Genomic DNA, 72,089 nt, shown 5'->3' on the forward strand with positions numbered 1-72,089 from the left:
AAAAAGCAGCAGGGGAGGTTGATTCCAGAGGATCCCAGTGCCCAGGCATTGAAGGAGGTCCGTCAGGGATGTTCCATGGCTCAAGGCATCAGCAGGCTGGTATGCTCACGCTAATTCAGCTGCGTTTCACTTGAGTGGCTCCCAGCTCTTATGACAGATGACTGTCACTCACATCAGAGAGAGAAATCATCCAGCAAGCACACACACACCCAAATAATTACATTGTCACCCACACTAAATGAAATTGGGTTCTCCACTGCCAAAAATTTCCCCCAACAGAGACCTTGGTACTCAATGTAACCCAATGCACCCTGCACCACCCCCCACACCCAAAACCCTGGCCCTTGGTGCTTTTGACCTCAAGCACTGATAACACACAGGTCTGCTTGTTGGCATAATCAGTAATATAATAAAGGATAAGACAATAAACTACCAATCTCAAGAAACATCACCCAAGTGGGGAGGCAGTGGGGTCACTGGACTGGTAATCCAGAGACCCAGGGTAATGTTCTGGCGACCCGGGTTCGAATCCCACCACAGCAGGTGGTGGAATTTGAATTCAATAAAAATCTGAAATTAATAGTCCAACGATGAATCCATGACCAATTATTATAAAAACCCATCTGGTTCACTAGTGACCTTTAAGGAAGGAAACCTGCTGTCCTTTCCTGGTCTGGCTTACATGTAACTCCAGACCCACAGCAATGTGGTTCACTCTTAAGTGCCTTCTGCACAAGGCAATTAGGGAGGGGCAATAAATACTGGCCCAGCCAGCAATTTCCCACATCCCATGAACGAATAAAAAAAAGTGATCCATAAAGCGTATCTAATAACATGACACCTTGAGTTTCCATCCACTTCTCTGCTCGTAGCTCTGCCTGTGGTTTCCATCCTTATTGTGGAGGTGCATATGAGGGCTCCCCTGCAGGACAATACTCCTGCATCTCTGCAGGGTCAGCCTCAGCCACAGAGCCTTGTGACATGGATTGTTCCTTGGTCAGAGGGTCTGACAAGGTGAAGGGTGGTACGAGTGCTCCCTGAAATGTGGCCCTTCATCAGTCTCTTTGACTGCCTCAGCCCTTTCATGGCACTCTTGCATGCTGGGTGAGGCCAGCAGCTGGAATCCACTGCAGGCATCTCTGCACCATCAGTGACACAGAGTTGTCAATCCTCTTTCTGTGCATTTCAGTGTGCTGATCCTGCATCCACCAAAGTGGTGAGTGGCTCTCCAAGAGGCCCAACAAATCCAAGAAAAATGCCAAGAATAACACCAGGAACTTCTCATTGCATTTATTGACCTGACCAAAGCATTTGATTCAGTAAATCACGAGGCTCTGTGGATTGTGCTCCAAAGATTTGGATGTCCAAGAAACCTCATCACAATCGTGCAATTGCTTCATGATAAAATTGTCTTGAATTGGAGGTCTGACACAGTTGCCTTCAAAATCCAGTCCGGGGTCAAGTAAGGCTGTGTGATAGCCCCCATACTATTTACAGTCGACGAGAGTGTTTATTCACTTCATCAAAGATCAACGGCCCTCTGGTGTCAGAATTAAATACCATCTAAATTGAAAAATCTTAACCCTCCGTTACCTCCGTGACAGAACTAAACTGACCACCATAGACATACATGACCTACAGTTTGAGGATGACTGCAATGTCATTGTCCACTCTGCACCAGATTTGCAAGCCACTCATGACCCCTTGAATTCTGCAGAAAAGAGAATTAGCCTGTCCTTGAATGTTGCCAAAATAAAGTTCATATCTCCGGTATATCAGTGAGACCTGGACTGTGTATCAGCAGCACATAAGAGCGCTAGTGAAATTCCTTCAGCAATACCGCCACCATATCCTTTGGATTCAATAGGAGAACCATCGAAAAAATGTTAATGTCCTTCTTGAAGCCAGTTCCATAAGCGCTCAGTCAAAACCTCTGTAAATTCAACATCGATGGACTGGACACTGTGTCCAGATGGCCAAATACCATCTCCCCCACCAGGTCCTGTTTCCTCAACTCTCAAATGGCTGACATTCCAGGGAAGGACATAGGACACGCTTCAAAGTAATTCTGAAGCTCCCCTTGAAGCATGGCAGTATTGACATTAATGATTGGGGGGAGCTTGCTGCCATTTGTTCAGAATGGTGGCACTTGTCTACCAAGCTGCATCACACTGTCAGCCACAGCAGAGAAGGAAGGAAAAGGAAGCAAATTCTGCACTCCAGATCCCACTACCTCGTGGGACATCCTGCCCCATGTGCTCAAAGATCGGTGGGTCGAGAATCGGACTATTCAACCACATGAAGACCCATGGCAGAAACGCATGATACTGAGTAGACATCATGCTGGAACTGAGGGACAGCCAATGATGACACATAAGGCCATCCATGAGGGTGGCTACTTTCCCAATGGAGGAGCTCATGCCTTCAAAGCCCTGAGTCATCATGGAGTACAAGCACAGTACGGATTCTCCACTGACTGCTCATGGCTCTGCAATGCCTAAGAGATCTCTGACATTTGGGAACTCACCTGCCTCTGATCCTGCCTTAAGTGTGACCCACACCGTCACCTAGCAAAGCATGGCCATGTCTGTCCTCCATTCTCCGAGTAGTTTACTCTACCTCACTGACTGCCACCTGCTCATTCATGAGGGGCAATTCATTCAGTGCTCCCTGTTCTAAATATATTGAGGCCCAACCAAGGTGTGTTGGTGCTGGTAGACCTTGTGTGGAGGAATGATGTGAAAGTGTTGCCTCAGGAGCATCTCTCCTCACTGAAGAGGCTACCAACTGGGTTGGGACTTTCTGTTTCCTGACTGCAGCTGGCCCTGTGGGAAACAAAAGAAGGTGGTAATGAGAACATGGACAACCCAGCAGGTATCTCAGCACAACCAACCCAATAGATGCCAGTGGTTGTAAAGCCAGAGCATGCAGTGAGCAGGAGTGACCTCCATGGACTTTATCTGTAGATTGAGGTATCAAATGACCCTGCTCTGGATGACCTCCAGTCTTGTCATTGCCCATGGTTTAATGAGGTGACACCCTTTGCAATCTCCACTGCCTCCTCCATAGGGCACAGTGAGTGGAGTCCAATGACTTGCAGCGGGACTAGAAGATTGCGGTGATGGGCAGGTGTAGAAAATCCCATCCATAGTCATGGTTGTTGTTTGCCTTTTAAAATCACCCACCATCACAAGGCCCTGCCTCCAATAAAGCATCCACAACCCTCTGGGGGAGAGAATCCCAACGATTCACAACCCTCTGAGTGAGGACATTTCTCCTCATTTCAGTCCTAAATGACTAATCCATTATCCTGAGAGTGTGCCGCATGTTCTAGTTTTCTTAGCCGGGGAGATAAGCGCTCAGTATCTACACTGTCAAGACCCTTCAGAGTCTTTATGTAAGCCTGGGTATTTCTAAAATCTTTGCTAGAGATTCAGGCAACAGTTGAAATACTGGGAGACAGGTCTCACCGTGACAGTGACCTAAGACACGAGAATGAAAATCTTTGCAAGGACTCAAAATATCTATAGACTACCTCACTATGATGCTGGGATGAAGAAACCTGCACAAAACAGAAGTTGAGTCTTCCTATTTCAGACATGAAATCAGTCAATTGTGGATGATCAAGAAGCTCACAGATTCTGCCTTCAATCCAGATCTTCTATTAGCACGCTCAAAGGGGTGAATTAATGAATAATTTTGGTGGCAGATTCTGTACAGTTTGATATTTGTACAAGAAAAGCAATTTTTTTAAAACTTTCTTTCAGGCATAAGATTCTTTTTCTTTCAAAATTGTGTCTAATCTATCTAGTTTTATAATCTGCTCCACTGAGAACGTCATATCTTAGGGTTTGGGAATGGATGAGAAGTGTATCAATGTATGATTGGTTAAGCAAAATCATACAAATTTAAATTTTGTTCCTTCAGAAAAAAGTTTCTGGGGAACATTTATATGGCTTAGGATTATCCTCAATGAGAAAATTATGATTATGAAAATTATGGACCAAATGAGAAGATTACTTTCAGAAAGCATACAGTACTAGGAAGGCACAATGTAAACTTTTATTTTATAGTGTTCTTAATACCTCCATGGTATGTTATTGTTTATTGCTTATGTAATCTTTCCTTCATTGGTATTTAATTTAATTTCAACTTTATGATATAGATTTAGAAAATTAGGAAAATTAGAAAAAATACTGAAAGAATCTTCTACATATGGAAAGGATGAAAAATAAATAGTAGCTGTTCTTTTGACTCACCATCAAGACATGGAATAGTACAATCTTGTCACAATCACTTTCAGTTACTTTATGAATGTCAAATTGCATAGATCCCAGTCTCTGATTTCTCACACAACACTTCGTGTTTATTTTCTCTGGAGTTCCATTTGCAAAACCAAAAGCCAAGATAAGTCACAAACTCTGTCAACGTTCATGTCTGTTTCCAACTGTTAGCCAGAATATTAATTGCGTCAGTATAAAATTTTCCCAGAGGAACATCTCATGTTGATTTGATAAAGTATGCAAGGAGAACTTAAATCTTAATTTAGTCTCATCGTTATTTACTGCTTTATGATTTCATTAAAATAGTAGTCTATTTACTCATTTGCTCAGCTTCTTTAAAAGTCTGATGCCCAGACCAGCCCGCCATTGTTCGCCAGGGAAAATGTCTGCTGGCAACTGGTCAGCATAGAGAAAATAAATGGCGTGACAAACAGAAAAAACAACCTTAAGAATGACAGCAGAGTTGACTGAGATACAGATTTATGCTTATTTTGTTATTAACCTTCAGTACATGACACTATTTGACAATCTGCTCCAAGAAGCTAGTGGCATCTCATGACTGCTGTCAGGCTCATGAGCTTGAGTGGTAGCAATCATGATGAACTAGGGGAGGCTGAAAGCAGAGTATTTGTGCTGTCCGAATTTTCATATTATTTGCATATCAGTCCATGCTAAAGATTTACAGAAACCATTATATCACAGTTAAAATTACCAAAGACTCAGTAGCATTACATGAATTAAGATTGGACAGTTAACAATATTATTCAGATACATATTCCCTGACCTGACACCAAGGAGAATTGGGGTGAGACTCCTTCCAGCAGAGTTTTGTCACACTGATACTAAAGTTGCAGAGTAATGCAGCCTCATGCAGCAAGCATACTAAACTAGGATGCTACACTTTTGTATGACCTGAAAACACTATGACTGTGATTTCATTTCAATACAAGGGAAAAACTATGTTTCCTGAGCTGATTGCAGAAAATTTCTACAAGGCTTTCCCGATACACTGCCATAATTTCGAGGAAAACCATCTGAATCTGAATCTCTAGAGCATCAGGGAAAGCATCCATTTTTAAATATTTCTTGGGGTGTTTTGCAAACTTCCCCTAAAACAGTAAAAACTGGGAGACCTGCAGATGATTGAGTTTTAGCTTATCAGCTTACGTTTATTCCATTTGTGAGTGAGCTCTAAGCAATGTATTACATTTAGCAAAGATTGGTGGTTACCAATCCATCTGCTTTTTAACTATTGACTTTTCTATCTTATCTTGATATTGGTTGCAATATAATGTGGAGCATGTGTCTGTAATGAGGCAATAATATTTTAACACCGCAGTTATGTTTTGTAATGCTACAAAATACCAAGGATGACATTAACATTTTATCTCTGCTACTTCAACCAAAACATTAACCTGTTTAGTTTAAATGCTACAGATCGTCTGTTTTAAGACAGTAGACAAAGGAATATTGCACAAATGTGGTGAAGCAGCAATAACCTTTGGTCTGTAATGTTTTAACCACATTTAGCTAAGTTGAACGTGGTCGAATAATAAATTCTAAAAGGTTACATTTTCATTGAAAGGAAAAACAGATTGGGTCTCTTTTCTCTTGAAAAGAAAGCCTGAGTGCCGACCTCATAGAAGTCTTTAAAATTATGGAGGCATTTAATGGAGTAGACACAGAGAGAGTGATTTCACTTTTGGGGAAGGTAAAAACTTGAAGCCATCAATATTAGATAGGCACCAAGAAATCAATTAGGAAATCTTTATCCAGAGAGTGGTGAAAATGTGGAACTTGCTACAACAGGGAATCATTGAGGCCAATTGGGCAGATACAATTAAGAGGAAGTTAGATGAACATATGAGAGATAAGGGAATAGAGGGTAACATGAGGAAGGACTGGAGGAGACGCAAGTAGAGCATAAATGCCAGCATATATTGGTTGGGCTGAATGGTGTAGGTCTGTACTGTAGATTCTACGTAGTTCTGCAAAATGTACTTTGTGAGACACTTTCAGACATTTAAATAACACAAAGGTGCTAAATAAATGCAGGTATTTATGATTTATTTCTTATTACTTAAATTAAATCAAATTGTTTTGCAGATTTATTGGGGGCTCTTTCTTTAATGTGTATGAAGTAAATATCGTGCATTGTGCTGTTTTAAATTGTACCATTGTTTTTTATAGGGAACTATACATAGAGGTGTTTTAATCTATTATATTCATGTACTTGTGTTTTCTTTACTTTTTCATTAGAGCAGTGTTGTAAACAGGATCTTGAGCTGCTAGCTACCAGCATATGTTTTGTTAGATCAGTACAGGTATAAATCAGGGAGGAAAGGAGTCTGGCAGCTCAGTGGTGCTGGTACTGATATGATACCAGTATCATTTTTTAGAATGCTGCAATGCATAAAACAAGTAGTGTGAGGCCATCTCAGCCTAATATTGCACCATGAGATAAATTCCAAATCAGTGCCAGTTAAAATGCCAAAATTTTGCACATGTGGTGTTGGTATAACACATAAAAGAATCTCGTGCTGGTACATGAGAGAAAAGAATAGCGGCCAGAAGAGCAGAAGATGAATGTCCAGGAAATAAATGACAAGAGATGAAAAGAAAGGGAAACAGAGGAAGAAATAGTGCCAGCAGTGCCTCAGTGCAATGAAGAGTGTAACAGAGAGAATACCAGAGGATTCCCAGCCAAGGAAACGCTGGCAATGACATGGAATTGGTGGAAACCACATGCACTTGCTCAGATTTTTAAAGAAAGAAAGGCTTGCACTTACAATCACACCTTAACACATCTTTCAGAAACATCTCAAAGGAACATCACAGTGAAATACAGTAACTGGAGGTAAATGTATAATGTTGTCTTACTGTTTTATTATGCACTGTATACAGGAGATTACTTTTAATATATTGAGATTGTACACTAAAGTGTAAACTGTGATGTGATGATTTACATTATATCTACTTTGTCTTGTGTTGTGTTTGTTAACCAGCTGTGAGCAAGATTTCATTGTCAATAAGCTTTCAGGTTGAACTGGGATATACTGCATTAATCTTCTTCAAGGGGTTTTAGTAATTTAGATTTTATTAAAATCGGCCAGGAAATTGTTGTTTTACAAATGAAAAACTGTGTCTGTCACATCATTGTGCTGGGCGTTGCAATGATATTTGAACCACAGAATTAGTCTTGTTCACTATCACAGAGCCCCCTGGTGACTGGTATTGATCAGCAAAAAAAGCGAAGCTAACATGTATTTTACTTGTAATATATATACGTTTGTGTGTGCGTGTGTGTGTATAGGCCAGAATTTTTCCGAGTAGCTGTAATTGGCTGGAGGCAGGACTTCCTCTCGAGTGAGGGGTGTAAAGCCCACCTCAGAGATTTGCCAGCCAATCTGATTGGCCAATAGCTCTGATGTCCCAGCAGTGCCAGAAGCACTGCTGGGACAATAAGCAGTCCCCAGAGTTTAAGTCCTGGAGTCCAGGACCAGCTAAGTGCAGGGGATCTCAGGGCAGGAAGGGAGGTGAGGCCCTGGGGCAGGCAAAGGGGGTGTGGAGGTATTGATGGACAGGCCAGGGGAGTGTTGAGGAAGGGAGCACCCTGCAGGCAGCAGACCTCTGAGGGCAGATGTTGAAATGTCCCCCATCTTTCCTGAACACATTGTATCCAGGAAAATGTTTTTTTTAATTCTGTCATAGGATGTGGGCGTCAGCTGCCTATCCCTAAATGCCCTTTAACTGAATGGTTTGTTGGGACATTTCAGAGGGCAGTTATGAGTCAACCAAATTGCTTGCTGTGGGGTCTGGAGTCACATTAGTGAACCAGATGGGTTTTTACATCAACAATATTGGCCACTATTATTGAGACTAGATTCCAGATTTTAGTAATTAAATTCAAATTCCACCAGCTGCCATAGTGGGATTTGAATACCTCCCACCAGCAGGCCCAATGAAAATTTCAAATTGTTCTGGGGGCAGTGGAATACAGTGCTGCTCACCAGGAAAGCAGTTTTCAAATTGTGCCTGCACCCGTTCAGGCCCCCCAAAAACAATAAAAGCTCCAGCCTGTGTGGTCAATGGTGATCCGTGATTGTCCAGCAGGAAACATAATTTAAAAACAAAAAACTGCGGATGCTGGAAATCCAAAACAAAAACAGAATTACCTGGAAAAACTCAGCAGGTCTGGCAGCATCAGCGGAGAAGAAAAGAGTTGACGTTTCGAGTCCTCATGTTCTGTCGAAGGGTCATGAGGACTTGAAACGTCAACTCTTTTCTTCTCCATCGATGCTGCCAGACCTGCTGAGTTTTTCCAGGTAATTCTGTTTTTGTTTAGGAAACATAATTTGTTTGTTGCATTGGTTGCCATTATCATTTTCAAACCACACTCACAATCGGGCACTTCACCACTCTGACTTGGCTATGAGTTTACAGAATTTATCAAACTGAAGCAACAGAGCCAGGCAACCTTGGAAATGTCACATTTGAATTTTTCTTACATTGGAGGCCCCTATTTTGTTTGAGCAACTGGACACCATGTTAATATCTAATGAAAGTCTCAACCCAAAGTTTATACTTTTCTAACTGTCTCAGATTCTGTGTATTTGCAGTATTTTTGATTTATACATATATGGGTAGGATTTTACAGCCCCATCCCAGTGGGTTTGCCAGCAAAGTGGGCCCTTAAGATTCCGCTGATAGCCTTCCCACTGCCCTCCTAACAGTCCCACCCACCCCAAGCTGTCTGCAATTTTATGTTGGGACAGGCAAGGCTTAGGCCAGCCTTCTGCCCTTGCCCCAATTGCTGCAATTTCCTATTCAGCATCAATTTTGACGCAGGCAGGAAGAGCTCAGGAGCAGTGGGACCTGGAAAGTCACCCTGCTCAGGCTTTGGGTGGCAGTGGTGGGGATTGGCTCCATAAAGCATGCATAATGAGGCTTGGTTGAGAACCCAGACTCCCATAAAAGGACTAACTTTATTACAGGTGTGGAGAAGTGAAAACTTTGCTTGACTGACAACTTCATACTATTATAATAAGCTATTTTATGTGTGATTTTTATTGTCAATGGCTCAATGTTTATTTGCACAAGATAAAGAGTTGCCCTGTGCTTATAATTTATGTTATTGATACTTTAAAGGTCTGGTTGATTGACACTTTTATAGGGTTGTAGCAACAGCAGTTTTTTTTTTTAAATAATTATGCATGGGTGTTTTTTAAGCAATCCCATACACGCCATTGTTACTATAGGGTGCATTGGCTCTATACAGTGTGTGTACTGAGTGAACGGACATGAAAGTGTCATGAATTGTCATGGAGGGCAGGAGGGGTCACTCAGGTAGTCTAGTGGGGGGAATCATGAATTTGCATGGAGGGGGCAAGATGGGCATTTGACCTTACCTTTGAAAAAGTTCCCGAATCCAGACTATGCCTCATGACTCCTCTGAGGGGCCATGAGTCATTCAGAAGCTGGCCTGACAGTATGAAGATTGTGGAGGGCTAGGAGATGCCCACCCTCACAATGAAGCCGGCCAGGTCAGCAGTGCAGGGTGCAGGCTTGAAAATTGGCAGGGTGCTAGTAATGGGGGGTGGGAATCCCATAATTGGGTCCTGCTCAACATTTTACAATGGCTCTGGAGTCCTTATGGCTCCGTGAAAATTCAATAATAGGAGGCACAACTGTAATGGAACGATGTAGTGGCTTTATAGAGATGATTGTTCAGGTACAATCAAGGCTCATTCCCACAAAGGACAAAGATAAAACCATCAAATTTAGAGCTCCCTGGATGATATGAGAGATAGAGAGCAAGATGAAGCAGAAAAAGAGTGGGTATGACAGATTTCAGATTGATAATACAAGTGAGAAGCAGGCTAAATATAGAAAGTTCAGAGGGGAAGTGAAAAGAGAAGTAAGAGAAGGGAAGAGAGAGTATGAGAGGAGACTAACAGCTAATATAAAAGTGAATCCAGAAGTATTCCATAGGCATATAAGTAGGAAAAGGATATAAAATGAGCTGATTAGGAAACAAAAAGAGGATTTACAAATGGAGGAGAGCAAGGCTGAGGTATTAAGTAAGCACTATAGATGTGTCTTTACCAAGGAAGGTGATGCTGCCAATGTCATGATGATAGAGGAAATAGTTGAGGTAATGGATGGACTAAACGTTTATAAAGTGGAGGTATATGGACTGGCTGTACTTAAAGCTTAGAAGTAACCAAGATCAGATTGGAGTGTAAATTGGAGAGACAATGGCCGTCATTTTCCAATCAATCTTAGATACAGGAATGGTTTGAGAGGTCTGGAGGATTATAATGTTACACCCTTGTTCACCAAAGGGTTTCAGGATAAGCCCGGAAACAATAGGCTAGTTTGTTTAACCTTGGTGATGGAAAGCTCTTAGAAATGATAACCTGGGACAAAATTAACAATCACTTGGATAAATGTGGATCAATTAAGAGAATCCAGCATGGATTTGTTAAAGAAAAGTTATGCTAAACTAACTTGATTGAGCTTTTGGTGAGTTAATAGAGAAGGATAATGGGAGTAATGTGGTTGATGTGGTAAACATGGACTTTCAAAAGCATTTGATAAGGTGCAACATCACAGGTTTGTCAGCAAAGTTAAAGCCCATGGAATAAAAGGGACAGTGGCAGAAAGTACACCAAGTGACAGGGAGCCGAGAATAATGACGATGATTATTTTTTAGACTAGGGGAATATATTCAGTGGGGTTCCACTCGGGTCAGTATCAAGATGACTGCTTTTCATGATCCATATTAATGACCTTGACTTCGTGCGCAGGGCACAATTTCAATGTTTGCGGATAACATAAAGCTTGGAAGTATTGTGAACTATAAGGAGGATAGAAATAAACTTCAGGAGGAATGGACGGACACATGGTAGATGAAATTTAACTCAGAGAGGTGTGACATAATACATTTTGGCAGGAAGAACAAGGAGACACAGCATAACATAAAGGATACAATTCTAAAACGGGGCACAGGAGCAGAGGGACTTGTGGGTAAATGTGCACAAATCGTTGAAGGTGACAGAGCAGGTGAGAAAGGCAAACAGATTCCTGAGCTTTATAAATATAGGCCTAGGAAACAAAAGCAAGAAAGCTGAGGTGAACTTTTAGAAAACACTGGCTCAGCCGCAACTGAAATATTGTGTCCAAATCTGGGCACCACACTTCAAGGAAGATGAAAAATCATTAGAAAGTGCTCATAAAAGATTTATGAGAATTGTTCTGAGTGAGGGACTTCAGATACATGGGGGAGGATATTCCCTTTGTCAGGTAGGCACAGCCGTGAAATGGTCCACCACCTGCAATCAGGCCCTGACTGCAATTTCACACTGGCTGGCCAATTAACAGCAAGATTCAAACCTGAGTCCCCAGAGCATTATGCTGGGCTACTGGATTACTAGTCCAGCGACAATACCACTACACCATCACTTATCCTGCAGTGCACAGCACTGCTAGGGTGTGGGCAGGAGGAGCATGAGTGCTGAAGCTTGCGCATGCATGGGGGAGTGCGCACTGAAAGCTCCTTGAAGGCACAGAGCAGGCTCAGGGAGCTGAATATTTTTAAAATGAAAAATAAAGATTTTAAAAATAAGGAAAGCATGTCCCCACATGTGACTTTGTCACATGAACAGGGACATGTGAAAAATTAGGGTAAACATTTTTTATTGTTTTTTCGGTCATTGTTGGAAACCTCATCTCGCCCATGGATGAGGTTTCACAAAAAATGCAAAGGCTATCTGGCCTATTCGCCCACCCGCCAACCATAAGGTTGGACAGGCAGAAAAAATTTCAATTTATTTAATTGATTAATGGGCTTAATAGCCCTCTTGCTTGTTGGCGGATGCGCTGCCGACTCTCACAGGTGCCCACTAATAGAAATATCATGCGTCAGGACACTCGCTGATATCGGCGTGTGCTGCTTCACGCTCATGCATGCCGAGCACACGCCTGCACAACTAGCTAAAAATCTTGCCCATGAAAATAAATTGGAGAAACTGGGGTTGTTCTCCCTTGAGAAGGAAAGTTTGAGAGGAGATTTGATAGCAAAAGAGAGGTCTTAACAGAGTACATAGGGAGAAACTGTTCCCATTGGCAGAAGATTGAGAAGCAGAAGGCACAGATTTAAGGTGAATGGCAGAAAAGCAAAAGATATGAGGAAAATTCTTTTTACGCGGTGGGTGTTTACGATTTGGAATGCATTCCTGAGAATATTGTGGAAGTAGATTTAATCATGGTTTTCAAAAGGGAGTTGAATAATTGAATACCTGAATAGAAAATATTTGCAGGGTAAGAGGGATAAGGCAGGGGAGTGGGACTGGTTAAGTTGCTCTTGCAGAGAACCAGCAGAGACGCAAATGGCCGAATGGCCTCCTTCTGTGCAGTAACCATTCTTTGATTCTACGATTCTATAACAACAACAGAGGGCAGAATTTTTCTTCATTGGGTGGGCTCAGTGTGGATGGTTGGGAAGCCGCCCGCGATCAGGGCCTGACGACGATTGCACACTGGCCCAGCTTGAAATGCGTGCTGCCTGTGGGGTGGGGTGGGGTGGGGATGGGGGGTACGTGGGGAGGGCGAGCATGAACTTGGTACATGCGCGCAGCTGCGCACTGGAATAGCTTTCGAAGTAAAAAATAAAGAATTTTAAGGTGTAAAAATTTATGTCCCCTGAGCAGGGACATGTTAGAAATTATGCTGAGTTTTTTTTACCTTTTTAATGACAGATCGAAATCTCATCCTACCCCTGGATGAGGTTTTGCAAGCCTGCCTGCCAACCTCAGTTCTGTTGAAGGGTCATGAGGACTCGAAACGTCAACTCTTTTCTTCTCCACCGACGCTGCCAGGCCTGCTGAGTTTTTCCAGGTAATTCTGTTTTTCTTTTGCCAACCCTAATGTTGGATGGGCAGCGAAAAATTTAAATCAGTTGGATTGTTGATGGCCTTAATAGGCCTTTTAAATGACATTGGGCACACTGCCAACTCCCGCGCATGCCAGCTGACCGTGCGTCATTTTACTCTCAAGCAGGTCGGGCACGCGCCCGCCCGCTCAGCAAAAAATCCCAGCTATAATAACCTGGAATCCAAACTATTCTTATTTCTTGTCCATTGCACATATACATGAAACTGGAAGGTTTTCTACAATATTACAAATCTCATTAAACTCAGGGAAGCTAATAATTTACACTTATATAGACAAGTAATACAAATACAATTCTGGGATAGATAGGCGGAGAGGTAATCCTTATCACTGGTGTTAGGAGCAGTTACCAAGTCCTTCCTCTGTTGTTATCTCTCGTCGTAGTTCCTATAAATAGAAGTAACGTCCCTTGGGTTCAGAATCGCCCACTTACAGTGCACATAACAAGAAACACACTGAAAGAGATATAGACCCAAGAGCAGTCAGTTTTTACATAAAGTTATTACCTTGTATTTAAAGTGTATTAAATTGTCAAGAAACTAAACCGAGGCTAAAGAGTGTTTGGGATTGTATTACAGGTCTGTAATATTGTGGAGGTTTGGTTGACACAATAAACAGTGGGAAAATATCTGAGTGATTTGTGCAGTCATCTGAGTCCTGTCCGTGTTAAAAGATTTAAGCATCCTCACAGACAATAATACCTTATATAGTTAAAATTTCTTTTTTTGGAATATTAATGTTCAAATTTATGTCTTCTGATATTCTAAATATAATCGCTAAGCCTTTCCCTGTATTTGGGGACCATGGCACACTTGAACAGTCCTTCACGTTATTATTATAGTGCTGGACCAAATTGTAAAAGAAAATGCGAACAAAAAAAAGATGACTCATGGAGGTTGTTACGGGGAGAAGGCGGGAGAATGGGGTTGAGAAACTTATCAGCCATGATTGAATGGCGGAGCAGACACGATGGTCAAATGGCCTAATTTCTGCTCCTATGTCTTATGGTCTTATGGTCTTCTTGATGACATTTTTTCCACAGGTAATTATTAAATTGTCCTTCAGTTTTATTACTAACTTACAGGTCACAAAATTACAAATTTGGTTCAGTAATACAATTTTAGATGATTTAATTTGTTCATAGTTACAAAATGCTTAATAGTAAAAGCAAATTCAAAATGGCCTGTAGATTATGCCAAGGGATACAAGTGTCAAAACAGTGCATTTGTTTGAAACTCTGCTTTTGCTATTTGATAGTCCCATTAAAATAATGGACAGAAGAACGCAAGGCAAATACAACAAATTTCCATATCCAATTCCCATTTCAGGATGTTTGTGAGAAAAGAGAGTGTTTGCACAGCTTAACATTGTAAAACACTGATAGATAAAAATACTATTTGTAAATCAACCGACTGCTACAAAATGTAAATGATAAAGATTGTCTTAGACATAAACATTGCTCCTATTTTGTAGGGGGCACGTCTCCTGCACTCCAGACATGATATAAACAGATTCTGTTGTCTGATTATCATTTGGTCTCCCCTTTGGCCCCCAAGAGTCTCAGTGCATGATAACAATAATAAGTGGGCTAGGATTTTCCCCTTGCCAGGCAGGTGTGGCAGGCGGGTCCGGGAGCGGCTGCGAAACTGACCACCACCCACGATCGGGCACTGACCGCGATTTCACACTGGCAGGCCAATTAAGTCCTGCCCAACATGAATCGCAGCTCTGCAATGACCATGAAGGGCCAAACGGGGACAGGGTCCAATGGTGACCTAGCGGCCGGTTTAAAAATGGTCCAAGCAGCCCCAGAAGGGCTGCCAGGGAAGGACTTCTGTCTGCCATTCTAACAATGGACTTGAGCACAGCTGCAAACGCCAGGCGGGAGAGCAGGTCGATTGGGCACTCGGCTCCCCCGCTTTTCTGATGAGTTCTTCGCTGTCCTCTTGGAGGAGGTGGCTGTCAGAAAAGACATCCTTGTCCCCAGAGAGGAGGCCAATTCACCTCACCGATAGGGCATGCGAGGAGGTGGCAGCCCAATGAGCAGCCATGACATGGCGTGGGGCACCTGGGTCCAGTGCCGGATACACATCAATGACCTGCTGTGCTCAGGAAGGGTGATTATTGTGTTGGCATGGGTCAGTGCGCAGAAGTGTTAAGTGTGGCTGTCCCTCCATGGATCTCAGGGGTGTTAGAGTCTGAGTGCCAACTATCAATGACGTCGGAGCTGGCCAAGGGGGTGAGCACTGCTGCTTGGACTGAGTGCCTTGCAGCTCAAGGGCCATGACTCGGATGTGCCCTGGGAGGTGTTCTTCAGCTGGGGTTGGCCAGGCTGCAATGGCGCTGCAGGTAGAGAGTGGACTAATCAATGCTCCTCTGTCCTTTCAGGAAATGAGCCACAACCAAGCAGAGAGGGGACGTACAGGCAGAGGCCTGCCCAACCTCCTCTGCTCTGCAGTTCAAGCAGGACATCCTGGAGCTGGAGAGCCAGCACACGCCCCATGCAACCGGACATGGAGAGGCGGGGGTGCCAGACGAAGGTAAGAGCACAGTGCACAGAGGTGAGACTTTCAGATTGTGCAACCATTCTAGTGTAGTGTCTTCATTGATCTGAGCATCGAACCTGGAGTCCCCATTGATCATTGAAAGACAATGGCACCATAATGCAGACCTCCATTGTCTCATCAGGGTGCCTGACATACACAGTGACAGTGTGATGACTTTAACTCATGACATGTCCTTCTTCTCCCTTTTAGGTTCACCAGCAGGCATCCAATCAGCAGACCCTGAAGGGCCACCCCTGACAGTGAAGAACCACCAGATGACATTTTCACCTGCATCACAACTGCTTTCCGAAGCAGGCACCAGCACAGATACCAGCACCTCAGTGGGTGTTACATCAGCGGCTAGTATCTTGGTGCACATTTATGAGGGCACTTCACAGTCACCTGAGGTGCAGGTTGGAGGCAAAGAGTGCCCATGGTGATGGCAGTCGAAGGACTGCTTGGGACCAGGACGATGCTCAGTCAAAGGCTGATGATGAGCCTCTGGAGTCGCCCATTAGACATTAGATGCTGGATGTCCAGCTGGGTGGGTGGGAGGATCTGGCAGAGATCCATGAGCGTCTGCATTCCATGGTCTCCATGATGTAGGAGGCCATGCGGAGTGTGGTTGTCATGGGTGAACACGCCGCCTCCTCTATTGAGAGAGTGGCAACTCTCATGGAGAGGCAACTCCAGGCACAGAATCAGGTGTTCTTGGGGTTGCACTCAGACCTGCAAATCCTCACACAGGCACTGAGCTCAGGTGGTCAGTTTCAATATGGGAGATGGATGAGGCACCCACTATCCCAGGTAGGTGCCTGTACATTAATGCTGAGCAGGGAGGTGCAGAACGACCTCATGTTGAGGATGAGCTGCCTGTTGTCTCAGTGGGCTCCTCTCAGGGTGCTCTGGATGATGGCAGCAGCTTCTCCATCCCTCTGCCAGTGACCGTGGCATCTGATGAGGCTGTGATGACTGAGGAGATGCCAGCCGCTACCTCCCAGGTGGGGCCAACACAGGCTCCACTGGCCAGAGGACACCACCAAGGTCACCAAGGCCAACAAGACAGCAGAGTCAGCAGGCTGTCTCCAATGCTGGTGCTAGCGAGGGGGGAGCACCTAGACGTAGCACTCGCACATTTAAGTTAAAGGCACCATAAGCACAAGAGGGATAGGTCACGTGTGATTTTATGTTCATTTATGTTTACTTTATCTATACGGGTCTGAGATTGAAGACCAGAAAAGATTACGTAAATAGTTTGGAATTGTCACAATGAGATTAATTTTTTTTGTCATCATGACCTGTGCATGCTTCACTTTTTTATTTTATTGGTGGACGGTACACCGTATGTAATGCTGGGCATAAGTGGCTTGAACTTTATTGCACAGGCACTGAGGCCCTTTCAGACAGCTGGGATTGAGGAGGCAGACCTGGCATGTAGTTGAAATTGATCTTTGGTAGCCTACCTGAGGGAGCATTGGATCAAGGTGTCCCTGGAGGTTACCGAAATCTAGGTCCACACCCTCAGCATTTTCTTCACTGTGCTCATCTTCGGACTCACTACTGGACTCAGCATCTGTGGCCTGTGTAGCTGCATCAAGATCCTCTTCCTCCAGTGGATGCCCCCTTGCCAGAGCCAGATTGTGGAGAGTGCAGCATGCAACTACGATCAGTGACACCCACTCTGGGGGGTATTGCAGTGCTCCCCCAGAATGGTCAAGGCATTGGAAGCGCATCTTGAGAAGACCTATGGTCCACTATACCTCCACCTTTGTGGAGCCCTAACTTGTATTGTAACACTTCTCTGCCTCTGGCCTTGGGTGGCAGAGAGGCATCATGAGGCACCTGTTCAATGGATATCCCTTGTCACCCAGCAGCCATTCATCCAGCCGGACTGGAGCACTGAAGAGCCTTGGCACCTGGGAGGGTCTGAGGATATTGGCGTCATGGGAGCTGCCTGGGTACCTTGCAGATCAGCATCCTGTGATCACACACTATCTGCACGTTCATGGAGTGGAATCCCTTCCTGTTGATGAAGGCAACCGCTGGTGCCTTGATGGCCACGTGTGTGCAGTCAATGGCCCCTGGATGTGGGGGAACCCAGCAATCGCTGCAAAGCCTCTGGCTTGCTCAGCCTGGCTGGCCTCATCCATATGGTAAAGATTTAAGGTCAATACCCGCCTGAACAGAGCTTCTGTCACCAGCTTGACGCAACTACAGACAGCTGATTGGGAGAATCTACAAAGATCCCTCACTAAGCCTTGGAAAGAGCTGGGGGCATAGAAGTTGAGGGCTGTTGTGACCTCCAAAGCTACTGGCATGGGTTGTCCACCCTCACAGTCAGAGCTGATCTCGAGCCCAATCATATGACAAATGGAGGTCACTGTATCCATTGAGAGGCGGAGCTTCCTTCAGCATTGCACCTAGGACATATTGAGGTAGCTGCATCACTGCCTGTAAACCCTGGCAGCAGGGTAGTGGCATCTTCTGCAGCCCCTTCCGCCTTGGACTGCCAGCTGGCCCTGCGCCCCTGTGCCTTTGCCCCTTGTCCCACAGGTCCCTACCCTGGAAGCTGCATTGGGACACCTGGCTTCCTCTCACTTCTGCCCCTCGCTTCCTCCACAGAGGGGGTGTGTAGTAATCTGATGCATAATATACCTTTAAGACAAATGTTGTAATGGATGATCACATTATCTTAGTATTCAATAGCAGAGTAGCTCAGGCTACCTCTGAAGTCAGTAGTCTTGAGTTAGAGTCTGGTGTAAACATAGAGTTCTGAGTTTTAAGCACACAAGTGTAGCTATTGAGTTCCATTTGTAAATAAACAGAATGTGTTTCTTCTAAGAACCGTCTACTGATCTTCTCTGTCTTTGGTACCAACTCGGTCACCTTGAAACAAGCATGCAACCTGGATCCTTAAGCCCCAACAAACCAGGGCACTGGATCCAATGAGGTACCACCAGTGAAGACCACAATCCCCATTACCAGGGTAAGGGAAGGCTGTCTGATACCAGGAAGGGTCCACACAGTCTGAATCCTCTGGGGGCCTGGAAGACAGCAATGAGTCCCGAAATGAGGCCTGGAAATGCTAAGAATGAAGCCCCGAACAGAGATGAAGCTGCCAAGTACGAATAAGCAACCAGCTGAAAACTATCTCCAAAGCAGCTCACTATGCACACTGGCAATGCTGCTGACCCTTTTTATCCCGCCCTTGGATGAGGTTTGCGAAAATGTCGGCTGGCAGCCTGCCCGCTTTGCCCGTGTAACAAGCAGAAAATCGCACAAGCAAGGAAAAATCACAGTCAGTTGGACTGTCAAGGGCCTAAAGTAGCCTGTTAATTAATGGCGGGCACCACTCCAGGCACCTTTATGCACCCGTCAAGTGAAATATCGCATGAGTGTGCGATGACGTCAGAACGCTCGCCCTATATCATCACGTACTATTTTACACCCGATCGAGTGGGACACACACTTGACTGCAGGATGAAAAATTCTACCCTTGGAGCTGTGGCGAAGGGGTAGGTCAGTGCAATAGCAGGCTACTAGCATGCAACATCATGGGATATATGATTTCAATAGGAAGCCTCATTATCATTTTACTTCACTGCACATTAATGAGTGTGAAGCAGACCCACATTACACAATTTCATGTTGAGTATTTAAAGAGTCACTTCACAGATGCAATGTTGGAGTTGGTCCGGAGTTTATTGCGTTTTGCAAACTACAAGTTAAGAGAGGGAATCAAGGAGAGCAAAGGCCAAGCCCATACTCAGTGATACCTCCTTGGTCATATGACTGCGGGTAGTATAGGTGAGGAGGGAATTCTCAAAGCAATATGAAAGAAACCAGCTGCCACAACAAAGATGGTAAGGTGGCCCAAGTGATCAGCAGCAGAGGCATGATCCTGAAGACTTCAATGCATTGCAGGAAACGTTTTAATGACTTTACCAGGTTAGGAAACCTGCCCACCCCACCCCTCCTCATTCTCCTTGTCAATTGTAGTCAATTCACAGGAGTGACTCCATACTCTCATAAGTTTCAGAGCTCCCATAGAAAGCTCCCTTTCTATGCACATCTTCATCTCCCCATTCCTCCATCCACTACTGCCACTCACCTTCAATCCTTATGTAATGTGATACCACATACGTCAGCTCCCCCAATTCCAAACATATGTCCTCAAATATAAGTCACTGCCACTCATGATGCTTCTGTTTGATAGTCACCCTCATCCAATGCACTATCCTTTGGATGCACACATGTGATCTAACAACTCATGTATCTATTATGCTCCTTGAAAGGACTAGAAAGTATAAAATACAAGGGAGAAGATTGGAGGTAGACCCATCAGATTGTGGGGCTCCCAAATGTTGAGCCTGTAGGCTGATAGGAGAAAAATTTGCAAGACTACGAGGTAAGATTGTGGGAGTAGGGCTAGCTAAATTGCTCCTGCGTGGCCTACAGGCCGAACAGCTTTTTCTGCACTGCAACCATTCTATGAATCTATTCTATGATCCCAGCTAAAGGAATCATGATGTCACCATCCTAATTATCTGTATTTGACAACCTCCAACCAATACAATGAGTCTCTCAAACAATTATTGTCACTCAAACACCTCTCAGAGGGACCTGAGAAATTGTCTGTGAGCATTGAGCTTTTACTAATTTACTAAATTTAACCATCGTCCATGACATCTCAATTAATGTTGCATCCATTTTAATGCCAAGTTTCTCAAACCTAGGGAAAGCTGTGCTGAAGGCCTTAATTGTGAATCATGATAACATTCTTACTAAAGCACCCTAATTTAAATATTATAACCACAAACTCACCAGTCTACAAGGGTCTGCTGAGATAAACCCAAATCCTTTGTGGTTAAGTGGGAAATAGGCATGTTCATGGCCAGTTTGTGTCAGGTTTCAGATTTTGCAAATTTGAACCTTCTTCTGACCCTCTGGCCCCTGTGTTAAATTCTACTACTGACCACTCCCCTTTTCCTTCTGTCCCCCTCTGATCTGAGGGGTCCCACATGCAAGGCCTATTGACCCTTTCTTCAGGCACCCCTGGAAATGAGCAAGACAAGAACACAGGAAAGTGAGGTCGGAGGACCAGAATCTCCCCCACTACTTCATTTGGATGAGGATGCTTGGCATGTGCCCATTGCAAGGCTGGGCCCTGCACCATCCCTTTGGGAAAGCCACAAAAATCCCATGGCAACATAGTATTACAGGTCTCTGCCCCCTTTTCCCTCATTATTTTCCCTACAGGAATAGATGCCACCTTTAGGAAAATTGACATCATTGTTTCTACTGGAAAGTCTTATAGTAAGCATTATATACAGGCTGGTAGGAAATTTCTTTGTTGGCTATTATCATGAAGGACTTAACATATTTAAAATAAATGGGATAACCTCTAAGTTAACCATTCAACAAATACAATTCACAGATACATTAGTCGGATCATTTCTGAAATTGCATAATGGGATTTCATCTCAAGCATCTCACGCAAAAAACCTTGATTGTGAAGGTTGAGTTAAAGAGTGAATACTTTATGAATTATTTCTGAAAATAAAACATGCTACCAAAGCTTTTTGTCTTGCACTTATCAGGACAACTCACAAGAAATACCAACGGTACAGGGAACAACAATTTATACTGCATAGATGGGTATGTGGAATTTGAAACACATGCAGATCAGCCATGATCTTATTGATTGCCGGAGCAGGCTTGAGGGCCGAATGGTCTACTCCTGTTCCTGCTTCTTATGCTCTTTTGTTCTTATGCATGAGAGGCTTGGGGTCAGCCATTCTCTGATTCATTCCCCATGGCAATACCTTGACCAATCAGAGTCGACCTGCCTGATTTGAATTTGAACAAATGTTTGGCAGTTAACTATCCTCTGCTGCATTCTCCATGGCAATGCCTCTCCCTATCAGAGTCCACTTGCCAATCAATCAGCGTTCTCTTCTCAAGCAGTAAAAACTGATGTTCCCTGTTCTGTTGGTGTTTCTTTCGAGCTGTCCTGATGAGTGCAAGACAAAAAGTTTCGATAACAAGTCTCTTTTTTCAGCAACAAGTTCTGTACTACCAAATGACTACTACGTGAATTCAGAGCTCTTTATATGACAGAAGTCTATATGAGGTATTCAAGGGCAAATAGCAGAGTGCCCTGCATGATTTTTCAATCTAGTAGTTGAATTCCCGATATGTGATTCTGTCATCTGGAGTTTGGTGCCAAGAGCATTAATCAGGAAAGTCTGCCCCTCTGTCTTGTATGTGCTTCCATTGCTTGGCTCTGTTGCTTCCCACATGTGTGAAGGGAGAGGGAGGGACCCACTCACTTACACTATTATTACTGGAGCAGAAAAAAGTTATCAGTTATCAGAAAGTCAGTTAGCAGCAGCGCAAAGTCTTTTGAAACTGAATTGTCCAACAAAGTAAGAGATATTTCTGCTGTATTTAAAATCAGAAATGGATCAAAACATCCTGATATACAAAAACAGCTGTCAGTGTTTATCAGATGAATCATTTGGATGGGTTCCTTTTAGTAAACTCTTGCATTCTGCCAAACCTTCTGTACATGGCATAATTTCAATCATCCTTTCTTAATTAGAAACACAAATTTTATTATCTTATTTAGACACGCACTAGTGATAGTTAATAAGCAATGTATAACAACTGTACCACCCTCCCCTCTTTGTTAATATTTTATGTGTATTTTGTTATAAACATTTAAAATAGCTGTGCTGCTCCCCAGCAATCCATTAAAAAAATAAATTCTATTACTCTCGTAGTAATGATGTCATCTCAGTTGTCAGTGCCAGCTATGATAACCGTCATGAAAAATCACCTGTGACAAAAAGTGGTACAGAGTAATAAGCCAGATTTAATTTTTTATTGTTATAACTATTATGGAAAGGAATGGATATGTGAGTTTAATTACTGTGAAAATAACCCCCATTTAGGAATCAGGTAACAAACTGCTGAAGTTAAGGCTGGGAAGCTTGGGAATAACTGCAGTTTTCATGTTTGAATTTCTGACAAATGTTCCAGGTGAGCAATGGGGAGTGGAGTCACACAAAACACTATCATGCCATTTTGCTAGGGCAGTTTAAGGATAGTTTTATCTATTATCCTTTAATAGCTACTTTTCCTGTATAATTTTAGAATTTTTGTTGTTGTTTAATTGATGTGAACTGCACCAACACAATAATGAAAGAAAGTTTAAAGTGAAAATGGTCTTTTGACAAATTAGGCCCACTCCTTCCATAGCCCAGCACTGACTACCTTAACCATGACCTTTCCTATAAATTTTCATGAGCGGAATTTTCCGGTCGGCGTGTGGGGGCAGGCCTGACACGCCAATGTGTAAAATGATGCGCGATGATGTTGGGCGTGCGTCCCGATGCTATCGTGATATTTTGTTCAGCAGGTGCGCGCTGGAGCCGGCTGCACGCCCACCAAAATATCAACGGCCTTTTGAGGCCATTAAGAATTTAATTAAAGCACTTAAGAACGCTGCCCGTCCAACCTTAAGGTTAGCAAGCAGGCAAAAACCCAAGCAGCCTTCGTGTTTTTCAGGAAACCTCATCCACAGGCGGGTTGAGGTTTCCTGAACTTTTTATTAAGTGAATAAATTAAATTTCATAAGTATAAAAACATGTCCCCACTCATGTGACACATGAGGGGACATGTTTGAATGCATTTTTAAATCAATTCTTTAATTATTTTCATATCCACTCAATCCATGGAGCTGCCTCAGGGAGATTGCTGCGCTCTTTCGTGTGCATGTGTGAAAGAGTGCTGGCCCTGACTCTCCCTCCTCCTCCTGCCCACACAGGTAGCACTGAATGCTACCAGCCACATATTATGCTGGACGGGCCTTAATTGGTCCGCCCACATAAAATGGCGGTGCGGAGTCGATCGCAAGCGGCGATCAGTTCCATGCCCACTCCCATCCAGCCCACCCATCATAGGAAAAATCCTGACCCATATGTGGAGAACACTGGCTTTCAAACACATAACCGCTCTGTCACTAAGATTGCAAATTACCACCTGCATAACATGGCCCATCTCTTTCCCTGTCTCAGCCCCTGTGCTAAAACTCTCATTATGTCATTGTTATCTCCAAAATTGAGGTTTTTAATCAACTCCTAGCCACCCTCCCACATTCCTCCATTGGTGAACTTAAGGTCATCCAAAACTCTGCTGGCTGTGTCTTAACTCGCACCAAATACATTCAGCCATCATCCCTAGATTTGCTGACCTACATTGGCTCCTGGGTGAGCAGTACATTGATTTTAAAATTCTTATTGTTCTTTTCAAATCCATCCATGGCCTCACCTCTCCCAATCTCTCCCAGCTCTACAACCCTTCAAGATATCTGTGCTCCTCTAATTCCAACCTCTTGAGCATCTTTGATTTTAATTACTCCACTAATGGTGGCCATGCCTTCAGTTGCTTTTCAGTAAGCTTTGGTATTACCCCTCTAAACCTCTCTGCCACTCTACCTCTCTCTTCCTTTGAAACACTCCTTAACCCCTTCCTCTTTGACCAAGTTTCTGGTCATCTACTCTAACATCTTATATGGCTCAGAGTCATATTTTGTTTTGTAATGTTGCTGTGAAGCATTTTGAGATGTTTTATTACATTAAAGGTGCTATATAAATACAAGTTGTTTTTATTATTGTTGTTGTTGTTCTGGTGATCACACACCAATTGTATATTAATGGAGGGGAAACCTTGTGATTCATGAAAGCAGGGGGTTGGTTTGCAATAGACCTCATTGTAGTCCGTGTAAATCCATTGCTGCCCTGGATTTGACGGAAGTCATTTGATGGATTTGATCAGCATAAGCACTGAGTTTATCCAGTACTCCACTGGAAATGTGATGAAATTATTTGTGTTAGCATGGCATGAGTTCCAAACTTAATGTAAGAATGAACTACAGACCAACTGATGTTACTGATGTTCCCCAACCGCAGCCTGGAAGGCCTGTGGGCTGCAGTGACCTTGACTACAACAGGCAATGTGGTACCAGTTTTTACGGTGAGTTGCAGGCATTCTTGGAAGAGGTGGCACAGGCCCGTGGTAGCCTCCCTTGTAAAGCACATTGTTCCTTTCCAAAGTATTGATATATAACACTGGGCCTAGATATCTTGCTGGGAGGGTAAAGATTTCTACAAGCTTTCCTCTTCCTTATGCAACTGTAGATCCATGTGATCCTTCCATCTGTTCTCTTCCTCTTGCCAGAATGGAATAACCAAAAGGTTCCCGAAGGTTGTCAACATGTTCCAAGCAAAGTCCACAATATTTCCACACCTAATAAATGAATGAGAAATACAGCAGGATGTCTGCCAAATGTTTGCATTCTAGCAATTGGCTCCAGAAGCCAATATCTACACCAATACCACCACACCCCTTCCTGCATCCACCCATTCCTGGAACTGACCTAAGGGCTGCTACCAGCAAGTGGGACAAGCTGTCTTGATCTGCTCTGTATGGGCATGTGCTGCTTACGCAGTGCTGTGTCTTATCTTGCTGGCTTTTGGGTGAAATGTTATAAGCAAAGCTCTGCCTATATGCTTAGGTGGATTTAAAAGGTTCCTAGCAATATTCGATGAACAACAGAGAATTCTCCTGATATTCTGGCCAATGTCTCCTACGATCAAGACATCAAAAAATGATTAATTGATCGTTTATCTAATCAGTGAGGCTTAGTTCTGTGCAAATTTGCTGCCATTTTTACCTTCATAACAGTAGTGACTGTCAATCATCAGCTCTGAATTGCCTTGGGATGTCCTGACATGATGACAAGCTACTATATCAATGCAAACTCTTGAATGAACTCTGAAAAATACCCTGTGGCTCAATTATAGATTCTGAGCTTACAGGCTTAGGTTGTGTTTGAAGTGAATATTTTGATTTGTAAAACATTTGAGTGAAATACTGGTTGTCAAAGTTTGTCAATGGTGATGGGAAAAATTTGTGATGATACATTAAGAATAGCAGATATAAGATGCATATCTCACAACTTTAAATCTAGTTGGTTTATATGCAATCTTTTCCAAAACACTCAACAAGGTGAGTGCAAACACTGTTAATGCGAGCTCTCATAATACTAGCAAATACATAAAACTTAATGTGAAGACTGTGGAGAAATGTATAATTTATTTTATCAATCTTTCTATACCAAAATATTATCAAGTCTACAAATCCTATTGAGATTCAAACTTTTTTATGTTTTAAAAAGATAATATAGAATAACAGTTTCAATCATGTGATGGCCAGTTTTGATCATCAAGCAGCCTGAGGGATTGGTAGGGTAGTAGTGCAAGGAACAGATATTAAACCTCCCCACCTGATAGAAACCTGGAAAATGAGTTGTTAAATTGCCTAGGTAACTACCTGGATCCCATCATTTCTGATTATACAATCTCTCCTGTACAGCCAGTTAAATTGCCTTGCAAAAACAGGCAGGGTTTTAATTAACATAGGTTAATCAGAGTCAGATGACATCAGTGACAACCATTATAATTTTGGACTTAGCAGGACAGCCACCATGGTTTTTATCTACCAAATGAAGGCCAGCCTGTGGAAAATTGGGAAGCAGCTGGTAAGTGTTTTACTTTTCCTTTGTTACCACAGGAGGTGCAGGAGTACTCTTCCCTCTTCCCTATCACATGATCTCCTGAAAGCCCTTACCCCACACTTACCTGACTAGTCTGGCTGCCTGATGCTCTAGAGGCCTGGCAGCTGCTTCCCCCACCCCCCCACCCCCGCCACATCGCATAGGAGATAGCATGCTCATATAGTAAGGACTCATGGAGTTGGGGGCAATACATTAGCATGAGTAGGGGATTGTTAACAGTAGGAAGGGAGCAAAGAATAGTGATAAATGGGGCATTTTCAAGTTGGCAGGCCGTGACTAGTGGAGTGCCTCAGCTACTCACAATCTATATAAATGACTTAGACAAAAAAAAACAATAGTAATGTCTCTAAGTTTGGGATGACAATACAAAGTTAGATGGGAATGTAAGCTGTAAAGACAAAAAGAGGCTGAAAAGATAGGCTAAATAATTGGGCAACAATGTGGCAGATGGAGTGGGTATGTGGATAAGTGTGAAGTTATTCATTTTGGTAATAAGAATAGCAATGCAGATTTTTTTTTAAAGTGTGAAACTTGTGAATATTAATGTTCAGAGATACTTGGGTGTACTCATACGAGGAAGATAGAAGCTAGGTGCAGATAAGGCAAACAATTAGCAAGGTAAATAGCATGATGGCCTTCATTGCATGGGGATTGGAGAATAAGAATGAGAAAGTCTTACTACAATTGTAAAAGACTTTGGTGAGTCCACATGAGGAGTATTGTGCATAGTTTTAGTCTTCATGTTTAAGGATATACATGCATTGGAGGTGGTACAACGAGGTTCAGTAGATTGGTTCCTGGGATGAGAGGACCGACCTGTAATGAGAGGCTGAGTAAATTGTACAAATAATCTCTGAAGTTTTGATCTCACTGAAATATACAATTAGGGTAAGCAATGAAATGTTGTTTCCCCTGGCTGGGGAATCTAGAACAGGGCAGTCTCAGGCTTTAGGACTGAAGAGAGGAGAAATTGCTTCACTCAAATGGTCATGAATCTTTAGAATTCTCTATCACAGAGGGTTGTGGATGCTCCAGCATTGCATATATTTAAGGCTGAGATAGACAGACTTTTGATCTCTCAGGGAATCAAGAGATATGGGGAGTGGGCAGGAGAGTGGAGTTTGGCCAAGGATCTGTCATTATCATACTAAACGGCGGACCAGCTCAAGGGGCCATATGGCCTACTCCTGCTCCTCTTTCTTATGGTCTTGTTTCTTATGTGGGCTGGAGGTTAAAATCACCATAACCTCATACCATGGAGTGTGTGAGAGAAATTAACTGAAGCTGGTTTCCCACCAGAAACCCACTGGCAATTAAATTCCCCATTTTTACACAGGGAACCAAGCAGAAGGATTGGTGATTAAAGAGATCGGCGGGTTCACTGATTGTATTTTGTTGGTGCACTAACGTCCTCATTCAATGTTGTGGCTACCGTGCAAACCATGATAGGTAAGATGCTGGGGAGGGGTGTAGAGATCCATTTCAGAGATGCATACTTTCACCCTTGATATTAGGGACTAGGACACTACCCTGTGGAACTCCTGCAGCAATGTCCCAGGACTGAGATGATTGACCTCCAACAATTGCGTTCCTTTTTGCAAAGTATGACTCCAATCAGTGGAGAGTTTTCCTCCTGATTCCCATTGACTCCAGTTTTGCTAGGGTTCGTTGATAACACACTCAGTCAAATGCTGCCTTAATGTCAAAGGCAGTCATTCGCACCTCACCTTGGGAGTTCAGCTCTTTTGTCCATGTTTGGACAAAGGTTGTAATGAGATCAGGTGCTGAGTGGCGCTGGTGCAATATCCAAACTGGGTGTCAGCGAGCAGGTTATTGCTGTGTAAATGCTGCTTGTTGGAAATGTCTACAGCACCTTCCATTACTTTACTGATAATCATGCATAGACAAATAGACAGTAACGGGCTGGGTTGTATTTGTCCTGCTTTTTGTGGACAGGATGTTCCTGGGTAATTTACCACATTGCCAGGTAGATGACAGTGTTGTAGCTGTACAGGAACAGCATGGCTAGAGGCATGGCTAGTCCTGGAGCACTCGGGGCATGACTAGTCCTGCCAGAATATTGTCAGGACCCATGGCCTTTGAATTTTTTCAGTGCTTTCAGTTGTTTCTTGATATAATGTGAAGGGTATCAAACTGGCTGATGACTGGCATCTGTGAAGCTGGGGACCTCAGGAGGAGGCCAGGGTGAAACATCCACTCAGCACTTCTGGCTGAAGATGGTTGCAAATGCTTCAGCTTTATCTTTTACACTGATGCGCTGGTCTCTGCCATTATTGAAGATGGGAATATTTGTGGAGCTTCCTCTTCCAGTTAGTTGTTTAATTGTCAGCCACCATTCACAACAGGATGAGGCAGGACTGCAGATCTTAGATCTGATACCTTGGTTGGGGATCGCTTAACTCTGTCTGTTGCTTCTGCTTATGGGGCAGAATTTTCTGCCTGTTGGGTGGGCGGGCCCGACCCAATCTCCGGCGGGCTGTGAGCTGATCCCCGCCAGAGAAGCGGGCCCCGCCGTCACTTTACGTGGGCAGGCCAATTAAGGCCCGCCCAGCGTGACATCCGGCGAGAAGTGCTATGCACTCCCTGTGCGGGAGGGGGGATTCCCCAAAAGCGAGAGTGTGCTCTTTCACGCATGCACACAAAAGAGTGCACATCTCCCTGAGGCTAAGTGCTGCCTCAGAGAGATCGCTGACAGTTTTAAAAACGTTAAAAATAAAAATATCCTTAACATGTCCCCCTCATGTGACAATGTCATATGAGATGGGACATGTTCATAAATTACAGTAAAATTTTATTAAATTTTTTAAATCCCTACATGAAACCTTATCCCACCGGTGGGCGAGGTTTCATGTTTTCTCTAGTTGCCGCCGGGGCTCCTGGCCTGCCCGCCAACATTAAGATTGGACAGGCGGGTCCTTTAATTTTTTTAATGATCCTGTCAATAGCCTCAATTGGCCATTGACAGGTCGGTGGCGGACAGCTGATTTGGCTGTGCCCCCGCCTTCCTGAAAATTTAAATGGAGCGGGATGACGTCGGGGGGATCTTTACGCGTCGGCAAGCAGGCCCCGCCCCCTGCTCGCTGACAGCAAAATTCTGCCCATGATGTTTGGCATTCAAGTGTAGTATAAGGGTGTTTGGCATAGCCAGGGTTAATGTGAGACTGGAGAACAGTATCACCCACAGTATGATGTAAAGGATCACCTGACAAGGGACCTGAGTCAGTCTGAGTGTGTGCAGAGTTCTGTGTAGAAGTAGGCATGGAAATTGCTCATAGATTGGGCTATACCTTATATATATATATATGTATGTACATATGTATGTAGTTCAGTGTTACTAATAAACACTACTGTTCAACCTTACAAACATCTGAACCTCTTCATGAAACCTACTGATCAGAACAAACCCTTAGAACAGCAAGTAGTCGTGTCCTGTTGCCTCATCAAGTTGACATCTCATTTTTTTAAGTATAGCTGGTGCTGCTTCTGGCATGCTCTTCATGGAAACAGGATTGATCCCCCAGCTTGACAGTGATGATACAGTAGTGGATATGCCGGGCCACGAGGTTATAGATTATGGTTAAGTACAATATTGCTGCTGCAGATGTCTCACAGCGCCTCATGGATGGCCAATTTTGGCCTGCTAAACCTTTTCTAAATCAATCCCATTTAACATAGTGGTAATGCCTCACAGAAGAATGGAGGGTATCCTCAATGTGAAGATGGGACTTTGTCTCAAAAAGGACTGCATAGTGGTCACTCCTACCAATACTGTCATGTGCAGATGTATCTGTGACAGACAGATTGATGAAGACGAGGTCAAGTAGGTTTTTCCTTCTTGTTGGTTCCCTCACCACTTGCCGCAGACCCAGTCTAGCAGCTATATGCTTTAAGACTAGGCTATCTCAAGCCACTCTCAGTAATGGACTTTGAAGTTCACTAACCAGAGTACATTCTGTGTCCTTGTCAGCCTCAGTGCATCTTCTGAGTGGTATTTGACATGGAGTAGTAATGATTCATCAGCTGTGGTGTTGCGCTGGGGAGGTGGGTGGGCATGGGGAGCAGTAGGTGGTAATCAGCAGGAGGTTTCCTTGCCTATGTTTGGCCTGATGCCATGAAACTTCATAGGGTCCAGAGTCAATGTTGAGGACCCCCAGGGCAATTCCCTCCTCAGTGTATATCACTGTGCCATCCCCTCTGGGGGTCTGTCCTGCCAGTGGGACAGCACATACCCAGGGATGGTAATAGTGGTGCCTGTGACAATGTCTTTAAGTTATGATTCTGTGAGTATGACTATGTCAGGCTGTTAATGGACTAGTCTGTGAGACAGCTCTCCCAATTTCAGCACTAGCCCCCAATTGTTAGTAAGGAGGACTTTGCAAGATAAACAGGGTTGGGTGTACTGTTGTTGTTTCTGGTGCCTTGGTCAATGATGGGTGGTAAGTCTGGTTTCATTTCTTTGAAAATCACAATCCCGGAGGTTGTGTCAGGATCCTGAGCCTCTGCAACAGGTTTGAATTTTCATTTGGCCATCGAGATGGTGGGCGGGGGTGGTGTGGGAGCTCACCTCCAATTAATGGCCCTTTAAGCTGCTCAAGGAGCTTGTTAAGGGGCCTGTATGAAACTGAATGCAATTTTCAAAATCTTTTCCCAAATAACTTTATTTGCAGTGCTTTTTTCAACAAATCTATCTGACCAACCAACAACAGCACAAATGTTGGTCTTACCTTGTAGGCTGCTGTCTTTCCCTTTCCATTTGCAATGAGTGCCTGCTCAAATTGGCAAGGCAGCGGCAACCCTCAACATGGCTACTGCCTGCCTTTGCTGCAGGCACCAGACAGCCAGCTCCCACTCCCTTCAGGTATTCGGCACCTCTAATTGTGCACCAAGCTTGTCTTCTAGCCAATGAGGCTATTTGAATTTAAAGTTCACATTGTGATAGCAATGCTACTCAGGCCCAGGGTCCTCACCCAGAATTCATCAAGGTTTCAGGTTCCAAACCACGCATTGAAGATCTAGCCCCTATTGTCAAAATGTTCTGCCATTTTAAATATGATAGCAATGCCGGTGACAGCCTCGAGCTAGTCTAAGTTTTAAAACAGAAATAAAAAAGCACAAGATAAAATGTAAAAATAATAATTTCAAAATAGTATTAATGTCATACTGACATATTAGCTTGTTATGACATAACTACAGCCATGGGATGCTTTGCTGATGAATTAAGGTCATTTTGTTCTTCAATAGTAAGTATATGAGGGAGAAAGGAATAAAAGGATATGTTCATAGGGTGTGATGAAATGAGGTGGGAGGAGGCTCATGTGGAGCATAAACACTGACATGTACCTGTTGAACCAAATGGCCTGTTTCTGTTCTGTATAATACTATGCAATACTCATCAAAGTTTCATTTACATTCATTTGTCACACATGCTTCATCAGAAAAAACATCAACATCAGCAATTCATATTTACAACATGTGCCTGGGAGGTAGCATTCCTGCCTCTGAGCCAGAAGCTCTGGGTTCAAGACCCACTCCAGCACTTGAGGGCCAAGAAGGGTGCATTCACAATGCGGGCAAGCAGGTTGCATATCAACCTGTAAATCCTTCCAACATATGTCAATGGCAGGCAGTAAGAGCAGCAGAGAGTCCTGGTCAGCCATGTAACAGAAAGAAACTTGGAACCTCTACCATCACTGTTCATAGCTCTGGACTACAACATGCATGTAAAAGTGCATGGTGTCACAGCTACTCAAGCTCCTTCTGGGGCTGGCTGGTTCACTTGTTGGATAGCTGGTGTGCATCAGATTGGTGCCAACAGCAAGGGGTTCAATCCCCATTCTGGCTGGAGTGGATTTGGAACTTGCCTCCTTGCCCTAAAAGCAATGGAGATCATGGCGTTGTTGGTTGGACCTGCCTTCGGGAAGAGAACTGAAGAAGAAGAAACATGCATCTATGTGCAAAAGATGTCTCAGAATGATTTACAGTAAGAAGAAAAGATTATGATGGACACAAACATAGGAAGAGAGGAGAGAAATGGAAAGTCTTGGTAGGGAAATTGAAGGTATGGTTAAAGAGAATGGTTTTGAGAGTCTTTTTAAAAGCAGCAGGGAGGGTGGAGTTCCAGAGAACAGAATACAGTAATGGCTGAATAAACAAAGGCTGCCAAGAGTGAGCAGAGGAGGATAGATGCAGAATGTAAAACAGGAGCTGATCAATAAGGTGGATTAAGATCATAGAGTCATTTGGAAACATATTAGAAGACCAGGAGCAAGTGGAGCTCAAGAGAGAACAGAGTGATGGAAGTGTGGGACATAATGTGGCTGTACGTTTCATATGAGTTGAAGCTTGTTAATGAGTGAGGCTGGGAGCACAAAAAGAAAGGCAATATAGTAATTTAAAACCATTAGATAAATTTAGCACTACTTTTGGATGCATCTGCAGCCTTCAATGTGAATAAAATTTCAGATGTTGAGTTTTGTTAATTCCCCTCAAATTTTCAGTTTGTTGTTCTTTTGTTTCCTTCTCAAAATTCTCCCCTCTTCTCACAAAGAAATTGACTTCTTGTTGGAGTATTGTTTCACAGATCAGTCTCTCATGCATCTCCCAAGGGACCATCATATGTGAGTCTTAACAATTTTATTAAAGGCAACACAACAAAGCGGGTATCGGAAGCCTGTTCCAGTCCTTAATGAGCATCCACACAGCACATTCTGCAGGAGTAGTTGAAAACAATCAGAATCCTGGCAAATTTCCCCTTCTCTAATCTAAAGGCACAGAGGTCAATTGGAGTGCCCTAACTTCCATCCCAGCTAAGATTAGTTAATTTTGTGTAAATGTGGAATGGAACCTGGGATTATCTGTAGGGCTCAACTCCTCATTGAATAAACCCACTGAGACATCAGAGGTTTTCCTAAGGATATGTTTGGATTACACAACTCCAATTAAAGAGACAGCAGTTTTAAAACAAATCTGAGATTTTCCCAGAGTGTCTATGCAAAAACAGCTGGTATCAATCGCAGGCACGGGATTGGAAGAAAAGAATCTGCAATGTTTGTTTTGAGAACACTAAGCAAATAATTACGTAGACCGGGTGAAGAGGTGTTAAAAAGCAAGAAAAACAGATGATGCCTTCATTTCTGTGACAGTGCATGATGAAGAAGTGAAGTTAAAAGTCTCAGGGTGGGCAAGTCAGGATGTAATGAAAGGCAATCTTACTTTCATTCCTGTGATCTATGTACAGACCAATATGCAGCAACAAAGGAAGAGTGTTGGCATGGATGCATGTGAAGGAAATTCTACTAAACTCTATCACACTCTATTATGCTGATGCAAATGTGGCGGACAACACATGTTTTGCACTTTTGTATTTTTAATCTGCAGATCCAAAATTATCTGATCATTCATTTATTCACTTACTGCTTGTGACACCTTGCTGGGCATAAATTAGCTGCTGCATTCGCCTACATAATAGTGAGTACACTTCAAAACACAATTTGCTGTAAAGCACCATAAAATGTGATAAGTCACTATATAAATACAAGTTCTTTCTTTACAAGGCAATGCCTAAAACATTCTGTAGAACGAGAGAAAGTGAGTTGGAATGCAAAGTGATATATTGGTTGCTATGTGATTGTTAAGGGTTATTATTTACAAACATTCTGTAACTGAGTTTGGAGATTTATTTGGAAGGAGTTGAATTCTGCTGCTCATGTGGGTTTTCACATGGACTCCATTCATTATATTGCCTTGATTACTACAGACTTGATAGGATCTATAATATACAAATTTGAACAGTCATTTCTTTTTCTAAAACAAAATGTAAAAATGTAAGTTCATTTTTTATTAATTTTTCAATGTTCTAATTATATTCACGGATTTTATATCAAATGTTTCTTGTGATGATGTATGAGGTGTAAGAGCAGCACTTCAGCAATGGAACAGGAGAGTGTCTGAAGGTGTGTTGACACTGAAGGAGTAAAGCTGAGAGCAGATATGTGTTTTTCCCACTATCAGCTGTACTTATAAATATAAATGACATGACCTGTAGCGAATTGACCACATTTTAGAATCACCTCGAAGTGGGTCTACAAATCTGCAGTTGCATAAAGTGCCTCTTGTCACATAAGTTAAATGGAAGGAACCTGACCCCTACAAGCAGGTCTCTGTATTACATGACAGATCCCAGCTGATTTATAGAGACCAACAACAGCAGCAAACTTAAATACCAAGAGCAACACACAGAGGTTGATTGTTCCGCACCCAGAATCAAAAAAACATAGCACATCAGCCACAGAGGCAGGAGTTAGAAGGTGAATCTAGCCATCTCATACTCTGAGATGTGCAGAGTGCCAGGACTCAAACCATTAGAAACTGAGGGATTAGAATAGAAAATGTCAACAGGCAGAGCCAAATGAAATAGTTTTGGAGCCATAAAAAAGAAATGTGAAGGAACCAAAAAGAAAATGCGGTTTTGCAGTGTAACAATTAAAATGCATGTTATTTACTATCACCAGTGATTTCCATAAGAGTTTATCCGATCTCCCTTCAATAAAGATCAACAGAAACCCCAGAAAAATGCAAAGTTATGACAGAAGAGCAAGAAATTCCTGTGGAAATTATATCCCTACATTTTTGAACTTATAACTCCAGAGAATGGATTTTCTAGACTTGTCCTCTCTCGCTCCCTAGGTCTTTATTTGCCCAATATCTAAGTAATTTGTAGCAAACTGATTCAGTGGAGGATGTTTTTCTGAAGTTGAGCTAAAAACTTCTGGGCAGAATCTTACCTGGGCAGGTTTGGCAGGAGGGCATTTAATCAGGCGGAAGGATAGTGGGTGGGGATCTCGCCACTGTCCCACTGCCAATCTGATTAAGTCCATGTTGGCCTGTGGATGGCCTACCTGCCCATCATCAATTCAGGCCCTTAAGTGGACAATTAATGCCCAGGGGAGAAATTCTATCTACAATGCCTCCGCCGCATTCTCCAGAATCAATGGGAAGACCGTCGAACAAATGTTAGTGTCCTTCTTGAAGCCAGCTCCACGAGCTTTCAGGCAAAACTCCTGCAAAATCAACATTGATGGACTAGACACTCTGTCCGGGTAACTGAAAACGGTCTCCCACATCAGGTCCTGTTTTCCCAACACTGAAACGACCAGCATTCCAGGGAGGGCAAAGAAAATGCTACTAATGCACTTTGAAGCTCTCCTTCAATTGCAGCAGCATTGACATTAATGATTGGGAGGAGCTTGCTACCAATTGTTCAAAATGGTGACAACTTGTCCATGAAGCTGCATCATGCTTCAAGTCCAAACACCTTAATGATGAGGCAGGGCACCGGCGGAGAACTCAGAGGAAGCAAATCCTGCCCCATGTGCCTAAAGACCAGTCACGTGAAGACCCATGTGGAGGGTTTGGGGGCTGTGGTGGGTGGGCTTAGGACCACAAAATTAAATGCTGTAAACTTCTCAAACTTCTCTTATGAATTTAAACCAGCATATAAATAGCAGTCAAAATTTTCATTTTGCACTGAAGTAGGCACAATTCTAATGGCACGCTGTGTTGCTGTACCAAAGGCTTGAGAATCTTGGGCCTCATCAAAATTAATGTGAGAAACTAAAGACTGGAAGTGATGCAAAACAGGGTGTTGACTCATTATTGCCCGTTTTATTACTCTTGAAAATTCTGGGAATGAAATCCCTATTTATCACTAAGGGATTGCTTAAGAAACGTTTCACAAATCTTTACCCCATTATAGGGTCACTCCATCCTGCACCATCCTGTTAAAATCTAGCCAAAGGGGGACACACTGGGTAATTAAAGTTTTTCTGCAGGGGAGGATTCCTAATCACCCATTGTAACTCTGGCAAAAAAAGTCCATTGTAATCCCAGAGAAATAACATAAAAGGCGTTTACTGTAAAAGGCCTTTATAGAAACCCAATCCTATGACTTAAATGCTTCTAGAAATGATTTCTCTCCAGGTATTGCTGCCACACTCTTTTTAGATGTTGCAGTTTCTCATTTATTAGTTAGATGTTTCCACTTAATTCACCAGTTTCTCTCACACCTCAAATAACAATTAGTATTTTTAAATACTATTTGCATATTTATTTAGCACAAATGTACAACATCATATGGAACTCAGGATAGGTTGTAAATTCACAGTGTACAACACAATTTGCATGGCAGCTTCTGGAGAAAGGGGAAACAATCCAGTTCTTGAGTTAAGGTCATACTGAATTTTTGTATCATGTGTCATTCTTCGCTGAAAAATTCAGGTCATCAAAACAATCAACATTTTTTCCTGAACTGCTGGTACATATCTGATTGACATGTCCTGGAGATAGTGTCATTAGCTTAAAAAGGGCAGATGCCATTTCTGCTATATTGTGGGTTGGTGCCAGAGAAGTCAGAATGGTAAGGTTGTATTAGCTACAGAGTTGAATTGTTTTGTAAATGTAGTGATTTCTTTGTAGCCACTTTCCTAACATCAGTTGATTGCTCTGTGATTAACTATCCTTACGTACACAGTATTGGGTCTCCAATTTCACTGTTGCTACAGTTACTTAGCCTATTGGATGCAGGTGTAATGAAAGAAGGAGAAAAGCTACATTTTTCCTTGTCTGATTTCGCCCCTTCAGGCATAAACCTTGCTGGGGTGGCCAGTTTTCTTAAACAGCAGCACAGCCTGGATGTTGGGCAGGACCCCACCCTGGGCTATGGTGACCCCTCCCAGCAGCTTGTTGAGCTCCTTGTCATTGCGGATGGCGAGCTGCTGGTGGCGGGGGATGATGCAGGTCTTCTTGTTGTCCTGAGCCATGTTGCCAGTCAGCTCAAGGATCTCGGCTGTCAGGTACTCAAGGACGGCAGCCAAGTAGATGGGGACTCCAGCCCCAACACGCTCGGCAGAGTGACCCTTGTGCAGCATCTGGTGGATATGGCTGACAGGCAACTGGAGACCGGCTCTGGAGGAACGAGTCTTTGCCTTGGTATGCCCTTTGCCTCTGGTTTTACTATGGCCAGACATCTCTCCCCCAGAACAAGCTTGAAAGCTACATTTACACAGCACCTTTCACAATATCTCAAATCACTTTACAGCCAATTAAATACTTTTGAGTTGTAGTCACTGATATAATGTAAACAATGGTTGGTGTCGGCGGTGTTCGGCAATGTGAGCGGACAATATGGCAAGAAGGCAAAAAATCAGTTTTACGATGTCATGAAAACAGTTTGCCATCATCCGCTCAACATATCGATGGCGGGTCATTTCCCACCATCGGACATCGGGAACCTCATTGCAATACATCTGCGTATCATCATAAGGCCAGCCCGCCGGAATCATCCCTGCATCCACCCCCCCACCACCCACTGCCGGATCATCTGCCCACATCAGCGTCAAGGTGTGCATTTAGCAGGCTACACTTTGAGGGGAACTCAGAGGTGAATGCAGAGTAATGTTGCGCAGTGCTCACAAAGGTCACCTGTTGGACTTCAAGGTTGAGGTACTTGTAGGGGGCAAGGGCTGACCTGTGGTTGAGGCAAGTTGGGGTGGGAAACAGGTGGAAGGGCTGCCCTGCGGCTGAAGGTAGTACAGAAGCATGTGCAGGGTGTTGGGGGGAGGGATGTGGCCACACATTAGGGAAACCTTGTACAAAGTGACCATTCCACTGCAGCTCAGACAGTTCAGATGCAGCCACATTGACATGCATGGAGTCAGGCCTCTGTCTTCTCTGCCCAATCAAGCAACGCAGAGGCATGAAAGTGCCACCAAGTGCTCCAGAACTTTTAACCCCTCGGGCACAGACTGCATACTAATGAGCATTTTAGTGGACTGCAGAACAATTGGATGACTGAGCATGTTGTATAATCTCCTTGCTAAAGCTGGCCATGGAGCAGTCACTGCGCACGTCTAGGGAACTGGTCAGTCACACCTGGCAGCTACTGCAGGATTTGGCCAGGTGGACATGGACAGCATCCACTGCCAGTGGCTGCAGCACTTAATTTTTACACCAGAGTCTCCTTTCAGGGCTCCACAGGTGACCTCTGTGGGATATCACAAGTCTCCCCCACAAATGCATCCATGAAGTCACGGATGCCATCTTTGTGAGGGCACACAACTTTGCGCAATTTGCCCAGGGCCAGGAGAGCCAGGATGCAAAAGCAGTTGGATTTGCCCAGATCTCGGGTTTCCCACAGGTGCAGTGTGTGATCAACTGTACTCACATGACACTCAGACCTCCGTCGCAACAAGTGGTCAAATAGATCAACTCAAGGGCTTCCTTCGATGAATGTGCAGCTGTTGTGTGACCACCACAAAAACATCCTGCAAGTCTGCAAACAGTTTCCATGGAGTGTCCACAACTCCTACGTTCGCAGTCAGTCACAGATCCCTGACGTCTTCCAGGGTCCACAGAAGCTGCAGCGATGGCTCCTCAGGGACAAGGGCTACCTACAGAGGACCTGGCTGATGACACCCGTGCGGCAGTCTCAGACAGCAGCAGAGCAACGGTATAATGAGAGTCATGCTGCAATTCGCAACTTGGTGGAGCAAACCATCGGGATGCTGAAGCTGAGGTTCCAGTGCCTGGACTGGTCTGGTGGATCCCTGAAATACAGTCCACAGAGGGTGTCACACAACATCATCATCTGCTATGCCCTTTACCATCTGGTACTGCAACAGGGAGAGGAGCTGCTGAGGAGATGGAGGAGCTGCTGGTCTCCTCTGATGAGGAGGACATTGACGAGGATGAGGGTGAGAAAGCCCTGGAAGGCGACGATGACGGCGATGAGGCCCTCTTCCTGGCCAGGCGAGGCAGGTGTGCTCGGGAGGCCTCATAACTGCTAGATTTGTGGAGGATGATGACGACATGCAGTGAGGAGACACCATAGATCCTCACATTGTATCTATGAATGTTTGACTCCAGTCTGGCTTTTGGCAGCGCACATATCCTCTATGAGAATGCTCCTGTCATAGTGATGCAGTGGAAGCCCTAATAGTCACTCGATTGTAGGAGGATAATGACAACATGCAGTGAGGACACTCCATAGATCTTCACATAGCCTCTGTGAATGTCCAACCCCTGTCTGGCCAAGAGCAGCTTGCTTGCACTCTGTGATCAGGGTCATATCATAGAAATGCAGCCATGAAACTTTAAAAGCACCTGATCCTTTGTCCGCCTTCAGCACCTGAGCCCTTCAGGAGCACAGCGTCACTGGTCACAGATGCTGAAGAGATGGGGACCAGCCCCACCATAAAGGTGCTGAGAGCCCACAGAGAGAATGACAGAACTTGGTGATGCCTGCCCACTACATTCTGGCAGCAATGACCAGCACTGCCGAAGTGCAGGCATCACTAATATGTCCAGGGTATGTGACATATATACCCTGGGAAGAGGCCCTGGACTGAGGCATCTGCCTTTATCTTGTGCAGAAGGGTTTCACATCTGAGTGACAAGAACACTGCTCATCAGAACAAGGATACAGAGGCAGGGAGTTTATTTGCAATCGTGAACATTATGTATATATGTTTAACACCCATTCCCAGCCTGTGCAATTACACCTTTTTAACCTTCCTATCCCTGCTGCTACATTTTGTTGCTCTCCAGACATCCACAGTGGAGGTGGAGCCAGCCTGCTGACTGCTATGCCCTGTCTGTGATGACCTTGGCAGGAGTCCTCTGGAGAGCCAGGACCTGGAGGACCCCGGCCTGATTTTGGGGTCCTGCTGTGCAGCAGTGGCAGCATCCTCGGTCTCTGAAGCTGGAGCTGCTGGGAAGAGGGGACTTGGATGGGCCAGACACTCCCAGAGTCAACTGGGTGGATGGCCCTGGAGTGTGCACCTGCTGATCCTCCTCCCTACTGGTGCCCGAGGGCTCCAAGCTGACTCCTTGAGGGGAGATGGTAGCTGGAGTGAGATCAAGCTGCCCTGCACTCCCTTGCATACACACTGTTGGATTTCAGCCCAGGCAGCAGTGCAGGAGTGACATCCTGGATCAAGGTCTCCATGATGGCTGCCATCCTACCAGTGTTGACCTCGGTGCATTGGCATGCCGGCACTGTTACCTCAGACTGAAGGCGGATAGACTCCTCCATCATGCTTTGCAATCTGAGGACTGCAGTGGACATCCCTTCCTGATGTTCCCGAACTTGCCTTTGCAGCTCCAGCAACTGAGACATAACCGAGTCCAGAGGCTTGTCATCTGACTCGGACTCAGCTTATTTATCGTCTTCAGCAGTCCGCCAAGTGCCAGGGACCTGGGAAGTCCCTGCTGCCGCCTGCTGTGGATCAGAAAGTGTGATGTGCTCACCAGATTATGATCCCGAGGCTACTCTAAAGCTAGGTCCCACCAACATGTGTTTCTCTGCACTGGTGGAGGGTGTGGGTGAGCGCTGTGAAGGGGCTTCAAGGAGGGGGCCTTCAGATTCTTCTTCTGAGGTTTCTTCGGGGTTGATTAGAGGCCCTGGGTCGTGGTCTCCATCAGCTGTTTGGCAGATGTGCCTGCGAAAGCAAGGAGCGATAATTAGTGCATGGCAGTGACCTGTGAAAGAGCACACATCGCTCACAGCATTGTTGTCTGATGGACGTTGCACTGTTGGATCCTCACTTGGTTGAGCACTGCCGACCTCACCATCAGCACAGGAATGGTCAAGATCTTTACCGGCCAGCTGGACGACTCTATTTCAAAGTCTGTGAGGACCTTGATTTCAGGCATTCTTCCACTAGTCTGTGACCTCTCTCTCTTGTGTACCAGCTTGTACTGCATGAATAGAGGTGGAGACAGTGTAAGCAGGACACCTGTCAGGCCAAATGATAAGTATGCCTGGCATGTGCAGATGTTGAGTGGTCCCATTGATGGGAAGAGGATAATGAAGGTGTGTGTGAGAGAGCGAATGGTGATGTCCTTTGAACCTGCAATGAGGGAGATCCCTGTGGATGTGTGATGGGTTTGAGAGTATGTGTGTTGGGGATGATGAGAAGAGTGACTTACCCTGGCAGAACGAAGGAGATCATTCATTCTCTTGCGGCACTTGGTGGCTGTCCTCTTTTGCAGGGCGTTGGCACTGACCACCGCTGCCATCACCTCCCAAGCCAGATGGGTGATGTTGCTGCCCATCCTGTGGCCAGATTGGGGGGAGGTGGAGGACATCATGGCGGGCCTCCGCTACATGCAAAAGGTGCTCAAGGGACACATCACTTAACCGGGGGCTGCAGTCTTTTTGGCTTGTGGGCCATGTCCTCAATGCAGCAGCCCTGGGCTGGAAGCACTGAGAGGTGTGCACGTGGCAGGGCTTTTAATATGGCCCCCGGCAGGAATAAATAGCAAGGTGCAGCATGGCGGTGAATGAGAGCCCACCGCCATGGAAATAGTGTGTTTCTCAAGAATGCATAATTCATGCAGCAAGTTTGGGATGATACAGTGAGAGGCTGTCATTGCAGCCAATGGGTAAAACATTGTCTTTCCCACCCACTACCACACTTGGTGCAAATCTGGGGCCATTCCACCCAATGTTATTAAATAGCAGAGCAGGTTTGAGGGGCCAAAGGCTTACTCCTGATCCTACTAGTGTATTCATGTCATTCTGGATAGAGGAGATGAGCTGGTCTGTATGGTCTTTGTCATCCATAATTAGTTTGCAAACAGAGGGCAGAATCATGGCTGGAATTCTGTTTATTTTATTGCTAATGAAAGTTTACTGTGAGCAGATTTTGGTGGGGTGAAATTGCCAGGACAGGAGTTTGTAAGGTGTCATAGTGAATTAGTAACCTGTTTTACACTACACATGATTCTCAAGAGTCTTATCCATTGATTTCAATATTGTTCTTTTGACTGCTTACCTATCATCTCACTCTATCTTGGTGCTTTTATGAGCTTTTTGAGGAACAAAATATCATGATAAAGTTACGTTGCACAGTAGGTATTGAAAATATATTGTGAGAAGCAACAATCAGCAGGACCTTCAGGTTTACTGATCAAGAAAGCACAGATACAATTATGAACCATTCAGTCTTTGTTCTCTGGCCTCTTAAAAGTTGTGTTGCACATAAACATCTGAAGGCACCAACGCTTCTCACTGACAGCAAAGACCTATGCTGTTCAATCATTCCATTTAACTGCTGCGGAATGATTTGATCTTTCTACCTAGTGAGATTACTGATAAAATAGAATCCAATTACACCTCTTGTATGAAGTAATTATATTGAATAATATCATGCACACAGGCAGGAGAAAGTATTCTAATTCTTATACAGAATGAAAAAGATCTTGTGCAGTTCATCTGGGTTGCAAGTCTTGAATCTTCCCCCAAATATGAATTTACTGTCACCGCGTTCATATGTTGCAATGTGCAGGACATGTTAGTGAGGGCTGAGGCGGTCACCGAAATCAGTGTTATCATCTGTACAGTGTTATAATTAACTGACGGACTATCTTCATGTCAAATTAACAATATTGCACGATACTGTTAAAGTAAAATTTGCACTCTCCCGTTTGTTTAATAGCCATGGTGGGATCTCCTATAGGGTGCACATGAACGAACACTGCCTTATGTCATTGCTGCTCTTAATATTCATGACCCATGCTGCATATATATTGGACGATATTTTTAACCAGATGCCAACATTGGGTGTTATCATTTTACAAGGACCTTTCTGTGATTGTTTGGTGAAGGGAAAAGATATCATGCGTGATTGAGGGGGAGGGTTGGGGGAAGACGGCGGAATAGGGGGCCCAGAAACAGCAGAAGCACTGGGGCCCATGATTTCTCTTTCTGGCCCTCTTTAACACCGTGTATCTGGAGGGCTTCCTGGCCCCTGTGGATACAGGGCAGATCTTCTTGTTTCCACCTCCTCCACTAAGAACTCCAATTCTAGCTTTGCAGAACCGTCTCTCTGCCATGCTCAGCCATTCTTCTGTCTTTTCCAGGTTAGAATTCGCTCACACAGGACTCCCAGCATTAAGTTCCAGTCACAGTGCACCTCACCTTTAAAAGGTGCAGGCCTGCTTTCAGCAGTAATCAATTTTTATCAATTTTAAAAGTATTTTGAGCAAGTATCAATTTTGGGCTCCCTGCTGACTCATGCAGCCAGTCAACAGCATGTTTGGCACTGGCTGCATGCAAAATATGCAGGCGAACAGGCAGCATGAAGATGCCATGCTGCCTGCAGTACATTGAACAGGCACAGGTTGATCACGCTTTGTGATCCGGCACCCACTTTCAGAAGCTATCAGTTTAGTTCCCGTATTGCTAACATATTATGCAAAGTGCTTTCCCATGCACCTAGCTTTTTCTCTTCCTGATCAGGTGTGCTTGATGTTTAACAGTGGCTACCCAAGAATGGAAATAAGTTCCATTTACCAGGGATTAGAATCCCTCAAACCAATCGGTGTGAGATTCAGAAAGCAAGAGATGGCAAAATAAACAAAACAGCATCATTTACAGTTTTTACAAATCCACAAGTTATTCCAACTATTACAGCTCCGACAAGTTCACATCAAAGCTTTTATCTAACTCGTGCAGAGTAATAATTGATACAATTAAAGTGGATAAAGAATAATGGTAATTTTACACAAAATGTTTCTTTATTAATAAAACAACGGGCTGAATTTTACGGCGCGAGTTGTGTATTGCTCGGTGTTGGTGTCACTCTGACCAACACTCAGCAAGACCACCCGTCAGCAATAGTGGGTGCTGCTGGGACCGCAAGTAGCAATGTGGTTGACTCTTAAATGCCCTCTGAAATGGCCTAGCAAGGCACTCAGTTGTATCAAACTGCTACAAAGTCACAAGAAAGGAATGAAACTGGACGGACCACCCGGCATCAACCTAGGCACCAGAAATGACAACAACACTCTCAGCCCTGTCAACACTGCAAATTCCTCCTTACTAACATCTGGGGGCTAATGCCAAAATTGGGAGAGCTGTCTCACAGGCTAGTCACGCAACAGCCTGACATAGTCATCCTCATGGAATCATATCTTACAGATGATATCCCAGACAACACCATCACCATTCCTGGGTATGTCCTGTCCAACCAGCAGCAGAATTGTACTCAAACACAACCTGTAACCTCATGGCCTGGTATATCCCCCACTCTACCATTATCATCAAGCCAGGGGATCAACCCTGGTTCAATAAACAGTGCAGGAGGGCATGCCAGGAGCAGTACCAGGCATGCCTAAATTTGAGGTGTCAACCTGGTGAAGCTATAACACAGAACTACTTGTGTGCCAGCAGCATAAGCAGCAAGTGATAGAGCTAAGCGATTCCACAGCCAACAGAAGAGACCTAAACTCTGCAGTCCTGCCACATCCAGTCATGAATGGTGGTGGACAATTAAACAACTCACTGGAGGAGGAGGCTCCACAAATATCCCCATCCTCAATGATGGGGGAGCCCAGCACATCAGTGCAAAAGAGAAGGCTGAAGTATTTGCTACAATCTTCAGCCAGAAGTGGATGATCCATTTCGGCCTCCTCCAGAGGGCTCCAGCGTCACAGATGCCAGTCTTCAGTCAATTCGATTCACTTCACGTGATAGCAAGAAATGGCTGAAGGCACTGAATAGTGCAAAGGCTATGGGCCCTGACAATATTCTGGCAATAGTACTGAAGAAGTGTTCCAGAACTTGCCTTGTCCCTAGCCAAGCTGTTCCAGTACAGCTATAACACTGGCATCTACCCAGCAATGTGGAAAATTGCCCAGGTATGTCCTGTACACAAAAAGCAGGACAAATCAAACCCAGCCAATTACAACCCCATCAATCTACTCTTGATCATCAGTGAAATAATGGAAGGGATCATCAACAATGCTATCAAGCACTACTTGCTTAGCAATAACCTGCTCACTGACACCAAATTTGTGTTCCGCCAGGGCCATTCAGCTCCTGACTTCATTACAGCCTTGGGTCAAACATGGACAAAAGAGCTGAGGTGAGGTGGGAGTGACTGCCCTTGACATCAAGGCAGCATTTGACTGAGTGTGGCATCAAGGAGCCCTAGCAAAACTGGAATCAATGGGTTGGAGTCATACCGAGCACAAAGGATGATGGTTGTGGTTGTTGGAGGTCAGTCATCTCTGCTCCAAGATATCACTGCAGGAGTTCCTCAGGGTAGTGTCCTCAGCCCAACCACCTTCAGCTGCTTCATCAATGACCTTCCTTCCATCATAAGGTCAGAAGTGGGGAATTTGCTGATGATTGCACAACGTTCAGCACCATTCACAACTCCTCAGATACTGAAGCAGTCCATTTCCAAATGCAGCAAGACCTGAACAATATCCAGGCTTGGATTGACAATTGGCAAATAACATTCGCACCACATAAGCACCAGGCAATGACCATCTCCATTAAGAGAGAATCCAACCATAGCCCCTTGACATTCAATGGCATTACCATCACTGAATCCCCCACTGTCAACATCCTGGGTTACCATCAGAAACTGAACTAGACTACCCATATAAATACTGCGGCTACAAGAGCAGGTCAGAGGCTATGAATCGTGCGATGAGTAACTCACCTCCTCACTCCCCAAAACCTGCCCACCATCTACAAGGCCCAAGTCAGGAGTGTGATGGAATACTCTCCACTTGTTTGGACTGCAACAGCTCAAGAAGGCAGCTCACCACCACTTTCCCAAGGGCAACTAGGACTATAAGACCATAAGACGTAGTAACAGAAGTAGGCCATTCAGCCCATTAAGTCTGCTCCACCAATCAATGAGTTCATGGCTGATCTGATAACCCTCAACACTACGTTCCTGTCTTTTCCCCATAACCCTTGACTCCCTTACTGATTAAATTTCTGTCTTCTCAGCCTTGAATATACTTAACGACTCAGTCTCTACAGCCCTCTGCTGTAAAGAATTCCACAGGCTCATTACCCTCTGAGAGAAGAAATTTCTGCCCATCTCTGTTTTAAATGGGTGCCCTCTTACTCTGAGATTATGCTGTCTGGTCCTAGACTCTCCATAAGGTGAAACAACCAGGGATGAGCAATAAATGCTGGCCCAGCCAACGAAGCCCACAGGCCATGTATGAATTTTTAAAAAAGGATGAATGCAGTTCCCACAACATTCAAGAAGATTGACATCGTGCAGCCAAAGCAGCCCACTTGATTGGCATCCCATCCACAAACATTCACTCCCTCCACTACCGACGCACAGTAGCAGTAGTGTTTACCATCTACAAGATGCACAGTAGGAATTCACCAAGGATCCTTCAACAGCACCAAACCCATGACCACTATCATCTAGAAGGACAAGGGCAGCAGATAGATGGGAACAACACCTCCTGGAAGTTCCCCTCCAAGTCACTCACAATCCTGACTTGGAAATATATCACTGTTTCTTCACAGTTGCTGAGTCAAAATCCTGGAACTCCCTCCCCAACAGCATGGTGGGTGTACCTACACCACATGGACTGCAGTGGTTCAAGAAGACAGCTCACCATCACCTTCTCAAGGGCAACTAGGGATGGACAATAAATGTTGGCCCAGCCAGCGAAGCCCACACCCCATGAATGAATTTTTAAAAATTAGGCCCCAGCATGAAGAGGACATGGATTACGGAATGAAGTAACTCGGGACTACTGGATCGGGAGGGATTGGGGAGCCTAAGGAGGTTGGCGAGGGGGGTAGGGGAGTTTGGAAGCTTGAGATTCGGAGGCCAGGAAGGGAGGAACAAAGGGGGTTGGTAAGGTACCCCTGATGGGCACAGGGCATCCCCTAAATGACACACCCCCTTTCTTCCCACCTTTTAAGCTGATTGCCTACCCAGTCCTATCTGCTCGCCCACACCAGTCATTATATGGTGTGGGCAGCATCCTATTCAGGTAACTTGGCTTGGTGACAAGCTCAATTCCCCGTTAATTATTGACTTTAAAAATGGCAGGTGGGCTGCTGGTATCGGTGCCTATCTCTCGTATTATGGAAATTGCTTTGGGGTTGGCGGTAAGGTTGTGGGCTAGACACCAGTCTTATTTTACCTACTCCCTGCAGGGACAGCAGGACCTAAAACCTAGCCCAACTAAATTAAACATGGAACTGAGTTATTTTACATAGTGATGTAAATGCAGCAATAATAACTAATTGAATTGTAATATTGGAAAGGATAGAAATCACCTTTAAATGTTTCAAATGGAAATCATAAACTCAAAGGGTGAATAGCCTTTTGTTAAAAAGCAAATAAATGGTAAAAATGTAGGAATAATACCATAGCAATGAGCAAACATAAAAGTAAACATTGATTCCTAGTTAATATAACAATATTTTTGCAACAAGGAGAAAAAATATTTGAAATAATAATGACAAAGACACTCCAGTATGTACCCTTATATTCTATTCTACAAAGATAAATAAAAATTTGAATCCGTGTGTTTAATTATATTTTTAATGGTGCTGTAGTGTTGGCTTTTATGGCTCAACAAAGAAGGTGCTGTCTTCTGTAAGGAAATGATGATCTCCAGACCAACTGGTGTTTCTCTCCACTAGTTGGCTGTAAATAATTTGTCACTCTATTGACAGCTATCCTTCCATGCCTGGGAGAAAGACTTGCCAGAAAACATGTGAATAGCACAGCACAACGCTGTCCCTTGGGGGCCTAGTGTCACTGTGGTGGCTGATAGAGGCTAAAGGATCAACTCAAGGACTTTGGGCAGAAAACAATGCACCATGTCATGGCCTGCAAGTAGAAACAAGAAGGTATAAAGAACAGAATTACCAGGAATGGGTCGAGGGACGAAGATGGATTGTTTTGACTAATGTGTAAGTTTAGTTTATTATGGCACAACAGTTTAAACTGCTGAGAGCTACTGGCCTCATGCAGGGAAAGGCATGCAGAGTATTCCTCGTCTTCATAAATTGTCTGAGTGTACACAGAGTACTGACCCTTCAAAAACTGGGAAACATCCAGAATAATTTAACACCAACTGCTGACCACTCACAAGCGGGACAATGTCCAGTACAATTTAGCACTCCTTAACCTTCACCTCAATATATATCAATTCTGTCATTTATCCTTTGTCAAAATAAAGTAATAGACCCAATGCACAGAAGCCCATGAATCAAGATGCCTTTTCACATTTACTGTTACCATACAGAGGTATTTGTTTAATGAATCAGTACTGGAGTGCACCATACAGCTCCTCTTAAGGCGAGTTAAAATACAATAAAATAAACGGCATTGTGAGCAGTAAATCATTGTCACTCTTAAATCCTGCTTTACGAGTGCAACAATACTTGGATCATGCAATTTTCCAACCTCATACAATTCTCAGCTTTCACAATGCACAGTAAGCATTACAAATTGCATGACATCTAGCCTCGAAATTATTGTTTGCGTTATTAGTTTGCATGATATTCCACTTAATTTAAAGCAAGTGTTAGCCCCTAATTTAAATAGTGAACTCATTTTTTAAAATAATGGACAAAGCATTGTCGTATGAAGATGGCAGTTATTCATCACTTGATAAAACACATGATAATTTCTATAAGTTAGGTGGATGGAGAAGAAATAATTGAAGAATTGTCTGATTAACTACACTACCCAGTGGGGAACTAAACCACACAAACCAGGAAGGTGCTAAATTTCATCTTCAATCTGTCCTCAGTTAATGAATTCAGCTAGGGTGGACGTTGCAGTGCTACAATTGGACGTAGGGTCCTCCCAGTTAGGAAGGGGTAAGAATTGGCTATGGTTCCCATTCCTGATCACTATTCAGTGTGCGTGCATGCACATAGAATAGCAACCAACACCAGGTACCAAATAGTGTGCATCACTCCAGTTGAATCAGAGACTTGGAACAGGAATGTGGGATTGGCTTGACTGGGAGACTGGATTCCCTGATTCTGAAATAACAAATTATAAATATATATACAACACAAAAGCAATGTCTTCATGAGAAGCAAGGTTACAGAAGTTTCAATAAAAACTAAACGATATAACTTATTTAAAGGAAATCAAGCTCAGTAGATGCTCTCAGTACAGCCCAGAGTAATGTTATGCTTTAATTGTTAAAAAAATGTGTTGATAAATAGTAACAAAAAAATAAACAATTACAACCATTAATTACTGAACATGGGGCCCAGATTTGGGGCAGAGCTAGGACATTTCCCGGCTCCGCCAACCAGACCCGGGAGAAAGAGGCCCAAAAGGTAAGATATTCATTTGGGAGATTGGGTTATATTAGAATTTGGGCCCGCCGCCCCCAGAACAGGTGCAGAGGATGCCAGGTGCAAAGGCAAGCTGGGCAGAAGGCCTGCCTCTGTGTACTGCCACTGTGTGAAAGCTTGAAAAAAAATAATGGGCAGGATCTGCCCCCCGGTCAGGGGCGAAGTTGAATGGCGAGCATGCACAGGTGTGCCTCAGATCAGTGCCCGTGATACATTTTATGTGGGCAGGCCAATTAAGGCCCGCCCAGTGTGACGTCCACACGGAAGCGCTATGTGCTCCCCGTGCGGGCGGGGAGGTGGGAATCCCTAAATCGAGAGCGCGCTCTTTCACGCATGCACACAAAAGAGTGCACTCATCTCCCTGAGGCTAAGTGCTGCTTCAGGGAGGTTGGCTGCTCTGTGACAAACATTAAAAACAAAAAAATATAGTTCCTGACATGTCCCCTCATGAGACATTGTCACTTGAGTTGGGACATGTACATAATTTTTACAAAATCTTTAATAAAAATTTTTAAAACCTACATGAAACCTCATCCCGCCCATGGATGAGGTTTCATGCTTCTTCTGATTCCCACCAGGGCTCCTGGCCTGCCCACCAACCTTAAGGTTGGATGGGCAAGTCCACTAATTAGCTAAATAGCTCTGTCAATGGCCTCAATTGGCCTTGGCAGGTCGGCGGGTGCACAGCTGATTTTGCTGTGCCCCCACCTACCAGAAAATTTAAATGGGGCGCGATGACATCGGGAGTTCTGCCCTACATCACCGCGCAACGTTTTACGCATTGGTGAGTGGGCCCCGTCCCCCGCTCGCTGATGGGAAAATCCTGCCCAATAAAATGAAATAAAAGTCTCTTCAGCCCTCACCCCTCACCCCTCACCCCCTCAAACATTCCCCATGCCATCCCATGCCCCTCACCCAACCCCCAAGGGCCCTCATACCCCAATGCCACCCTATGCCCCTCTAACCACTCCCATGGTACCTCATGCCCCTTATGCCACCCTATGCCCCCTACCCACTCCCTATGCCCATCATAGCCCCTATGCCCCTCTACCCACCCATATGGTCCACTCATACTCCCTATGCCAACTGATGGCCCCCACTCATAACCATGGCCCTTTATAGCCCCTGTGCAAACTTAGTGCCAACCAATGCCAACCCATTTCCACCACCCACCACCCCAGCCCTTACACTGTCCATGCCAACTTACCTAGTATCCACCATTGATAAACCCCAGGAACCATACTGACATAAAATAAAATTGTGGTCATTGGTGACATCACTGGCCAGGAATTTCTCACTGTCAGGGGGGAAGTGCCAGGGCGGGTGGGGGTGGGCCGCCATTTTACGTGAGCAGAGAAATTAAAGCCCGCCCATCGTGACACGCACCCGGAAGCGCTGTGCACTCCCTGTGCGGGTGAGGGAGGAGTGGGGATAGATTCCTTGAGTGGCTCCTTGTGCTCTTTCACGCATGCATGCGAAGAGGGCAGAGATCTTCCTGAAGCACTTCCGTGCCTCAGGGAGATTTGTTTCAGTGTTAAACTTTTAAATAAAGGATTTTTAAACTTTTAAAACATGTCCCCACATGTGACATTATCACATGAGCTGGGACATGTCAAAGAATAAATGTACAAATTTTTATTAGATTTTAAAAGAGTTCACGAAACCTCATCCCAACTATGGATGAGGTTTCATGAAAAATGCAAAAGCCACCCAGGCTCTTTGCCTGCCTACCAACCTTAAGGTTGGACGATTAGCTCATTAAATTGAGTTAATTAGGTTTTAAATGGCCTTAATTGGCCTTTGACAGTTCAATGGGTGCACAGCCGAGTCAGCTCTGCGCCCGCCGAACTGAAAATCTAAATGACATGTGGTGATGTGCATCATTCTATGTGTCAGTGAGCGGGCCCCGCCCCCCCGACCGCTATTTCTAAAAACAGCACTCTGATAAAAAAACATTCAATACCTTGAAGCTCCTTCAACTAATCTCTTCTAAAAACAAACATTTCTATTCTATAACCACTTGGAGTTGTCAATTAAGCTGCTCACTTAACAGGCACCTTGCTGTGACATGTTAGGTTGGAAAATGAGTCATACAGCACAAATTCTATAATGACAACCCTCAAACTTATGTCAATGGACAGAGTGAAATATTAAGCACTGATTCTGTTTTTAAACTCCATAATTTTCAAAAAAAATGAAGGCCTGAAATTTTTGGGGGGCTCAGTGGGCAAGGTTGTTGTGGAGCCGACTGCCGCCCGCAATCGGCTCCGCGCTGCCATTTTACGCGGGCAGGCCAATTAAGACCCGCCCAGCATAAGACGTGAGGCATGCTGCTGCAGGGAGATTGAAGCACTTTTCAAATTAATTAATTAATTAAGTATTTAATTAAACATGTCCCCTCATGTGACTGTGTCACATGAGATGGCACATGTTTTTATATTTCTGAAAATATTTTCATTTAATCCATAGAAGCTTTAGGAAACCTTACCCTGTGGATGAGGTTTCCTAAAAAACATAAAGGTTTTTTCGCCTGCTCGCCAACCATAAGGTTGGATGGGCAGCATAAAGATAACCTTAATTACTTCCTTAATGGCCTCAATAGGCCACTTAAATACTGGCGGACATGCAGCCAACTCCAGCGCACACCCGCCAAACGAAACATCATGAGACAGCGCGATGATATCGGGACGCACGCCTGACATCATCGCGTGTCATTTTACACACCGGCATGTCGGGTCTGACCCCGCACACCGACTGACAAATCCTAGCCTAAAGCCCAGCAGAGTTAAATCCCTTGACAGCTTTGACTGTTCCAATGAGCTTTGGCAGTTCTTTGACATCTTTGGCAGTTTGACAGTCCTTTGACAGTTTTTTGACAGCTTGACAGTTCCAATGGTTTTATGAACTTTTTATGCATAACCACGACCAGGATTTTCCCGTCGGCGAGCAGGGGCAGGGCCCACTTGCCGATGCGTAAAATGATGCGGGATGATGTCGGGCGGACCTCCTGACATCATCCTGCCCCATTTCAATTTTCAGGGAGGCAGGGGCTCAGCAGAATCAGCTGTGCACCCACCGACCTGTCAATGGCCAATTGAGGCCATTGACAGAGTCATTGAAGTGATTAATGGCCCTGCCCGTCCAACCTTAAGTTTGGCGGGCAGGCCAGGAGCCCTGGCAGGCATTAGAAAAAGCATGAAACCTCATCCACAGGCAGGATGAGGTTTCATGTAAGTTATAAAAAATGTAATTAAACAGAATTTAAAAGTGATGGAGATGCCCCAACTCATGTGACAGTGTCACATGAGGGGACATGTCAGGGACTTTTCTTTCTCTATTTTTACGATTTTTTAATGTGGAGCTGATCTCCCTGAGGCAGCACTTTGCCTCAGGGAGATGAGTGTGCTCTTTTGTGCGCATGCGCGAAAGAGTGCACTCACAGTTTAGGGATTCCCCCCGCGCCCCCCCCCCCGCCCCCCCGCAGCGCTTCCATGTGGACGTCACGGTGGGTGGGCCTTAATTGGCCCACCCATGTAAAATGGCGGCATGCCAACGAACTTGGGCGCCAATCAGAGGTGCGCCTCTACGCACTCGCTGTTTAACGTCCCCCCCAATGGGGGGAAGATTCTGCCCCATGCCTACTTTACCTATCCCAAAACGTACCTTACCTGTCCCAAATGGTGCCTTATCTCTCAGAAATGCATCCAGGGACCCTATCTAAAGTGGTATCTTACCTCTCCAAAAGGGTAACCTAGCGATGCAAATGAATCTACAAGGTTCAGACCTGCTCCTACTAGGTGTAATATGCACACCCAAGAGGAAGAACTTTCCTCCCATCGGGGGGGGATGTTCAGGAGCGGGCACATGCGGGCATGCCTCTGATTGGGGGCGCGCCGTCATTTTACGTGGACAGACCAATTAAGGCCCACCCAGCATGACGTCCGCCAGTGGCAGGATTCCCTCAGCCGAGGCTGTGCTCTTTCATGCATGCGTGTGAAAGAGTGCGTTCATCTCACTGAGGCTAAGTGCTGCCTCAGGGAGATTGGCACCAAATTCAAAAATGTGAAATATAGAAAAATAAAATTTCCCTGACATGTCCCCTCATGTGACATTGTCACATGTGTTGGGACATGTCCATCACTTCAGATGAAACTTTTATTAAGTTTTTAAAAACCTACATGAAACCTCATCCTGCCTGTGGATGAGGTTTCATGCTTTTTCTAATGCCCGCCAGAGCTCCTGGCCTGCCCACCAACCTTAAGGTTGGATGGGCAGGTCCTTTAATTACTTGAATTAGTTTTTCATTGGCCTCAATGGACGTTGACAGGTTAGCGGGCGCACAGCTGATTCAGCTGCGCCCCCATCGACCTGAAAATTGAAATGACGCGGGGTGATGTTGGAAGTTCCTCCTGATGTCATACCGCATCACTTTACGTGTCAGCGAGCGGGTCCCGCCCCCCACATGCCAAACTCAATATCCTGCCCCAGGTTTCAGAAACGCACCTCATCAAAATCACACGAGTGGAGGCAGTTGCTGATTTATTTGGGCAGCTGCTTCCATGAACCAGAAGTGTGCAGTTTAGAAGGCCCCCCATTCGTCCCCAGAAAAAATGGCCAAGGCCATATTTGGGGATGGGACTTCTGGATGCTAGCCTCTATGGACATTTACAATTCAAGTCTAGGTGGTCCTTTACTCATGTGGAAAACCCATAACTCACATCTGCAGCATACTCTCCTAGAACCTGCAAAAAACTCTTCAGTCCTCAAACAGCTAACTCTCATGAAAGGAAATGTTTCAAAACAAATGTATACAAGAATTCTAGAATTGGAGAGAATGTTCAGCTGTTCTCTTAAGCATTGTCTCATTTCATTCTTAAGTAAAACAGCTGAATTGGCATAATGAGATCTTAGAGAAGCGATATGGAGAATGCAGTGTACATTCAATAGGATGGTTCTGATGAAAGGTCATTGACCTGGTAGGGTTTAATGCTCCTCTCCAAAGGCAGTCTGAGAGGTGGAGGGGCATATAATGGAGCAGGAAGGTCTGTTACCTTCCCAAAAGCCCCGATTAAGATTCAAGGATGGCCACTTAAAGGCGATTTAAGAGCTTCATCCCGCCACCTCTGGTAGAACACCAGCAAAGAGTGGAGGACATGCTGGAGTTTAGAAGAATGAGAAGCAATCTCTTTAAAATATACAAGATTGTGAAGGGACTTGAGGGATTGTTTTTGCTGGTTGGGGAATCTAAAACACAGGGGCGCAGTCTCAGGATAGGGAGCCAATCACTTAGGACTGAAATGAAGAGACATTACTTCACTCAAAGGGTTCTGAATCTTTGGAACTCTCTACCCCAGAGGGTTGTGGATGCTCCATTGTTGAATACACTTAAGGTTGGGATAGACAGATTTTTGGTCTCTCATGGGAATCAAGGGATAGGGAGAGCAGGCAGGAAAGTGAAGTATTATGATTGATGCAGTTGGTAAAGCTGAGTTAATTACAAATCCCAGAAGGAAACTTTAAACAACTGTCATAACCTATAATTTTAAGAGTTATGTTTGAGATGTGACTATAAGTTCAGGAATCAGACCATCAGTTCTCGAGGTTTTACACTAAATTAAATGAAACATTTTAATAATCTACACAGGTTAAAATATATATACCGATGACTTCAAATTACTACTATCATAATTTTTAAAAAATTCCCAAACTAATCTCCATTAAGGCAACAGCAGCCCATAGACTTAACCAAACAGGCAAAGCATTTTCATCTTATGAATTCAAAATGAGGTTCTTTTCACTTTGGTTCCTGTGGAGACAGTTGGAGGCTTACAGCTGCCTTTTGATCTCATTGCCTCTGCTCCACACAGCCGAAATCTCCTGAATTTATACCTACAAGCGCCCCGAATGTAAATTCTCATTGTATCACCAGCCTCTTTAAACAATAAAACCCCTTCATTGTACCAATTTTTTTTAGTTATATAGACACATTGCTTGGTATCTGACAGCTGGCAACAAGAGTCACCTACATGGGAATACCCCCATTTCTCCTTTAAACTGACTCCCTCCCCCGCCTCCCTAGCTGGCCCCAGTGATCTTGCCTCATCTACCTTTCCTCCAGGGATCCAGTGATGATCCTGCTCCTAGGCTTCACTACCGTATTAGCAGCAGGGGTGCCATGGCTCTCCAGCTGGGGGAGGAGGTGGCGGGGTTGGAGGGGGCAGGCCAATCACTGTGACCATTAAATTTTTTCCATTAAATCTGTTTCTCTCTACAGATACTGCCTGACCTCCTGGGTATTTCCAGTGTTTCCTGTTTTTATTTCAGATTTCCAGCATCTGCAGTATTTTACTTTTGTTTGGGATGAGGAAATTCAAATAATACAAAAGGCTAGAAAAATTGGGGCTTTTTTGATACGCTAATAGAGATTAGTGAGAATTTTGGCAAAAGTGTTCAAGATTCTGAAGGGGTGGGGCAGAATTTTTTGCAACTGATGCACAGTTTAATGCTTTTACAATGAGGAGAATAGATTAAGATTAAATGTGAGGGTTTTAGGACAGAGAATAAGAGAATTTTGATCATGTCACTATTTAAGAATAGGTTAGAAAAGTGGTTGAAGAAAGGGGATAAATGGATATGGGAATCAGGAGAAAACATGGGATTAGGACTATTGCTCATGTGGAAAATAAACATCACCACAGATTGGTGAAACCAAACGGAATACAGGAAAAAAGAAGAGGTAAAAGAGGATGGGGTATCACAATATTGATCAAGGAATCAATTACAGCATTAAGGAGGGATGACATCTTAGAAGGCTCCTCAAATTAAGCCGTATGGGTAGAACTGAAAAACCAAAAAAGAGCAATCACATTGCTGGGAATGTACTATAGGCCCCCAAACAGAAAGAAATAGAAGAGCAGATATATAGGCAAATTTCAGAGAAGTGTAAAAATAATAGGGTGGTAATAGTGGGGGGTTTCAACTTCCCCAACATTAACTGGGTTAGTCATAGTATGATAGGTTTAGATGGAGTGGAATTCTTAAAATGCATCCAGGAGAGCTTTTAAAGCCAGTACGTAGAAGATCCTATAAGAGAGGGGGTGGTCCTGGACTTAATTTTAGGGAATGAAGCCGGGCAAGTGGTAGAGGTATCAGTGGGGGAGCATTTTGCATCTAGTGATCATAACTTCGTTAGATTCAAGGTTGTTATGGAAAAGGACAACGATGGGCCAGAAATCAGAGTTCGAAATTGGGGAAGGCCAATTTTAATATGATTAGATATGATTTGGCCAGAATGGACTGGGAGCAGCTACTTTTAGGTAAATCTGCATCAGAGTAGTGAGACTCATTCAAGAAGGAAATAGGGAAAGTAAAGGGCCAACATATTCCAGTAAAAACAAAGCGTGAGACCAACAAATCCAGGGAACCCTGGCTGTCGAGGGATATACAGGATTGGATAAAGAGAGAAAGGGAGTCTTATGGCAGATACTGAGGGCTCAAAGTAGCAGAAGCCCTGGAAGAGTATAGAATGTATAGGGGGGAACTTAAAAAGGAAATTAGGAGAGCAAAAATGGGGCATGAAAAACATTGGCAGGTAAAATAAAGGAAAATCCAAAGTTGTATTACAAGTACATTAAGAGGAAGAGGGTAACTGGGGAAGGAGTCGGGCCCATTAAGGACCATAGAGGTAATTTATGTGTGGAGCCAGAAGATGTAGGTAGGGTTCTAAATTATTACTTTGTATTGGTGTTCACAAGTGAGAGGGATGACGTGGCTGTGGAAATCAGGCAGAAGGACTGTGATATAATTAAAGAGATTAGCATAGAAAGGGAGGAGGTTCTAAGTGGTCTGGCCAGCTTAAAAGTAGATAAATCTCCAGGTCCGGATGATATGTATCCCAGGCTGTTGAGTGAGGCAAGGGAGGAGAAAGCAGAGGTGCTGGCAATAATTTTCAATACCTCTCTGGCCACAGGAGAGGTGCCAGAGGACTGGAGGACACCTAGTGTGGTACCGTTATTCAAGAAGGGAGGAAGGAATAAACCAGGGAATGACAAGCTAGTCAGCCTAGCCTTAGTGGTGGGGAAACTATTGGAAGCAATTCTGAGGGACAGAATTAATCTACACTTGGAGAGGCAGGGATTAATCAAGGACAGTCAGCATGGCTTTGTTAAGGGGAGGTCATGTCTACTTGGACTGCAACAAGGTTTTTGATAAGGTCCCGCATGGGAGACTGATAACGAAGGTAAGAGCCTATGAGATCCAAGGCAATTTGGCAAATTGGATCCAGAATTGACTAAAGCAAAGGGTGATGGTCGAGGGGTGTTTTTGTGACTGGATGCCTGTGTCCAGTGGGGTGCCACAGGGATCAGTGTTGGATCCCTTGCTACTTGTGGTATATATAAACAATTTAGACTTGAATGTTGGAGGGTTGATCAGTAAATTTGCGGATGACACGAAAATTGGTGGGGTGGTAAATAGCGAGGAGGATAGCCTTAGACTACAGGAGAATATAGACAGGCTGGTCAGATGGGCTGATCAGTGGCAAATGGAATTTAATCCGGATAAGTGTGAGGTGATGCACTTGGGCAGGACAAACAAGGCATGGGGATACATGCTGAATGGTAGGACCCTGGAAAGTACCAAGGATCAGAGGGACCTTGGTGTGCCTTTTCACCGGTCCCTTAAGGTAGCGGGACAGGTAGATAAGGTGGTTAAGAAGGCATATGGGATACTTGCCTTTATTAGCCAAGGCATAGAATATAAGAACAGAGAGGTTATGCTGGAACTGTATAAAACGCTGGTTAGGCCACAGCTAGAGTATTACATGCAGTTCTGGAATCTGCATTATAGGAAGGATGTGATTGCACTAGAGAGAGGGCAGAGGAGATTTACCAGGATGTTGCCTGGAGAGTTTTAGTTATGAGGAGAGATTGGATAGACCAGGGTTATTTGCCCTGGAGCAGAGGAGATTGAGAGGGGACATGAATGAAGTGTATAAAATTATGAGGAGCATAGAAAGGGTAGACAGGAAACAACTTTTCCCCTTGGTAGAGGGATCAATAACCAGAGAGCATGGATTTAAGGTAAGGGGCAGGATATTTAGAGGGGATGTGAGGAAGAATTTTTTCACCCAGAGGGTGGTGGGAATCTGGAACTCACTGCCTGAAAGGATGATAGAAGCAGAAACCCTCATAACATTTAAGAAGTAATTGGATGTACAGTTACGATGCCATGGCATACAAGGCCTAGTGCTGGAAAATGGGATTAGAATAGTTAGGTACTTGTTTGACTAGCGTAGTCTCGATGAGCCAAAGGGCTTTTTCTGTGCTGTAGACCTCTATGACTCTATGACCCTATGAGCTTTGTGTTATAATTTTGATGTAATTCTATGTAATATTCAAGATCAGCTTTGATATAACTTTGGCTTCCACTTTGGCTTTCAGCAGAAATATAGTTGGGTGATAGTTTTGCTATCTAAATTATTTTGAGTTGTTCACTCATTGTTCACCCAATCATACAATTTACCATGACAACACAGGATTTTCTGAAGTTCAGTCTTGGCAGCGCAGTTGTGTGGTGTGTGGGAATAGAAGGATATGGATTTTTACCCGGACCCTGCTTAGTGAAATCTCAGACTCAGCTTTGTCATAGGGGGGATGTTTTGAGCAATAAGCAGACACTTCCCCACAGGGAGGGAAAGAAACAGCAGAATGAGAGTTACCTCTGGCCTAGGGGACAGCAGAAGAGCCCTGGGAGCAATTTGCCTTGTTGTTCACTTAATCAGGAATGGTGCTTGATGTGGAGACCAAAAGAGCAGTAAGAGTTCTGATTAACTTGAACACACTTCATTTTTTTTGCTGTACTTGGGTTAATTTTTAGAAACTGTTGTGGATTCTTTGAATTCTGACAACTGAATAGACAACTGAGAGATACTGGGGTAAATTTTGGCTCTGTGCAACACAGTAACACAAGTAGTAGTGAGGCAGCAGCCTGGTTCGATCTCTTCTGGTATTTTGTTCCATTAAAGCTAATGCAGTCAGCTTGACTGACAGAATTGAATTAATAATGGTTGATATTTGGCATTTGGTGTGGTACTTTGCCCTGAATCAATCCCAAATATTTAGTTAATGCTGATTCAAAGACTATTTCAGTCTCTTATCAGTAGCATACTGCCTAAGGCACCGCCATTAGCACTGAAGCCCCAATATTAACCCCTTGTGCCTATTGAGCAGGTCATATAAGGGGTTAAAATAGGGACAAAGTACTTACCTCCCCGTGCATGTTTCCACCAGCTGATGTTTTAACTCTCGGATTTTGGGGGACCATCTCCTCCTGGTTTCAAACTACCAGCCTCCAGCTATCCAAAATCCCAGTTTGACTCTCAGGCCTCCATACCATTCAGGAGTTAAAATGATTCAGGGCCCATGCCTGCATGCCCTAAGCCTGTCACTCGCATCATTCCCTGTTTGCGTACACACATCACTAGTCTACATCCTTGTGTAGCTAGTCCAGAGCCAAATGTTGAGAAACAGTTGTGTTTGAAATGAGCTCAGCTGGCCAGCTGTACCTGCTTCAAATCTCTGGTAGAGAAAACCTCTTTGGCAGTATTGGGATTTTCACTGGCGATTGGGTCCATGCATATACTTACCATGCATGCACATCATGTTGTTATAAATCCATGTTTGACATCGAAAATGATTTTTTTTACGGAGTGCCTGAAACCACCAGATAAGTTTAAAAAGACAGCATTTTAAGTGACTTAAAGCAGTTCCTAAGATGGCTAATCATTTACAAGGAGCCAGGCTGTTTAGAAGTAGCCCACCAGAGACAACTTAATATGACTGTGAATGGACCATCTCCTGAACCATTCACAAAACATCCAGACATAAACTGCCTATTCATCTGGGTATGGACCAAGTCATTAAAATCAATGGGCAGGATTTTTGGGTCGTTGGGTGGGCGCGGCAGACAGGCCCATGAGCAGCCGAGAAATGGTCCACCAACCATGATCGGACCCCAACCGCAATTTTGCGCTGGCTGGTCAATTAATGGCCATCCAGCTTGAAAGGCACGCTGAGAAGTTCAGCGTTGGCAGGGTGGGGGCAGGAGGAATGCGAGCGCAAAAGTCTGCACATGCACGGGGGGTGGGCGCACTGAAAGCTCCCTGAAAGCAGGGAGCTGAACAATTTTAAAATCAAAAAGAAAGATTTTGAAAATCTGAAAAAAATGTCCCAACATGGGTCTCACTCACAATAATGTAAACAGAATAAAAATTCTGTCAAAAAATTTATATTTATTATTTAATTGTGGAAACCTCATTCCGCCCGTGGCTGAGATTTCCTACAAAAAATCAAAAGGCCACCTGGCCGATTCGCCTGCCTGCCAACAGTAAGATTGGACGGGCAACAAAAAATAGCCTTCAGTTACTGGATTAATGGTCTTAATAGGCGTCTTAATTCTCAGTGGGCGCACTGCTAACGCTCGCACGCCGGCCGCCAGCTGAAATATCGCGCGATGACATTGGGATGCTCGCCTGACGTCATTGTGTGCTATTTTATACCTAATCAGGTCGGGCATATGCCCACCTATGGGGCAGAAAATCCTGCCCAATCACTTTGGAGAAAGGACCCTGGCTGAGAAGGAAGCTCCACTGGCCATAATCTAATCATTTTTGAACAATGGGCCTGGAATCAGCTTCCTATGACCATGTTTGAATAACTGACCAGTTTGTGAGAGGAAATCATGTGACCTACAAATTAACCCTCCTTGTGTTTTAAGAAACTGCTTTTCTCCAGACCAGTCAGGGTGAGACCAGAAAAAGCCTGAGTTGGCACTTTCTCTCTTTCCAGCCATCCTGCAAGATTTGGCTCTGTCTATTTTTTGATCATCCACACACTGCAGGCAGCATCTTAAATATCAATCTAGCAGCTGCTGTCTCCATAAGAAAAGACAGAAATTGTCTGACAAAAATCTTTAAAACGTCTCGGTGCAAAATCCAGAAAGACCATTGAGCCCAGTCTAAAACAATTGAAGCCATCAATCTACAGGATCCATATACAATTCACTTTTTTGAACCCTTAAACGATTTAACCTACCCTCCCATTTGGTAACTTACTTCTGTGTGTGCGTGTGTGCGAAGTCTTCAATGCATGTTTGAGTGAGAGTTGGAGCGCTTTTTATTATTTTTATTTAGATCAGGCGTTACGTACAATAAATATTATTCCTTTTACTTTTAAAACTTACAAGAAAATCTGCCGTTGTGTGTTTTTTACATTTACAGCAATTAAAGAGCTAAATACTCAGTGAATTCACAAGCAAATTCTTAAAAAAAAACTCTTGCTGTCAACCAAGGGATGGAAAGAGAGGGGAGAGAGAAGGAAAGAGATGGGTTACCTGACCGTAAGAGTGTGTTTTTCCTCAACAGTAGTGTGACTGGGCAGTGTAACAGTTGGTGTTTGCAACACTCTCAGAAAGGATTCAATTGCTGCAGTTGTATAAAATCACAGGAACGATGCGGGAAAATTTCATTTTATATATAGCACAGAAAATTGCTCCGATATTTTGCAAATCAGATGTATGTTACCATTAAGTAAAGCTGTTTTAATTTCCTCTTTTATGTTAAACAAGTTAAAATAGTACAGACAGCAATTTACAATGAACATGTTAACCACTGCATTAAAAATAGTGTAAAGAGGAAAATAAAGCCCCTTTTCTTTACCATTCTATTTGCAATATGTTGCTAAGGTAAGATCACAGACCCATATCTAAGGCTCCAGCTTAAAATGTTACTGAATTTTTGCTGTTATATCTGGCAGAACCACTGATATGCAAAATGCTTCATGGGGTAATGAAAAATCGGTTGTAAATTTTGTTCTATTTGCTATTGACTCCTGTGGATCTGGTGATCTAAAGGGTCTTGTACATTTCAAATTCTGCAGCCTTACTCCCCTTTTCTGTGGGGAAATGGCCTCCTTATTTTGAATGCAACACACATGAAACAATTTCCATCACTACAATTCCAGTATAGCAATCCAAAATGTGTCAGCAACACTCTACAAAGGAGTGCTTATTTATTTCACTCTAGGTATTGGAACAGTGCAAAATAGCTCTTCATGTCACTGAATAAATAAAATAGTTATAACTGTACCTTGGTGTGTTGAATAGCACAATGCATCTGTGCCAGTGCCAAAGTGTTATTAGAAAAGAAATTTCTTCCCATAGTCATTAACCCAGGGCGCTTTATTTTCAATTCAGCCCTACACATTAATTCGTCTTACTCACACCACTGGGATCAATAACTCTTCCAAGCCAGTTTCCCTGAAGATCTCATTAGCATTCACAGCTTAAATATGAATATTCAAAAAAAACAACATAAATAATTAGAGAAAAGCTGAATTATTTTGCTGATTTTTAAGCAGACCCCTGCTGCTGAGAATTCTTTAAGGCGTAGAGAAATGCTGAGAGATTAAGCTAAACTTTCTAGCAGAAATAAGTTGGAAATGTTCAATGATGTTTACTCAGATCACAAGCGCGTCACATTTCCTTCTGGACAATTTCATTTACGTTGCAGTTGTTCCAGACAACTTTTTGCAGTACTTGTTTATTTTATCTAAATACATGTTGGACATGTTTCAGTCAACTATAACAATGGCTTATATGCAGCACCTTATTTTGACAAGCTTTCTTATTTATTTCTGTTACTTTAGCTTCTACTCAGAGTTTGGTGCATTCACAAATTTTATCTGCAATATATCAGTGAAGGACTCATGTGAAACTATCTATAGGGTAAACTGGATTATAACTACTGACAATTCTAATTTTGTATTGGTTTATGTAGCCATTAGTAACCTTTGTGAGTTATTTCAAATAACTATTAACCAAAGAGAGGTCTTAAAGGTGGCTTATTTTGCATTCTTTGGGAAAATTCTCAATGACAGCCCCAGTTATTGAGGCACTGGTGAACATGTTACACGCAAGTCAGCTAAGTTTGAGAAACCTTGGATAAAAGCCAAGAAAAAGCATGATAAATTAAGGTAACCTCAACTCCTGTCAAATGCCCCTGACGAAGGGATTTTTGGGTAAATTCCAGGTCTATCCTTTCCTCATTGTGGGACAATGCGTTCATATACAAGTGGGATCGAGAAGTTGAAGCCCACAGTAGGTATCCAAAAAAGCAATCAAGCCAAACTGGTGGGGAGTGGATTCCAGCCGAACACTGCAGTGAGCTTCTATTCTCACTCCTCCCCAGGTAGCATACAACTAGGAGGATTCTTATGGCTGCTGGTTTAATTGCTCTGGCTACCACACTAATCAGGCACTTCCCATAATTACTGTCTTTCTTTGCCCCTCCCCCCCCTCCCTCAGAATGTCATTCTTCTATCCTTTAATTCATAAAGCATGCAGACAATGTGGGCATGATTCAGGGGCAAACTGGCTAGACACCTGATTTAGCTTAAAAATGTACACATTTCCTTTAGAGGGCATTTTTTTTTCCGAGCTGTATCAGAAAATTATGGAAGCTGTTTCCATTTTAACTGCTAGCAGTCCTGTTTCTAAACACAAGCAACAACCAAGAGATTAAAATAAATAACAGAACCTCAGAGAACTGTATAACAAACATCAATCATAAAACATTTCAAATGTTAACAAAAACACAGAACAGACATTTACTGCAGTTCCACTAATCCCAGCATGTGATTTATAATTATCAGTTTTACTCAAACCTTCAAAATGTTAATGTAATTTTTTCACAGAAAAAATAAACAAACAGAAGTTTTCATTATCAGTCAGTAAGTTTATTACAATTGTACAGGCCATTTGGCCCCAAATACAAAATATACCACCAATAGTTCCAACTGGGAGGAAGGGTATGAAAGGACTCCTCTATTAAAGGCAATGTATTTTACAAAGTTCCCATGATGCATTCTATCTATGCCACAAATATTGCTGGCTGCAAGGATGATACTTGTCTATTTTGACTGCAGCCATTTTATACTCATTGTACCTAAGTTCAACAAATCTTAATTCAGAGAAGACCGCAGTATAGTATGTAAGTGCATATTTGGCGCCATCGCCTTCATGAACATATAAACTTAAAATAGTGTCATCGTTCATAAATGTTTTGGTCTTTTTTCTCCCTTTTATATTCTTTTCCAGCCTGGACATCATTCTCCAGCTGTGATGATGAGTAGATAATCTGTTCCCAGGCTTTTGCTAATGTAACTCTGAGGCAGTGGCAGGGAGGTGTGCAGAGTATCCTGGAGTGATATTCTCTTCACTTCTGTCCTGTGCTCCTAACATGCCATTCAGAATTGTGAAAGAACTAAAAGCAATATCCATGGATCAAGATTCCTGCTGTTTTATCAGAACTGAACATCCTCTACACTAGTACAGATAATTCTTTTCTTCAAGATTTAATACAACAGGCCAAAGGTCAGCCAGGCATTTTACACAAAGCAGAAAATAGACCACGGTTGACTTGGTTCTGATGTTCCACCACTCATGTCCTGCAGTGGCTTGTGGCTGATCTTTTTACAGACGGTAGGTTTCAGGATGGTATAAAATTATTATTATTGAAGACCAATAGCATCATATCAGTAACAAAAGTCAACAAAGTGGAAATCTTATAGGAATAATCCATGGCAATAGAGTTTTTTAGCAACTTAACTTGCCATGTATATATAATATTATTTATCCAAATTTTCAATTCAATGGATTTATATCTCAATTTCCAAATTAGAGTGAAGATTTAAAGTTTGAAAAGGCCACAACTGAATGCTACATTATTTCCTCCCTAATTTCCTGCCTCTTCTTTTTCCTAAAGCTATTCTCCTGGAATTTTCACAGTCGTTCTCCCAATCTCCCACAATAACTTTGGGAGGAGTGAGAACTGGGGGTGCCAGCATTAACTGGGGGGTTTGGGGGCATTATGGGCAGGATGTCAGCATCAACTGAGAGGGAAAGAGTGTCAGCTTGAAATGGGGCGGAGGAGGGATGAGACCCAGGTTGAATTGAAGCGAAGAGGTGAAAATTTGTCAGTAGGAACTGGGATGGTTGGAGGCAGACTGTCTCATTGAAACAGTGAGGAATCGAACTGAGCACAGTACCCTTGTGAACTGTATCCAAAAAGAGTAAAATGTCTCTGCAAACTCAGACAGAACAATTGGTTGTGGGAGAGTGACTATTGGAGAAATAAGGGTCCTGCTGGTCTGTTGAAAATTGAAATATTATTTTGCTTTTTTTCTTTATAAATCTATCAACTGTATAGATATGTGCTTAAGATGAGCTACAATGTATAATTTTTAATGCATACGGTCAGAACGGCATGAGTTTTGAGGCCCAGCACGTCCCCAAAACCACTATAAATACACCATTAGTTTTGGGCCTCCAACTGTTGGACTTCCCCTTTCAGGTCTTCATTTAATTAATTTCCTCCAATACAAGTGCAGTTAAATGTTTATATTTGCAATTTAAGCTGTAAAATCTGGGCAACTACTTGTTTTTATGCAAGAGCTGATCTTAAGTTGTCAAATTTCTGGGAGCTGCCTCAACCTTTTCAAAGCTGTTGGTCAATTTTTAATAGTTTTCTAGGCTAGCACGTATGTTTGCTGAACAATATAATTTTGTACATCGATGGAGATCATCTTCTGTCTCAATCTCCAAGAATACATTAAACCGTCAGTTTTCCTCTCCGAAAGGGGTACCCACTGTCTGTTGCCAAGAGCTGAAATGGGATGAAATGGGATGTTAGAAAGTCTATCATGTGTTGGTCCACAATCAGCTGGCAAGAAATGGATTTTCAACAAAATGATCTGATGATATCTCATTTCTATTGTCTTCAGAAATAGGACCTCACATTTGAACAGTTACCTTAGAATAAGGTAACTGAAAGTCTGGACCATTTGATCCACCAGAGGTTTCATTTCAGAACTTTAAAGTCACACAGGTGAACCAAGGACTTCATAGTAAGACAGCCTGGATCATCAGCTTTAGTAGAATTGCTAGACAATCATTTATCTCATCTACAAAAATTAACAGCGGTACAAGCACAACTATTCCTCATAGTTTAACAATATTACTGATGATTTAGGGGTCGAAAATCGTCTCAGGTAGTGACACAATACAGGCAAAATTGGACCAATTTTTGTAAGTTATTACTTACTTTGCTCTTAAATCATTGAGAAAATGGTTGAATAGATAGGAACATGGGAATACAAGTAGACCATTCAACACATCAAGCCTGCTCTGCCATTCAACTAGACCTTGGCTGATAGTCTACCTTAACACCATTTACCGATACTACCCCCATATCCCTTGATGTCATATCTAGAAATCAATCAATTTCTGTCTTAATATATTCAATGACTAAGCTTTCACAGCCCTCTGAAGAAGAAAAGTGAAGAAATTCCTCCTCATCTCAGTCCTAAATAGCTTGGCCCTTATTCTGAGACAGTGTCCCTTGGTTCTAGAACCCCCAGCCAGGGGAAACATCCTTCCTGCATCCACTCTGTCTAGCCCTTTAAGAATTTTGTAAATTTCAATGAGATAAATACTGATCATATTCAAAACTCCTCATCTACCAGTATTTGCAGACATACCTGGTTTCAAGCTATTTGGTAATTTTTCAATGTATTATTCTACATGCGTGGAACCAAATTTGTCTCATTTGCAAATGAGACAAGGCACTTTGAACATGCTCGGTATTCAACAATTCCTCAATTGTTTTTGAAAAGAACAAGTGTTAATCCTGGCAGTAGATGAAGTTGGATGGGAATTTCCTTGGAGCTGCTTTTGTAACTTTTCCAGGTGCAGCCAAATTTCATTTACTCCCATAAATAGGGTTTATGCTCTATTCCCAGCAAGGCGTCCTCATTTTCATGGGCTAGTGAACACCAATTTCATTTTAGACAGCCACAGTCTAAAACTCAACATCTTGGATGACAGCAGAGAAGCAAGTGCCCAGGACTTCATTGGATCCATGCATTCTCCACTCCATGGCTCCCTGTGTGTAAGCGGACTGGTCTGCATTGTGTTTTTTTAAATCCTTACATTCTCCAGTGGTCCAATTCTGGCTTCTAGCCTGGATCTCACCCCCACTACCCTACTCCTGCCCTCCTCAACCCCATAAAGGAATTTACTTCTACCTTTCTGGAGAGCCAGGCATACCAACGTATAGTGCTGTGCCAGTCTCTTATTAGCCTTAGAAACAAAAGTTCCAAAATAGAAATCCCTGCCGCTGGTTCCACTCTCCCCAAGATAAGTCGGGGGCCCCACCCGTGACAAGGCCAGGCAGGAATGTTTCTGAGCTGTTCAATGAGACTCCATTGATACTTAAGGCAGGAACACAACAGTACAGCCAAAGGAATTCACCACATGATCCAGAAGAAGTTTTGTTTCATTTTTGGATCAATTGAATGGAGTTTTTCTCTCCAGCTTGCCAATCTATTTTTGGCCAAAAGGTGGATAATTCTGACATTGGCCACGAACGCAAATGCTCCATTCCATAGGAGTAACATTGTTCACCTTGGTTAAATTAAAAATTAACTTTAAAATACCACTCAAAAATGAAACAATTGCCATGTGATAGGGTATCAATTACAAAGGCAAATAAAAAATTGTATGTAATGAAACTCATTCATTAAGAAATTAAGAAAGTGGAACAGACACTTGAGGACTGGTGAGGCCACAAATAGATCACAATTTTTAAGGGCTGAGACCATATTGAACAAAATATAGGGCTGGATTTAGTCCTTCCTTCGCAACACTTACTGGCAATCTCGGAAGTTGTCAGTGTTCTGGCTGGGTCCATGGTGGTCAGCTGAATCTGATTACATGGCGGCTACTCATGAATGCAGGTGACATGGACTTGCCGCTGGATCACATGGTGGGGGTATGACTCTGATATCGGGAAGCCCGCATCAATTGATGGCCATGCAGAAGTTGGTGGCATATTTAAAGGGCAGCCAGCCCTGTGTTAGGCTTTTTAAGAAAGCTCTGCAGTTTGAATCTCCAGCATCTGAATTTCTGCTCTTCTAGCACAAGAAGACATTCCAGGGCCCAGGGAGAAGATTCTTCTACCATCACACAAGATCATTCAGAGACATCAATGGGTACAACTAAACTTCTGAACAAAACAAGAATAGGAAAACTAATGGAAGTCATGGGCTAAACGTAGCAAAGAATGATGTTAACTTATGGAACACACTGCCATCTAGGGGGTGAAATTGCTCCTGTTGATAATCTACCTTAAAAAATATCACTGTGAGTATATAACAGGATTTGTGATTTTGAACTCACATTAACCTTTTCAATAAAAGCAGGTTGGAGGGATTTCAATTCTTAGTATAGTAAATACCAACTTCATCATTCAGTTCCTGCTTTACAACTTAATTTGGCATATTTGTTTCTTACTCCTAACTATTACTCTTCTACTCTTTGCTGAATCAGAAATTAATGCAACTGCCTCCTGGAGCATTTAAGTAGAGTCACTATTTACGATACTATGTCATCATCAATTTCTACAAGGAATTAATCCATGCGACACAGGTTAACCATTGTCTTTTTAACTGGTGATCATGCTCTTTGCTTCTCCTTTCCAGCCATTGCATGAAGTGCCGCTTCTCATGACATATCATCTCAGTTCTGCCTCATTACTTATACATTTCCAGGAAACACGCCATTTCCATGGTGGGCTACTCTTTCGCCTGCCACGCCATCACCTCGCCGTTTCATCACGCCAGGCGCCATATTTAAAGTGCAGCCGCGTGCACACCTCTCAGTGCTTCCAGCCTATGACTGCTGTATGGAAGATATGGCCCCGAAAGGCAAACAGTTTGCAGCCCCCAGGTCCAATGACATGTCCCTCAAGCTCATTTTGGGAACCGTGGAGGCTCGCCTTGATGTCCTCTAACCCCAATCTGGCTGCAGGATAGGCAGCAACATCACCAATCTGGTCTGGGAGCTGGTAGCACCAGTGGTCAGCTCCAACACCCTGCAAAAGAGGACAACCACCCAAAGCTGCAAGAGGATGAATGAGCTTCTTCGCTCTGCCAGGGTGAGCCACTCTTCTCATCACTCTCATCACACACCCACAGGGCCCTCACTCACTGCCAGTGCAAGGGACATCACTATTCACTCTCTCACACTCCCCGTCATTGTCCTCATCCCATCCATGGGACCACTCACCACCCCCATATGCCAGGCATGCTTATCATCTGGTCTGGCAGGCATCCTACTTACACTCTCTCCATCTCTATTCATGCAGGACAAGCTGACACACAACAAGCGGGAAGGATCACAGACCAGTGGAGGAATGCCTCACGGACTTTGAAAACAGAGCCATCCGGCTGGCCAGTACAACATCCATCAAACAACCATGCTGTGAGTGATGTGTCCTGTTTCACAGGTCACCGCTATGCACAAATTTCCCCTTGCTTTCACAGGCACATCTGGGAAACAGCCGATGGAGTCCACGATGCAGTACCTCCAAACAAGGCCCGAAGTAACCTCTGAAGAGGAATCTGAAGGCACCCTCCCTGAAGACCCATCACAGCGCTCACCCACACCCTCCACCAGTGCAGACACCCAACTCAGTGGGACCTAGCTTTAGAATAGCTGTGGGATCACAATCTGGTGAGCACATCGCACCTTCTGAACCACAGCAGGCAGTGGCAAGGTCTTCCCAGATCTCTGGCATTCAGAGGGCTGCTGGAGGCCAGAACGTTGCTGAGTCCAAGTCAGATGAAGAGCTTCTGGACTCTGTCATGTAACAGCTGCTGGAGCTGCAAAGGCAAGCTGGAAACATCAGGAAGGGATGTCCGCTGCATTCCTCAGGTTGCAAGGCACGATGGAGGAGTCCATCTGCCTTAAAGCTGAGGTGATAGTGCCGGCATGTTAACACACTGAGGTCAGCACTAGTTGGATGGGAGCCACCATGGAGACTTTGGTCCAGGACATTGTTCCTGCACTGCTGCGTGGGCTCAACTCCATCACTGACACCATAGTTGGCCTCCAACAATGTGTAGGCAAGAGGGGTGCGGGGCAGCTCGACCTCACTCCAGCTACCCCTTCCCCACAAGCTGTCAGCCAGGGGCACTTGGGCACCCATAGGCAGGAGGATTAACAGGTGCACACTTCGGAGCCATCTGCCCAGTTGACTTTGGGAGTTTCCAGCTCATCTGAATCCCCTCTTCCTGTGACCTCAGCAGCTCCAGCTCTGCAGGCCAAGGAGGGTGCCACTGACACACAGCAGGACCCTGAAAACAGGCTGGGGCCCTCCAAGTCTCAGCCTTCCAGAGGACACCAGTCAAGGTCATCACAGACGGGGCATAGCAGTCAGCAGGCTGCCTCCACCTCCACCGTGGATGTCCGGGAGCACCAAGACGTAGCGGCAGGGATAGGAAGTTAAGAAGATGTAGTTGCACAAGTGTGAGCATGGGTGTTAATCACATGTACATAATGTTCGCTATTGTAAATAAACTCCCAAGAATGTCTCCCTGCCTAAGGCTCCTTGTTCTGAAGGGAAGTGTTCTTGTCACTCAGATGTGAAACCTTTCTGCACAAGATAAAAGGCAGGCTCTTCCCTGTGCTTTGTGCAGCCTTCAGACCAAAATGATGGTCCAGCCTCACACTGCCTGAACACATTATTGATGCCTGCACCTCGACGGTGCTGGTCATTGCTGCCAGAATGTTGTGGACAGGAGCCACAGAGTTCCATCATTCTCTCTGTGTGCTCTCAGCACCTTTAAGGTGTGGCTGGCCCTCACCTCTTCAGCATCTGTGCTCTTGAAGGGGCCAGGTGTTGAAAGCTGACAAAGGATTTTAAAGTTTCATGGCTGCATCTCTATGATATGACCCTGATCACAGAGTGCAAGCGAGCTGCTCTCAGCCAGACAAGAGTCAGAAATTCTCAGAGGCAATGTGAAGATCTGTGGAGTGTTCTCACTGCATGTTGTCATCATCCTCGTGGAATTGAGCGACTATTAGGGCCTCCACTGTATCTCCATGACAGGAGCATTATCACAGAGGGTACGTGCGCTGCCATAAGTCAGACTAGTGTCAAATGTTCATAGATGCAATGTGAGGATCCATGATGTCTCCTCACTACATGTCACCATCATCATCCTCCACAAATCTAGCAGCTATGAGGGCCTCTCAAGCACACCTGCCTCATCTAGCCAGTGCAAGGGCCTCATCCCTGTCTACGTCCTCCTCATCGGAGGAACATCATAGCTAAATCCAAACCTAAACTCACTGAATGTCCATATAGATATACTTTCCAGAAAGTTCATTGAGCAGTGATTAGAGTGGGAGGCATGCCAATTCCGCCATGCCCTCTTCATCCCCTCAAATCTCAGGGATATGGAGGAAAATTGTTGCAGAATCATTAGCACCTTGGCTATTGACTAATTCAGCATAAACAATCTGACAATTTCCTGGTCTGTATGTTGAGTATCATATACTTATTGACCCACTGAGCTATCAGGGAA

The 72,089-nt window shown here is 43.9% G+C and overlaps 1 protein-coding gene across 1 annotated transcript; it reads right to left on the bottom strand.

Moving 5' to 3' along the window:
- Positions 1–24,951: 24,951 nt before the first annotated feature.
- On the bottom strand, positions 24,952–37,468 carry LOC121277755 (histone H2A-beta, sperm-like). Its single transcript, XM_041187393.1, has 2 exons — positions 37,179–37,468; positions 24,952–25,093 (listed from the first exon to the last, which is right to left on the bottom strand). The coding sequence occupies exons 1-2, from the start codon at positions 37,466–37,468 to the stop codon at positions 24,952–24,954; spliced, it is 432 nt and encodes a 143-aa protein (XP_041043327.1).
- Between the last annotated feature and the right edge of the window lie 34,621 nt (positions 37,469–72,089).

This window comes from Carcharodon carcharias, chromosome 5 (assembly GCF_017639515.1).
Source record: "Carcharodon carcharias isolate sCarCar2 chromosome 5, sCarCar2.pri, whole genome shotgun sequence".
Classification (NCBI taxonomy): domain Eukaryota; kingdom Metazoa; phylum Chordata; class Chondrichthyes; order Lamniformes; family Lamnidae; genus Carcharodon; species Carcharodon carcharias.

Coding starts and splice junctions, on each gene's coding strand:
- LOC121277755 (XM_041187393.1), bottom strand. CDS start 37,468: ATGTCTGGCCATAGTAAAACCAGAGGCAAAGGGCATACCAAGGCAAAG. Junction 25,094..37,178: donor GACAAGGAGCTCAACAAGCT/GCTGGGAGGGGT, acceptor TTCATTTATTAG/GTGTGGAAATATTGTGGACT.